Source organism: Cajanus cajan, chromosome 7, assembly GCF_000230855.2.
Source record: "Cajanus cajan strain Asha chromosome 7, NIPB_CcT2T_4, whole genome shotgun sequence".
Classification (NCBI taxonomy): Eukaryota; Viridiplantae; Streptophyta; class Magnoliopsida; order Fabales; family Fabaceae; genus Cajanus; species Cajanus cajan.
In genome coordinates, this window is record NC_138523.1 from 32,017,445 (window position 1) to 32,089,533 (window position 72,089).

General features: G+C 37.8%; 1 protein-coding gene and 1 non-coding gene across 7 annotated transcripts; both read left to right on the plus strand.

Annotated features, from left to right (window-relative positions):
* Positions 1-5,673: 5,673 nt before the first annotated feature.
* On the plus strand, positions 5,674-5,779 carry LOC145950186 (small nucleolar RNA R71). Its single transcript, XR_014428293.1, has one exon. It is a non-coding gene; the product is annotated as a small nucleolar RNA R71 (small nucleolar RNA).
* A 21,506-nt stretch (positions 5,780-27,285) lies between these two features.
* Positions 27,286-41,173, plus strand: LOC109802419 (protein DETOXIFICATION 42). Of its 6 annotated transcripts, none has more exons than XM_029272010.2 (16): positions 27,286-27,878; positions 27,996-28,153; positions 29,641-29,747; positions 33,683-33,817; positions 33,985-34,106; positions 36,170-36,382; positions 36,568-36,740; positions 37,030-37,165; positions 37,912-38,008; positions 38,125-38,225; positions 38,644-38,807; positions 39,828-39,899; positions 39,983-40,099; positions 40,214-40,309; positions 40,591-40,712; positions 40,818-41,173. In XM_029272010.2, the coding sequence occupies exons 4-16, from the start codon at positions 33,783-33,785 to the stop codon at positions 40,822-40,824; spliced, it is 1,455 nt and encodes a 484-aa protein (XP_029127843.1). In that variant the 5' UTR covers positions 27,286-27,878; positions 27,996-28,153; positions 29,641-29,747; positions 33,683-33,782; the 3' UTR covers positions 40,825-41,173. The 6 variants fall into 6 exon arrangements, with proteins under 6 accessions (XP_029127843.1, XP_029127841.1, XP_029127840.1 ...); XM_029272008.2 differs by having other exon boundaries at positions 27,288-27,878; positions 27,992-28,153; positions 40,859-41,173; XM_029272007.2 differs by having other exon boundaries at positions 27,288-27,878; positions 40,859-41,173.
* Positions 41,174-72,089: the final 30,916 nt, after the last annotated feature.

The window sequence follows — 72,089 nt, forward strand, 5'->3', positions numbered from 1 at the left end:
ATTTGGAAAGCTTATACCAAAAGTTAAGAGTAATATGTATATATGACAAGACTCAAAGAGGTTCAACAAGTAAAACTGGAAAATAAGACTCCAAATAAAGCTAGCACTCAGTTAGGAATGTTCCTAGATAGGTACTAGAGTAGATGAACAAAACAAAAAAAAATTGAAAGCAATTGGATAAGTATAGCACAAGTAGTAGTCAAAACAATAACAAGGAATCAAGTGATTTTTCACCAATGTACACCTCTCGGCTTTTTCACTTTAAAATGCTTTCTCTAATTTTTTTTTTAATTATTTCTTTTTCTATATTCAAGTTAAGAGTCCAGAGAGTATATTTGCCTTTTGTTTCAAATTTTTCTAAGATTCCAAGCTATAGAAACCGTGACTACAAGTTAGACAAAAATTCAAGTGAAAACAAGGAAACTAGTGCACTAGTTTTTAGGTTTTGTCTTGGATTCTTTTGTACACTTTTCTTCTTTGAATCTTTGTACTTTTCTTTTGATTTAGGCTCTGTTTTTGTCTGTGTTTTCAGCCTATTTAATTTTTAAAATTTGAATCCAAAAGATAGTGCACTAGAAGTAAGATTAAGCACTTGAAATTTTGAGTCACAAAATTTTTTTTTATAAGATTTTTCAATGGAAATGTGATTTGAAAACTTAAGACACAATGGAAACCTAACTCTAAAGAAACTTACTAGAACTAATAGCAAGTTATGAACACAATAAGGTAAAAGAAAAAGCACATATAGGAGGCAAGAACAATAAGCAATCCGAGAGCAACAAATTGATGAACTAGACACAAAGAAAATTTAGGTCAACATGCTATACAAGGAATTTTAAGACATATAAAGACTACACAAACATACTAAGACAAAACATGGATTAAAAACCAAAATCTAAATGCAATGTATGCAGTCCAATCACGGACACATATTAGGAATGGAGAGACTCAAAATTAAAATCAAAAATAAGCACAAGCTAATAGGTCCTAAACAAGTTGATTAAGGAAGAAAATTCAAGAACAATCAACAAATGGATCTATGGAACAAAATATGATATAAAGCATGTAGATCCGAAAAGAAACTCAAACAAGACACTTAGAACACAAAGAACACAAAAATAATCGGACCAAAAACTCAAGAACTTATCTCCTTGAAGACCTTGCTCTTGATACCAAAAATTGATGGAAATGGTAAGGAGGAGTGATGAATGTTCTTCTCCTTAGCTCTCCTTATGACCGGATCTTCTTCAAGGAAATAGAAACCAACGTGATGAACACTATATGGAGGAGATTCTCGGATAGGAAGAAGGCTTAAGCCTTGGATGGAAGCATCCAAGCTTAAGGTGCAAGGGAAAGCTCACTTCAAAGAGGAGGAAATCCTAGAAGGGTTCCTAAGGTGAAGCTTTCTCTCATGGTGACTCTTGAACGAAATTTGGCTGAATAAGCTCTCAAATTTCATTATTCTCAAAATTGAATACAAAAATGTGAAGGGAGGACTTAAGTATGCACAGAAATGAAGCACATAGGCACCTAAACCAAAGCTACATAAATTGGCGCCTAAAGTTTGAATTCAAATTTGAAATTTGAATTCAAACTTTGGTGCACATGTGTAAGTCCGAAAATTTAGGTACCAAGGTGCATTTAGGTCTGATTTGAGAGTCATTTAGGGTTAATTTGAGTGTCACATGTTCAGCCACCAATGGTGCAAAACATGTGACTCAAATGTAACTTAAATGGCTTCCAAATTAAACCTAGTTTAACCTAATTAGCATACTTTAGTATTCCTTGTATTTTCCTATTCTAATGACCTATTTACATTGGTCAAACAATTAAAATAGAAAGGAAAAATTACAAGAATGAAAATGAGCCCAATATTGGGTACCAAAAGCCCAAAGGCCCATGAAGCCCAAAACTAGGCCCAACTAGCCTAAAACCTAAAATGCTACTCTATGTGGTCCAAAATACAAGACCAAAATATATGATACCTATACTAACATGATGTATACAAAACATATGAAAATAGCTATAACAAAATATGGCCCATGAAAAGTTCAACTTGGGCCTTCCCAGGCCCATCAGGCCCATTGGGCCCTGACTGGCCCAAACCTTCATGTCTAGCCAACTCCTCTTGGCTCCTTCAATATGTCACCTCTTGCCTTCCTAGGCATGATTCCATCAGAAGGCCCAATTGGACTTCCTCCTTTTAGGGGAATAGAGCATCAAATAGATCTTGTGCCTGGGGCTAGTCTTCCAAATAGGCCAGCCTATAGGACTAACCCACAAGAAACCAAAGAGATAGAGAAACAAGTACAAGAGTTGTTGGAGAAGGGTTGGATTCAAAAGAGCCTAAGCCCTTGTGCTGTACCAGTCATCTTGGTGCCAAAAAAGATGGAAAATGGAGGATGTGTTGTGACTGTAGAGCCATCAACAACATCACCATAAAATATAGGCACCCAATTCCTAGGCTTGATGACATGCTTGATGAATTGCATGGGTCATCCATATTTTCCAAAGTAGATCTTAAGAGTGGATATCACCAAATTCGAATCAAGGAAGGTGATGAGTGGAAAACCGCTTTTAAGACTAAGTTTGGACTATATGAATGGTTAGTAATGCCTTTTGGGCTTACTAATGCACCTAGCACTTTCATGAGGCTGATGAATCATGCCCTTAGGGATTGCATTGGTAGGTTTGTAGTTGTTTATTTTGATGATATTTTAATCTATAACAAAATTCTAAGTGATCATGTGGATCACCTAAGACAAGTCTTTCTTGTCCTTAGGGACAATCAATTGTTTGCCAATGTGGAAAAGTGCACTTTTTGTGTGGATAATGTTATTTTTTTAGGATTTGTGGTAAGCAAAAATGGGGTTCATGTGGACCCCGAGAAAATCAAAGCCATCCAAGAATGGCCTATTCCTACTAATGTTAGTGAAGATAGGAGCTTCCATGGTTTGGCAAGCTTTTATAGATGTTTTGTTCCTAACTTCTCTACATTAGCTTCACCTCTCAATGAGTTGGTGAAGAAGGATGTGGCCTTTGAATGGAAGGAAAAACATAATTTAGCCTTTCAAGAACTAAAGCATAAACTTACTCAAGCACTTATTCTAGCTTTACCTGATTTTTCTAAAACCTTTGAGCTAGAATGTGATGCTTCAGGACTTGGCATAGGAGCTGTGTTGTTACAAGGTGGCCACCCAATAGCTTATTTCAGTGAAAAACTTCATGGGGCTGCCTTGAACTACCCTACCTATGACAAGGAGTTATATGCCTTAGTTCGTGCCCTTCAAACTTGGGAACATTATCTTGTGACCAAGGAATTTGTCATCCATAGTGATCATGAATCACTTAAATATTTGAAGGGTCAACATAAATTAAATAAAAGGCATGCAAAATGGGTTGAGTACCTAGAGCAATTTCCTTATGTCATCAAATATAAAAAGGGCTCTACTAATGTAGTAGCTGATGCTTTGTCAAGAAGACATGTTTTATTGAATACCCTAGGTTCTCAAATATTAGGGTTTGATGACATCAAGGAGTTGTATGAGAAAGACCTTGATTTTGCTAACTTTTATTCTTTATGTATTCCAAAACCTTATCAAGGGTACTATATTTCTGAGGGGTATCTTTTTAAAGAAAACAAACTTTGTATACCCCAAGGATCTATTAGGATACTCTTGGTTAAGGAGAGCCATGAGGGTGGGCTCATGGGGCATTTTGGAATTGAGAAAACTCTTTCACTTTTGAAAGAGAAATTCTTTTGGCCTCATATCAAAAGAGATGTTCAAAGATTTTGTAGTAGTTGCATTACTTGTTTACAAGCAAAGTCTACCACTAAACCTCATGGACTATACACCCCCTTGCCCATATCCTCTTCTCCTTGGGTAGACATTTCCATGGATTTTATCCTTGGATTGCCTAGAACCCAAAGAGGCAAAGATTTCATCTTTGTGGTTGTGGACCGTTTTAGCAAAATGGCACACTTTATTCCATGCCACAAAGTGGATGATGCAAGTCACATTGCTAAATTATTCTTTCAAGAAATAGTGAGACTACATGGGTTACCTAAAACTATAGTTTCCGATAGAAATGTTAAGTTCCTTAGCCATTTTTGGAAAACTCTTTGGGCAAGGCTAGGAACTAAACTTCTATTTTCTACCACATGTCATCCCCAAACTGATGGGCAAACTGAGGTAGTAAATAGGTCTCTAGGGACTATGTTGAGGGCAATCCTCAAAGGCAATAAGAAGTCATGGGATGACTATCTTCCTCATGTGGAGTTTGCCTATAATAGGGTGATTCACAAGACCACTAATATGTCTCCTTTTGAGATTGTTTATGGCTTTAATCCTCTTACTCCCTTGGATTTATTACCTCTCCCTGATGTTGCTTCCTTTATTCATAAAGAAGGCACTTCAAAGGCTGAGTTTGTTAAGAAGTTACATGAGAGGGTTAGAGACCATATTCAATCCCAAACAGCAAAATACCAAAAATATAATAATAAGGGTAGGAAAGAAGTTATCTTCAAGGAAGGTGACTGGGTTTGGCTACACCTTAGGAAGGATAGGTTTCCTTCTAAAAGAAAGTCAAAGCTTAGTCCTAGAGGGGATGGCCCTTTCCAAATCCTTAGGAAAATCAATAATAATGCCTATATCCTCGATCTCCCTTCTGAGTATGGTGTTAGTTCTAGTTTCAATGTTTCTGATCTATCTCTTTTTACAGGACTAGCTACTCAAGAGGAGGATGCTTTGGATTTGAGGACAAATCCTCTTCAAGAGGGAGGGGATGATGGAGGAAGCCCATGGGCTAAGGGCCCAACCACTAGGGCTATGGCAAGGATGATGCATGAAGAGTGAGCCCAAGCCCAAGGAAAGCCCATCACTTTATTTTGTTGGGCTTTGTCTCAAGCCCATTAGATTAAGGTTAGTGTAAGATTGAGCCTTAGTGCCTTGTATTTCTTTTGGGCCTTGTATTTCCAGCCATGTAGCATAGGAATTTCATTTCATGGTCATTAGAATTTAGGGTTAATTAAGATTGCATGTGAATTATCATTAGCATGTAATTAACTTAGCATTTGAGAGGCATTTCGGCCATGTGCACACATGCACATGGTGTGACTTAAATGCAACTCAAATGAGAAGCTAAATTACATGCCAAATGATGAAGCACATGGAGGTTCCGGGTTTGGCTCCTAAAATTTGAATTTTGAATTCAAATTTTAGGCGCCTAAGGTTAAGTAACCATACCATGGTTTTACTTAACCTTAGGCTAACCCAAGGAACCATTTAACCTAATTTTACCCTATATATTCCTTATGGCCGAGCATTGTATTCACTTTTGGATTAATTGAATGAGTTTTCACTACTTGAAATCTCTCCCTCCGAAAGTCTCTCACAACCTTGTTCTACCCTACTTGAGCTCCTCTCTTTGTAGAGCTAGGTTGATCATCTTCTTCCGAATTTAGCTTGTTCAAGCTTAGGTCTCATTGGTTCTTCTTGGAGCATCCGTCCTTGACATTCTTCCAAGGATCCAAGAAGAATTTGAAGGTGTTCATGAGGATTCACTAAGTGGAACCTCATCATCACCAAGTGCTCCACCACTTGCAGCATCTATCATACTTCTCTCCATGTTATTCAGCCCCTCATAAAAATATTGCAGCAACAACTACTCAGAAATCTGGTGGTGAGGACAGCTTGCACATAATTTCTTGAATCTCTCCCAGTACTCATACAAGCTCTCTCCACCAAGTTTCCTAATCCCTGATATATCTTTTCTGATTGCAGTGGTCCTCGAGACAGGGAGGAATTTCTCTAGAAACATTCTTTTCAGATCATCCCAACTAGTGATGGACCTAGGAGCTAAATAATACAGCCAATCTTTAACAACTCCCTCCAATGAGTGTGGAAATGGATTCAAGTAAATGTAGTCCTCTTGAACATCAGGAGGCTTCATGGTAGAACGAACAATATGGAACTCCTTCAGATGTTTATGTTAATCCTCACCTTCATGACCATGAAACTTTTGGCAACAAATGGATTAGTCCAATTTTAAGCACAAAAGGAACATCCTCTTCAGGATATTGAATGCACAAACTCTCATATGTGAAATCAGCTGCAACCATCTCCCTAAGAGTCCTCTGACGAGGTCCATTATAAGGTTGTTCACCCATGTTTTCTGTTTGAATTGAATCAAGCTCAAATGCAACACTTACACTATGACTATCACTATGACTATTACTATCTAAAGATGGAATGATATGCTCTCTAATTTGTCTATGAAATGTCCTATCAATCTCAGGGTCAAATGGATGGAAAAAACTAGGGTTGCTCCTAGTCATGCATTACATGCAACACATGCAACAATACACGTGAACAATAGGGGTAAAATGGGAATTTCCATGACAACTTAGAAAAAAACAAAAAAAAAAATGCACCAATATCACCCTAAAATCATTAGAAACTACCACAAAAAAATTGAGAGCAAAATTCAAAGCCTAACTATATGAACTACCTAAGAAAAGTTTGGAAAAATAGGGAAATAAAAATTCAAAATTAGAAAAAAAAAAGATAGAAAAAAACCTTTGTTTGAAAATCTAGCTGGGACCAGACATGTTTGATAGATCTCATTTTTCTACTCAAAATGCATATATAATTTGTCCAATTCTGATAAATAGAGCAAAAGTTATGGTCGTTCGAAATTTTGGAAAAATCTAATTTCACAAATTTTTGTATCTCCAAATCTGGACCACCTTGAGGGCCTCTGGTATTTTTCACACAAAATATGGGTTGAAAGAGGTTACCACACAAAATTTGAGGCAAAAATAACAAGTCTAGCTATCAAAACCAAATATCACAATTAATTGGAAAATTCTAGCACTATTCACCGCCACATGAAATGCAAAAATTTCACAACTCTTCCCATGATTTTGGCACCCAAACAGAGGAGTAGTAGAGGCAGAAAATAGAGCATGCCTAACCAAAACAGAGTATGCACGAATTGAAAATAGAGTATACCATACAATATACAACTCAGATTTCGAATTTATTGTTCCATTATATTATTGTTCCATTGCTTCTCTTAGTTGCATGAATAGCACAAATTCTTCAATTAGTTTACTTGCTACACCTGGGGGGGCTAATAACAAATATAAATACACAACATAACATGTAGTGGGACACAAAAACACAAACACATAACTGATACACCAACTGGTATACAAGAATGATACAAACAATTGATACACACAACTGATACACTAAGATACTACACCAAAAACACACATAACATAACAGAGACTCTAAAAAACTACACTACTAAAAAAACACAAAACACACAATAGAACACGTTAAACAACAAAAACAAAGAACACACACCTTTTGACAGAAACTGATGATTCCCTGGCAACGGCGCCAAATTTGATCGAGGTTGTACCCGGTCAAATAAAAATAGTTAAATGTAATACTAGGAAAATTTCCTAGGTCATCTCCCAAGGACCATTTGTCTCTGTCAAATGTTCAAACATGAAGTGGGGGTGTTTTGGTTCAGATTTATCAAGGTTTAAAAAACAATAAAATGCAAGTAAATCAGTAAGTAAAGCAAGTTGACTCCTTATTCGGATTGCAACTCTCTTATCCCTGGTTCACAACAGATTACACTATCAACCCCTTAATCCTTGTTCCATCCGAGTTAACCAACTAAGCAAAGATTAACTCAAGATTTCCCTACATGAATTAAGAAAATGTATACAACATTGAACCTCTTCACAGATTAAGCAAATGTGGCATTAAGGACAACCCATTAAGCATGAACACATTAATACAGAGATTAAATGAAGAATGACCAAGTAGAACAGAGATATACAAAACGTACCCAACCTTAAAGAGAGATTACAATCCACAACAAGGAGTCAACCCTAGGGGTTTCAGCCTTCTATTAAAACATAAACAAAATAGAGACAGAAACGAAAATGCAAGGATGAAGAGCCAAACGAAAATGAATAATTTGTATTCTTCAATGTAAGGGTTTAGTTTCTTAATACAACCAGAGAATAGCCAAATAAAAGCGTCCAGAGGTGAGCTCTAGAACAAAGAAAACGTGAAGGAAAAAGAAGAAAAACATGGTCACATCACGTCCCCCCAAGTTGGTGGCTGCATGGTCAGCCCTGAGTGTTAAGTCAGACGAAGACAGAAGCAATTCCTAGCAAGGTTTTGAACGAGACAAATATAATACATATTGTAATTACTAACAAGTGTGTTAGTGTTTCAGATATAAGTATAGGTAAATTGTTGAATAAAGAATATACATCCATACCAGAATCAAGAGATATGAGTCAAGCATTGGATAAAGGCTGGGCAAACGAAGGGAATACATCAGACGCAGACACCTACACAAAAGACAAAAGCTAACAAGACATCAGATCATGGACGAGGACAAAACATCCTAGATGGAGTTGAAAAGCTTATGCAGCCGATGAGACAGAGACTCGAACACATAGACGAAGATCAGGAATGTTGGACTGTGTCTGAAGAACACAATACGACAAACTACCTAGCATCCACACTCTCAGAAGAACAAATGAACTCATGAAAGTGTAAGGAGAAAGAAAAGACAAATGGACAGGCGTTTATTCACAAATCAAAGCAGCGTGTGTCAAAGCAAGTACAACTATCAGCCAGGAAAAGACAACACCTCTGCAGTAACAGTACTAAGAAAGTACAATAGACCTTAAGAAGTGCAGATTCAGCAAGAAAACATTTAATGCTAAGTTAGAAGCATTAAATGTCACAACTCATGGAGATTGTATAAATTAGATGAAAGACTCAAATGATGAGAAATCAAGCATAAGAATGAAGACTACTATTATCAAAGTAAGGCACCGAGGTATTAGACGAAGCCTATACGGAATAATCAAGGCAAGACACGATTAAACAAGTCGAGGCAGATAAAGCTAGTGATATAGGAACCGAGCGTCAAGAGAAGAATAGATGGAACACAAGTATGCACTAGATGATCATACAATACTCAAACAAAGAAGTATCTAGCACAACTATGCATAAAACACAAATCCGATGAGACATATGTCTAAGATCAAAAGAAAGTCAACCATGCATCAGACGAAGGACAACACAGATTGAAAGACATTCCAGATGGAAATAATGTTTGTCTACTCACATTATTAATCAGACCAAAGAAAAGTTCAAGCACTAAACTCAGACGTTGAGGCAAAAGTCAAGATTGAAATGTACAAGACCAACAGACGAAGATGAAGACTGCCACGTAAGCAAATAAAGAATCACGCCTCAAGAAACAAGACAAAATGTTGTCTATGAACATACCAAAGCTTTTAATGTAAAACGCGTACGAAGGAACAAAAGAAAAGAGAAACATGCAAAAGTAGAGCATACATGTGTCAAAAAAAGTGATTACTTTTTCAGAAAAGGACAACGGCTATATTGCTGCATGACCAGAAAAAGACAAATAATTTCTTGGTCTTAGATAAAGTCAAACATTGCTGCAATAGGTGTAGACCCCTAAAATTGTCCGGGTCGGAAATAAAGCTTGAAGACTCTCGAAGACTGAAGGAAGATCAGCCAGAAGGACTCCTGGAAGGCCCTAGGAGGGTTCTCTGTAGGTCTAGAGGTCTTAGAATAGCTTAAAATAAGGAAGTGGAGGGAATGAAGCCCAATACGGCCGTACTGAACTTAATACGGCCGTATTGAAGCTTCAATATGGCCGCAGTGAACTCAATACGGCGTATTGAAGTTTCTGAAACTTCAATACGGCCGTACTGAAATCAATACGGTCGTATTGAAGCTTCAATACAGCCGCAGTGAACTCAATACGGGCGCATTGAAATTTCTGAATTTCAATACGGCCGTATTGAATTCAATACGGCCGTATTGAAGTTCAAAAATTTCAATACGGCCGTATTGATTCTGTAGACCGTATTGCGCCTATTCCCTATAAATATGACGTCAATTGGACGTCATTCCACACTTTTTGAACATAGTTTCAACCCTCTCCTTGAGTATTCTGGGATTTTTGAGCAGTGTTCTGCCCTAGAAATCACTCGGAGAGTTGATCCGACGAAGTTCTTGAGCCCCGAGCCATTTTGCTTGAGGATCGAACCTAGTCGAAGGGAAATCCTCCGGATTTCCATAGTTAAAATTTTATAGGAGGGAGCGAGCGGGCTTGTAGAGCGAGGGAACGCCAAAAAGCTTCCCAGTTTTACGAAATATATAAAAGCACGCTTCAAAGGTTTTCTTCTTACAATCCTTCCTTTTACTGCTTTCTGTTTGTATATTTAACTGTCATCATGTAGATAGTTAATTTATAATCGCTTATAATAAATAGGGGTAATTTAGTAATTTTACGCTGTTATTTTAGAAATAATCTGTCATAGGGAACCCGAAAGGGGCGCTGTGGGGTGCTAACACCTTCCCCACGCGTAACCGACTCCCTTACCCAACTCTGGTTGTAATGGCCAAAGTTGATTTATAAAATCAATTGCCTTATCCCTTTTTCCAATGTTTTGAGTAAAATATTGGTGGCGACTCCACGAACCCTTCCTTTTACTACGAAAACCACTAATCCATGGAGGGTCCCGCTTGGGATTAACATGGATTGGTGAGACATTTAATAAATAAATTGGATAAGATCGACAAGGTCTCAGTTTGAGAACAAGTCGTTCTAATAATCCAATACATTTTCAAAACTAAAATAAAAGCGAGCTCGACCGTCTTCGCGACCGCCGAGGCCCGTTTGGGCCGGTGGCGACAGATGGCGACTCCGCTGGGGAAGCCTCGAGAGTCAATCCCATTTAGTGACAGATTATTTTAACAAATAATAGTTAAAATTACTTCATTACCCCTTGCTTGTATGATAACATGATTTATTATATGGCTTTAAATAACTGTTGTATGTTTAAATTCCGCAATTGTTTGAAATACAAACTGTACACAAACCTTTGCACACAACAGTTCCCTCTATACCCGGGGGCATGAGTGATTAACCATAGGGAGTGGATGTTAGTACGGCCGGTTGTCGAATGGGTCTATAGGTGCCCGTAGACCATTGTCGAAAAACATCACTCAAGGTGATAACCATGAACTTGAGTCCGACGGTGCGTTGGAGCTTTCCATCGACCTACGACGAGAGGAATTGGGTCCCTATAATGGGGGCACCTTGGGGGCCTCAGACCGGTGAGAACAGTTAGATCCACCTTGAATATGCACTTTTCTGCAGGATACCCCTACCTCGTGATTCGCTCGTGACTGTTCGTGGATGAGTGAATTGTTTGTGCATTGTTTATGTGAAATTGTTTGAGCATACATTGCATTTCTTTAAACATACAACATTCCTATTCTTTTAAAATAAAAATAAATAGGAATAAGAATCTTCCATTGCATGGTGTTAACATCTACCTTCATCACATTCATATAGGTAGTTTCCCTTTTCACCCAAAAAATACAAAAAATATATAAAATAAAAAATACCCAAAAAAAGAAAAAAAGGGTTATTTATCCAAACCAAGCAATATCATGCATCATCTTAGGAACATCCTAAAAACATGATAATGCTTAGTTGAATAAACACTATGCATGCATATTCAACCTCATCATCTCATATCATGCATATAGATCATGGAGAGATCTAGGAGTCATTCATACATCTCTCCTAGTAATCCATTAATAAACATTAATAAAAAGAAAGAAATAATCGATGCGTATGTTCAGAATGGATCGCACGCCATTTGTGATAAAATGCAAACCAACAACTGCGCAAAGCGAACACACGACGACGCCGTTGTTGGTAATCAAGACAGAAAAAGGGGAAGGTCCCACGCCGTTAAGGATTGTCGCTCCAAGACCTTTCCCTTACGAATCGAATAAGGCTGTGCCATGGATATACGACATCCATACTTCTGCCGACAGTGATATCTCCAATATCGCTGGACTTGGGGGCATGACTAGGAGTGGCAGGATCTACACTCCCGAAGATCTTCATGATAAAGCTCCCAAGAATAAAGAAAAAGGAAAAGATAAAACCGAGGAAAAAGAATCCGAGGAGGAGACTGATGAGCTGTTAAAATTCATCAGACAGAGCGAGTACTCCATTGTGGATCAACTTCACAAGACACCAGCAAAGATCACTTTGTTGTCGTTGATCCTATGCTCCGAACCGCATCGGCAAGCTCTGTTGAAAGTCTTGAACGAGGCATACGTGTCGCACACTATCTCCCAAGACGAGTTTGAGGGGATTGTTAGTCACATCAAGGCTAATGATCACCTCACCTTCATCGATGAAGAAATCCCCGCCGAGGGACCGAATCATAACAAGCCCTTGCACATCTCTATAAAGTGCAAGGAATATCACATCGCAAAAGTCTTGGTGGATAACGGATCTTCCTTGAATGTAATGCCAAAAAGAGCGCTCGAGCAAGTGGCAATCAAGGGAATCCAAATGCGCCCGAGCAACATGATCGTTCGAGCCTTCGATGGATCTAAAAGAGAAGTGGTGGGAGAGATCAATCTTCCAATCCAAATTGGACCCACTATCTTCAACGTCGAATTTCAAGTGATGGACATCACTCCCGCATACAGCTGTCTCCTCGGCCGACCTTGGATTCATGATGCGAAAGCTGCTCCCTCTACGCTCCACCAGAAAGTCAAGTTCATAAAGGGTGACAAACTGGTGACTATACAAGCTGAAGATGACATACTCATCAGTAAGCCATCCACCATACCTTATGTGGATGCAGCAGAGGAAGCTTTGGAAACCGCCTTCCAAGCATTGGAAATTGCCAATGTTGAGACGTTTCCCCGAGAAATGAAGAAGGTAGCTCATATGCTCACAAAGAACGGATACTTGCCAGGACAAGGATTAGGCAAGGACTCCCAAGGAATCCCGGAGCTACCCATTATCAAGGACAATCCGGGGAAACAAGGGTTAGGATATGACCCTAATAAAGATCAAAGAACGAAGAGGAACAAAGATCCTTCTCGACGTTCTTTAAGCCAGATCTTTAGGAAGGCTGGTTCACAAACGTCAAGGCCGGTCGTCGTCGTCAAAATGTTTTTCTCCTTCCGATAGGGATGTATAGACTCAGTGACTATTAGAGATCACTCCTCGGGGACAGCCCGACCCCCGAGCCTCGATAGGGCACATGTTTCCGCTGCGATTATAATAAAATCATTCTTCATTAATTCTTTATTGCTTCTTTTCTTGCTTGCAATAAAATTCTAGACCACATTATTTTAACCCTGTTTGAATAAGCATAAATGAGGTTAAAATCATCTTGATAACAATAAACCCGCATCATTTTTATGTGGAAATGTGCATGACAGCTTGGAGCACCTTTTCTTGGCATCAATAAGTGCCATCATGGATAAAAGAAATCCTAAAGATAATAAGCTCGGCAGGAAACCCAAAAAGGGGACTGCGCAAAAATAAGAGCAAAAGACCCGCTAGGAATCCCACAAAAGGGTGACCTAGGCAAAAGTTAGGGTTACAAAATGAAGACAAAAACCCGCTAGGAATCCCACGAAAAGGGTGACCTAGGCAAAAGTTAGGGTTACAAAATGAATACAAAAGCCCGCTAAGACATCACAAATGGGTGTTTTAGGCAAAAGTTAGGGCCGTCAAAAAAGAAAAACAAAATAAATCCATGATGGTACCATCAATTGAATTCAACAAGGGGCTCAAGAAAAGCTATCCAAGTTGTCAAAGCACAATCATTAATAACAAAGATGTGCTTAATCTCATAAGTGTTTGATCGAACAAACCTAAACACAATAAGCCTACCATGGCCAGCCATTCTTACAAAATCCATTTTTCAAAAATAAAATAATCCCCTCTAAAACACAAACTTTTGAAAATATATCCTTTCCTTCTTTTCTCTCTTGTCCCAACGATTTTTGAATAATCTAGTGGAAACATGGAGATATAGTGGTCAATAGGAGGGTTGACATATCTTTTAAAGGAAGGGAAGGATCATTTGGTTGATGACACCAAATCCCAATATAACACGCATCATTCCTCGGTTACAGAAATCGGCAGCGCACAGCCCGTCTGGAGGAATGGCAAAATCCAAAAACGCATCGGTTAATTCTTTTGAAAAATGAATCAAATAGAATTAGGTGCATCATACTACATACATGCATACAGATGATAGGTGTACTGGAAGATCACTTATTCTCTGTTTATTGGAAAAAACAAACAAAAAAAAAAATATAAACTTCAGAAAAAACAATGCGCCCGTACCATGTTCAGTACACCCGTACTAAAATGGGGGTTATGAACAAATTTTTAACTCAAACATGGGCGTACTGAAATGGATGCGGCCGTATTGGCCATAAAGAAATTTTCAAAGACCTCGTCATGAGGCAACCACATAAAATAGAAAAATAGAAAAATTGCTTGTGTATGACAGCAGCAAACAAAATGCAAAGATTCAGAAAATCAACAGCATCATACAGAATAACTGAGCCTGGAGAGGCTTGACGAAAGAATACTCTCAGAATAACTGAGCCTGGAGAGGCTTGTCGAAATAATACTCCTTCAGAGTAATTGAGCCTGGAGAGGCTTGCCGAAATAATACTCCTACAAAATAACTGAGCCTGGAGAGGCTTGCCGAAATAATACTCTCTCATAATAACTGAATTTAATTTCTTTAGCACTTTTAATTTCTGTACAGCAAAAGCCAAAAACATAAAAAAGGCAAAATACAGAAAAAGCCAAATCAGAAGAAAAGGCAAAATACAGAAAAAGCCGAAAATGAAAAAAGGCAAGGATACAGAAAATCCAACAAACAGTTTGTACAGAATAACTGAGCCTGGAGAGGCTTGCCGAAATAATACTCCCACAGAATAATTGAGCCTGGAGAGGCTTACTGAAAAAATACTCCCACAAGATAATTAAGCCTGGAGAGGCTTGCCGAAATAATACTCTCCAAAAGACGTCCCAGCTCGCATTCTCGGGCTGAACAAAAAACAATACTCATGCAGAATAACTGAGCCTGGAGAGGCTTGCCGAAATAATACTCTCTCAGAATAATTGAGCCTGGAGAGGCTCGCAGAAATAATACTCCCCAGAGAAACCTCAACTCACGCTCTTGGATTCAAAATCCCCAGCAAGAGCTATCAAAGCAAAATCGTCAAAATCCCCAATGGAAGTACGATCGCCCAAGCAGTATATTTAGTCAAAGGACTTAAAACTTCCTCAGTGGAAGATAGCTCTCTGACTCAAGCGCTGAGTGAGGCTAAGCCTACAGAGGCTTCCTAAAAAATACTCTGGGATACATAAGATCCCCAAATCCCCAGTCGCCTACTCAAGAGGCATCCCTGCAAAAGGAGAAAAATCAAAAAATATCAATAAATATTCCCCAAGCGGAATCCGGCACTCAGCCGAACACTGAACCCCAATTCCCCAGTCGCCTACATAAGAGGCACTCCTTCAAAAGGAAAAATCATAAAAAGATCAATAATCATTCCCCAAGCGGAATCCGGCTCTCAGCCAATCGTTGAACATCAAGGTGATATGCCTAACAGAAGAGGCTAATCAAAATCAACGACAAAATCCCCCAGTGGATAACAGCCTACACAGAGGCAGCAAAATCAGAAAACCAAAAGAGACACCCGAACAAGGATAACCGGGATACTCCACCAACGTCGAAAGGACGTCAGCCAATCATAAGGCACCGCTCACATCAGAAAGAGCATCTCTGTGTCTACACCCCAAGGAAACAGAAATTCCTCAATGGGTACCAACAATGCAATGCAAGTTGGGGCACAGGAACCTATGAATGACTGCACATCCCCTAGACGGATCCCTGTGTTATCCAGCCCTCAGCGGCACAAAATCAGAAAAACCGTCGAAGCAGCATCGTGGACTGTGGAGACAACAATCATCTCAAATCCCTGGAGAGGGCAAACTCACATTGCCAATGTCGTCAAGAACACGGAGGCAGACCCTGGAGAGGGCAAACTCACCCTGGAGAGGGCAAGACTCACGCACAAGTCTGGAGAGGCGACGACTAATACTCACCCCGGAGAGGGCAAACTCACCCTGGAGAGGGCAAACTCACCCTGGAGAGGGCAAGACTCACGCACAAGTCTGGAGAGGCGACGACTAATACTCACCCCGGAGAGGGCAAACTCACCCTGGAGAGGGCAAACTCACCCTGGAGAGGGCAAGACTCGCGCACAAGTCTGGAGAGGCGACGATTAATACTCACCCCGGAGAGGGCAAACTCACCCTAGAGAGGGCAAACTCACCCTGGAGAGGGCAAGACTCACGCACGAGCCTGGAGAGGCGACGACTAATACTCACCCTGGAGAGGGCAAACTCACCCTGGAGAGGGCAAGACTCACGCTACCAAAGTGACTAGAAGCGCGGAGGTATGCACCAACCTGGAGAGGCTACTCAACAATTTTCCCACCTGAAGACACTACAAGTCGGAAGGATGGCACATTACCCGGACAATTGGGTCAACTCCTTTACTTGTCAATCGGTACACCAAAAGACCGTTTGACTAAGTAAAGGGGGGGCAGCTGTAGACCCCTAAAATTGTCCGGGTCGGAAATAAAGCTTGAAGACTCTCGAAGACTGAAGGAAGATCAGCCAGAAGGACTCCTGGAAGGCCCTAGGAGGGTTCTCTGTAGGTTTAGAGGTCTTAGAATAGCTTAAAATAAGGAAGTGGAGGGAATGAAGCCCAATACGGCCGTACTGAACTTAATACGGCCGTATTGAAGCTTCAATATGGCCGCAGTGAACTCAATACGGCGTATTGAAGTTTCTGAAACTTCAATACGGCCGTACTGAAATCAATACGGCCGTATTGAAGCTTCAATACAGCCGCAGTGAACTCAATACGGGCGCATTGAAATTTCTGAATTTCAATACGGCCGTATTGAATTCAATACGGCCGTATTGAAGTCCAAAAATTTCAATACGGCCGTATTGATTCTGTAGACCGTATTGCGCCTATTCCCTATAAATATGACGTCAATTGGACGTCATTCCACACTTTTTGAACATAGTTTCAACCCTCTCCTTGAGTATTCTGGGGTTTTTGAGCAGTGTTCTGCCCTAGAAATCACTCGGAGAGTTGATCCGACGAAGTTCTTGAGCCCCGAGCCATTTTGCTTGAGGATCGAACCTAGTCGAAGGGAAATCCTCCGGATTTCCATAGTTAAAATTTTATAGGAGGGAGCGAGCGGGCTTGTAGAGCGAGGGAACGCCAAAAAGCTTCCCAGTTTTACGAAATATATAAAAGCACGCTTCAAAGGTTTTCTTCTTACAATCCTTCCTTTTACTGCTTTCTGTTTGTATATTTAACTGTCATCATGTAGATAGTTAATTTATAATCGCTTATAATAAATAGGGGTAATTTAGTAATTTTACGCTGTTATTTTAGAAATAATCTGTCATAGGGAACCCGAAAGGGGCGCTGTGGGGTGCTAACACCTTCCCCACGCGTAACCGACTCCCTTACCCAACTCTGGTTGTAATGGCCAAAGTTGATTTATAAAATCAATTGCCTTATCCCTTTTTCCAATGTTTTGAGTAAAATATTGGTGGCGACTCCACGAACCCTTCCTTTTACTACGAAAACCACTAATCCATGGAGGGTCCCGCTTGGGATTAACATGGATTGGTGAGACATTTAATAAATAAATTGGATAAGATCGACAAGGTCTCAGTTTGAGAACAAGTCGTTCTAATAATCCAATACATTTTCAAAACTAAAATAAAAGCGAGCTCGACCGTCTTCGCGACCGCCGAGGCCCGTTTGGGCCGGTGGCGACAATAGGATAGAGAAGAATACACGCAATGTCTAAGAATAGGAAGCAACATTTAATGCAATACCAAGTGCATTAAATGAAAGGATCAAACTAGTCTTGAACGACTATACTAGCTTCAACGGACATATGCAAACGGGCATAGTTTACAAGCCTATAAATATGCAATAACATCAAACCAAAAGAAGTGAGGCAAGAAGCAACGCAAGAATGATTATATGCGTTGCCCTGGGCTTTCTAATTCGAATAAAAAGAGTGATATCAAGCCCACGAGACAGAGACTAGAGATCAGCATACATAGTCATATGTACAATGTTATATTGTATTTTTATCTCTATATACTAAGGTGGTTAAGGTGTCATTGGTGAACTAAACCCTAGTGAGTGTTGTAAACCCTTGTATCCTCTCCATGAGAGTAACCCAAACACTTAAGCTTAAGTCTCTGTAAAACTAAGGTAGCAAACCTTAGTGAGTGTAGATCATATATGTATTCTCTTAGTGAGAGTAACCCAAAACACTCAAACCAGACTATATTTTTGTCAACATTGTAAAGCCTGAAGAGGCTAGGAAAAGAATACTTGTAAAGCCCGGAGGGGCTTGTCAAAGAATACTCACTACTAGCCAGAAGTGGCAGATAAGAAAATACTAGTGTTGGTGAGTGAAGCCAACGGGCCAGGAGTGGTCGAGAATACTTGGAGAACCAGAAGTGGTTTAAGAATACTAGCGTTGGTGAGTGAAGCTGACGAGCCAAGAGTGGTCGAGAATACTTGAACCAGAAGTGGCTGAGAATACTAGCGTTGGTGAGTGAAGCTGGCGGGCCAAGAGTGGTCGAGAATACTCAAGGCTATGGCCAGGAGTGGTCGAGAATACTCAGGTCCAGGAGTGGACGATAATACTCAATGTACTTCATTTTATATCTAGTGGAACCCTTCAAGTTGAAGGAGACTGGACGTAGCTCAGTTGAGTGAACTAGTATAAAATGATTGCATTCTTTTACCTACTTAGACGCAAATCTTCTTTTTTGATGAAACCTTTGTGAAAGACTTCGTCCAACATTTATATATCTTTAAAACAACTTTTAGAGAAGATACTAACTTTGCTTGACAAACTTATTACACTGAAAGTTTCATCTTCCACTTATCTTTAAACAAAACCATTTTGAAAAAGAAAATGTAAGAACTTCAATTAATATCTTTACAGAACATTTTCCCTAGTGGACGATAAATCCTTCATAAGCATTGATAGTAAGTTAAGCAAGCTCTGCACAATCGTCTGATATTCAAAAGTGCAATGGACGGAGAGTACTACTCTTGTGAAAATATTTTTTAAAATACCTTTTTTCACTCACACATATATTCAACCCCCCCTTCTATGTGTTTTTCCGCTAACTTCACTAAGACCTAAAAGAAACCCTAAAACGAAAGTGGGTCTCCCTCCCATGTGTCTGTCCCGAAATGACTAAAACAAGTTAACAAAAATGTAAACATGTTGCTGAGGTGGCGCTAATGTGGCGGGTTAGTGCTGACATGGCACTGACGTGGCATATTGTCTCTTGAAGTCCAAAAATAATATCCAAGCCCAAAAATGTTCCATAATTAACCTGAAAATAATTGATAAACAAAAATTAGACCAAGTGAATTAGAATTAATTAAAATTTGAATTACTGGCCCAATGAAGCCCAAACAGTGGAGCTATACAATTAATAAACAATTAAGCCCAAATTGACAATTAAAATAAGTACAAAAAGATAAATAAATAAGGTAAAATAATGACTCATCACGATTATCACCAAATAAGAATTAAAGAGGGTGATGAGTAGAAGACTGCTTTTAAGACTAAATTTGGATTGTATGAATGGCTAGTTATGCCTTTTGGCTTAACAAATGCACCAAGTACATTTATGAGGCTTATGAATCATGTCTTGAGAGAGTGTATAGGTAAGTTTGTGGTTGTTTATTTTGATGACATTTTAATCTATAATAGGTCTCAAGATGATCACTTAGGACATCTTAGAGAAGTTTTGTTAATCCTTAGGAAAAACCACTTGTTTGCTAATGTTGATAAATTTACTTTTTGTGTGGATCATGTGGTTTTCCTAGGGTTCATTATTAGTAAAGAAGGGGTTCAAGTTGATCCTGAGAAAATCAAGGCAATTCAAGATTGGCCAAAACCAAGGAATGTTAGTGATGTTAGGAGTTTTCATGGGCTTGCAAGTTTTTATAGAAGATTTGTGCCTAACTTCTCTACCATTGCCTCACCTTTGAATGAACTTGTAAAAAAAGATGTGCCTTTTGAATGGAATAATAAACATGACAAAGCATTTCAACTTTTGAAAGATCAACTTACCAATGCACCTATACTAGCTCTTCCAAATTTTGAAAAGACTTTTGAGCTAGAATGTGATGCATCTGGTATTGGTATAGGGGTTGTGTTATTGCAAGGAGAACATCCCATTACTTATTTTAGTGAAAAACTAAAGGGTGCCTCCCTCAATTACCCCACCTATGATAAAGAGTTGTATGCTTTGGTCAGAGCTTTACAAACTTGGAAACACTATCTTGTGTCCAAAGAGTTTGTAATCCATAGTGACCATGAGTCACTAAAATATTTAAGAGGTCAAGGTAAGCTAAATAAAAGACATGCCAAATGGTTGGAATTTATTGAACAATTTCCATATATTATTAAATTCAAGAAAGGCAAAGCTAATGTTGTGTCTTATAAGAAGACACACTTTACTTGTGTCTTTAGGAACTCAAGTTCTTGGATTCAATAATATTAAGGAATTGTACGAGAAAGATCTTGATTTTGGTGATATCTATGCACATTGTCAACAAAAAGCATTCAATGGTTTCTATATGGCTGAAGGGTACTTGTATAAAGAGGGCAAGTTGTGAATACCCCAAGGCTTCATAAGGAAATTATTGATAAAAGAAACCTTGAAGGTGGGCTTATGGGGCACTTTGGAGTTGAAAAAACTCTTAAGTTGCTTAAAGAAAAGTTTTCTTGGCCTCATATGCGAAAAGATGTCCAAAGGCATTGCCTCAGATGTTTGGCCTGTTTACAAGCCAAATCTAAGGTTATGCCTCATGGCACTTACACACCTTTACATGTTGCTTCTGCCCCTTGGGAAGATATTAGCATGGACTTTGTGCTAGGGTTACCTAGAACCCAAAGGGGCATGGATTCTATTTTGTGGTGGTGGACCGCTTTAGTAAAATGGCTCATTTTATTCTATGCCACAAAATAAATGATGCAAGCAACATTGCTAAATTATTTTTTAGAGATGTGGTTAAGCTTCATGGCCTTCCTAGGTCCATAGTGTCTGATAGAGATACTAAATTCCTAAGCCATTTTTAGCGTGTCTTGTGGTCAAGACTAGGAACTCACCTCCTTTTTTCTGCTACTTGCCATCCGCAAACTGATGGACAAACTGAGGTGGTCAATAGGTCTCTATCCACTATGCTTAGGGCGGTGTTGAAGGGTAATCACAAATCTTGGGATGAGTATCTCCCACATATTGAGTTTGCCTACAATAAGGTGGTCCATAAGACTACCAATATTTCTCCTTTTGAAGTTGTATATGGTTTTAATCCTTTAACGCCTATGGACTTGGTACCCCTTCCTAATGTTAATCATTTTATTCATAAAGAAGGGGCTTCAAGAGCTGATTTTGTTAGAAAATTACATGAAAGGATTAAAACTCACATACAACAACAAATTGAGAAATATGCTAAGTCCAATAATAAAGGCAAGAGAAAAATGATCTTCGAGGAAGGTGATTGGGTTTGGCTTCACCTAAGAAAAGAACGCTTTCCACAACAAAGGAAGTCCAAACTTAGTCCCTGAGGAGATGGACCCTTTCAAGTCCTACAGCGTATCAATGATAATGTTTATAGGCTTAATTTACCCTCTGAGTATGGTGTGAGCCCAACTTTTAATGTTAGTGATTTGAAACCTTTTGTAGGGGATAGTGATGATGAGGATGACTCCTTAGATTCGAGGATGAATCCTTCTCAAGAGGGAGGGGATGATGGAAGAGCATGGACCAAAGGTCCAACCACTAGAGCTATGGCTAGAAGATTACTGGAAGATTTGACTGCTTCAGAGCTTGGTGGGCCTAATGGGATTAGTGGGCCTAGGGTACTCTTCACTTGTGCTTTGCATAGATGACTACCTTCAATTACATGTTTAGTAGTATATAATTTCATTTTGTTTGGTCTTGTATTATGGACCATTAGTATAGAGCTTTTGGGCTTTAGGCTTGTTGGGCCTAGTTTTGGGCTCCATGGGCTTTTGGGCTTTTGGTACCCAATATTGGGCTCATTTTGATTCTTGTATTTTTCCTTTCCATTGTATTTAGGCCATTAGAATAGGAAAATGGAAGGATTACTTAAATAGGCTAATTAGGCTAAATTAGATTTAATTTGGAAGGCATTTAAGTTGCATTTGAGTCACATGTTTTGCACCACTTGTGGTTGAACATGTGCACCTTCAAATCAACCCTAAATGCTTCCTAAATTAAATTTAGATGCATAGAATCACCTAGGATCACGGTTAAGCACATGGGAGTTGAAGATTTGAATTCAAATTCAAATTTGAATTCAAATCTAGGCGCCAAATGTGTTGCTTGAGCCTTGGCACCACTTGCATCCAATCTGAGCCTATATAAGCCTTCTTCCATCACTCATGTATCCACTTTTGAACATATATGAGAATTTCTGAATTGAGATCAGCCAATTCTCTCCCAAAAGTCACGGAAAGCCATTGACCTTAACCTTAGGAAAATCTTCACTCCTAAAGCTTGTCCGTGAGCTTTCATTTGCTTCTCTAGCTTGGATACTTCCAATCCTAGCTTAGGGAATTCTTCATCCTTTGTTCTAATCTTCCAAGAGTTCATCCAAAGGTTACCTTAAGAAGAAGATCCGTGAATTGGAGAAAGGTTCAAGAAGCAAGTTCATCCAGTTTTCCACCTTAACTCCATCAAAGCTTCTATCTTAGCTTGCTTGGGAAGCAAGCTAAGTTAGAAGCTTGTAGCACAAGCTTCCCAAAGGTGCCAAAGGAGACAAGTAAATTCGTCCAAGGAGAGGGGTGGGAGGTCATTGGCCTTGTTCCATACTAAGTCCAATCCAAAAATCATGGAATTGGTTTATTTAGGTTCACCAAATGATGGTGAGACATAGCTAAATCAATTTCTTGAAGAATATGGAATAAAACAAGCCCAATATGTAAAATTTGGACTAGGCCCAACTCTGCCCCATTTACTAGTTACACCCTTAGTCGACCTTGCTAATTGCAACCCCACTTCTACTATTGAAAAAGTAAAAATGAATGACCTTTAATACAAGGTCAAATGGAGTAAAAGTCTTAAAAGAACCTATTCTAAATTCACAATACAATGGTCTATAAAAAAAGGAAACAAAGTGCCTCATGAATACAAAGGCAAAATAAACCTATACAAACTACTATATACACAAACATGTGAAAGGTCTTCAAAATCATCTCATTCCTCTTGGTTCCTTTAATGTATCACCTCTTGGTCTCCTTAGCCTTGGCATGTTTCCATCAATTTTTATGTCATTAGAGATTTGGCTCATCAAACCAAAAAGAGGGAGATTGTTGGAGATTGTTGAAATGATAAAGATCATTGAGATAACAAGAAGACTCCTCAAGAAGTTTTAGTTTTGATGATATTGTATAAATGATGTTTGAGCCTATGTAAAAGGATATTGCATTGATTGATTAGATATAGGCTTGTGTGTGTGTGTGTTTGTTTATGTTTGATGATGTATGCTTAATTCAAGAATCTGTTAAGCTTTTAAAAACCAAGAATTTATTTTTTAAATATTTTCATGAGTAAACATGAAGTAATAGATTATCTTAAAAAGGATAATTTACTACCAAGTGTTTAAACATAGAAATATTACTTGATTCAAAACAAGAGTCTTCAAGGTAACTTTGTTAATCAAATTACCATTCAGGGTAATAGATTACTAAACCTGTTGCTGGAAAAGGATATTCAAATGTCCTCTATGTTAATAGATTACTAAGTCTGTTACTGAACATATTTTTTAAAGAACTCTCTGAGGTAATAGATTACCAAAATTGGTAATAGATTAAAACAGAGTCTCTTGCTTGGAATTAGGCTGAAAAACGAAGTTATCATCGTGTTAATTGATTACCAATATAGTTAATCGATTACCATAAAGTGATATGCAAATATGGGACTTTTCAAGCTCAGGTTAATCGATTACCACCTGGGATAATCAATTACCCTAGACAGTTTTCATGTTCTGGTTCAATTTAAAGAGCTGGTAACAGGGTATCTACATGGGTAATAGATTACTATTGTTATTACTCTTTATAACTGAATCACGTCTTGCACTCTATAAAACCAATCTTTTTGAAATTTAAAAAGAGACCCAAGAGAACTTTTGAAATATTAAGAATAGTAATATTTTCAGAAAAAAAAAGATTAAAGTGTTTTACCAAAGAAACTTTATGAAATTTGAAGAAGTGCAAAGATAGGACATGAATTTTGGAAAAAAGAAATTCAAGAACTGGACTCAAGAGTGAAAGATCAACATCTTTACAAAACTAGGTGATATTACTCTGATCTTTGAACTTGTATTTTCGTTTTTACTGTTGTATCTCTTGAGATAGGGTATCTCAATAAGAGATGGTGAAATTTTGAGAAGGGTTTCTCAAGTAATTTCTGTGGGATACAAATTTTTTTATTGTATTCAATCTTGGGGTGACAAGATTGATGGTTGTTTGATATTCTTGTAATATTGTGTGTGCAAGGTGTTGGTAAACAATATTATAGTGAATGATCTTTGATTTGGTGGGGTGCTAAATCAAGAAAAAACTGGATGTAGGCCAAGTGGGTGACTGAACCAATATAAATTTATGTGTTTTTCATCTTCTAACCCTTATCTTTAAAGAATATTGTTGAATTCTTGTTTTAAAGGTTTTAAAGATTTGGAAAAACGAAATTTCAATTACAGTACCAACTCTGATCTTTATTCTTGTAATTGAATCTGATTAAAAGAAAGGTAATATAAAATCAACATTGATTACAAGTGATTGATTCGCTGCTCATACTTTGATATTCTGCTACGTTAGTAATAAACCTTGTAATCTATTGTTGTTTGTTACTCAAATTACATAAAGGTTGGATTTTAGTTTTCTTGATTTGTTATTTTTGAAGAATTGTGTAAAAGAGAGCAATCTTAGGATAAAATCTATTCAACCCCCTTCTAGATTCTAGTTCACTTGGACCAACAAAGAAGACAATGAAGAAAAAATTAGATGAGAATACCTCTTTGAACGAGCTTTTATAAATGCTTTGAATGTGGGGTCTTGAAGCGCTTTTTGGCTACCTTTCACACTTACAATATACCTCATTACTCTCAAGAAATACAAGAAGAGGGAGAAAGAGAATTTTTGAATTGTCTAGGACTCTAGTAGGCAAATTTTCCCATCTCCTAGAGTAGTGCCCGACTTTGGAACTTATAGACGTCAGACCTGACCAGAACGACCCATTCTAGTTTCGAAACGACCCATTTTGGATCAGTTTGTTAAGGAAAAAATTTGAATCTGGAACGACCTATTTTGGAATCGAAACGGCTCATTCCGAATTTGAATTTTACCTTTAACAACCTATGTCGAAATAGCCAGTTCCATGTTGGGGAATGACACGTTTTGACCTAGGGTTTCTAAGCCTTTTTTAGGAGTTTAGAACGGTCCGTTCTGAACTCCTAATTCACCTTTATTAGGCTTTGGGCCTTCCGATGTCGTATCAATTTAGTTCTGAGGTTGTTCTTGGGCTTTCAGATACTTCTTTTCTTCATACTAGAAGTCTATTTCTTTATTTATGGGTCCAGATGAAATTATGTGTCTACATCGTGAAGTAAAGCCATTATTGAGATGTCAAATTTCAAACCTTTAGGTTGGGCTCCGAGTCTAACTCAAACGCTTCTCTTCACTTACAATCCCTTTTTATTTTATTTAATAAAAATAAAATATATATTTATATTATAAACTTAATTAATTAAATTCATTAATCTATTATATAATTTTTATTAACACAACTTATTTTATTTTATTTTTGAAAATTGGGATGTTACAATAATAGCATATTTCATATCTAATTTAATTATTTTAATATATATTATATAATTTATTTTAATTTTTAATCATATTTATTTATGAATTTAGTTGCAAAATAAAATATATTCATTTTATTATAATTTTAGTTAGGATTCCAAACAATTGTTTTAAAATTAAAAAGGTTAAAATAATTAAAAAACAAATGTTACTAAAAAGATTTTAATAATCTAATTTTCTACATGTGGCATAATATAGAGAAGTCTAATAATATAAATTTGTTAGCATATTTTATTTATTAATGAGAGTATGTTTTATTACGAGAGATGGGGAAAGTAAATCATAAGCTAGATAAAAATAACTAATGGTTAACATTAAAACTCAATTATATACATTTTCTTACAAGATTATGATTATTACCCCTTACAAACTATCAATATCATCATCATCATCTACCGCTGCTGTCACCACCACTATCACTACTACAAATGATGGTGGTGGTGACAAAGATAGTCATGGTAGTGGTGCCATAATTGCCATTACCCTTATTGTCATCGCCACTATTGTTGTCGTCATCAACAACACGTGACGATAGTAGTGGTAGTGAAGGTGCTAACAACGATAATGACAATAAAGTTAGTGGCATCATTACCACCACAATCATTGTCATCATTGTCTCCACTACCACAATCATTGTTGCGACATGGTGACAATGATATTTGTGGCGATAACAATAATGATGGTGGTGGCAGTTGCAACGGGTATAGTGATGTTGATATCCAAAAGTAAGTCTTGATAGACTTACTGCACTCAATAACTCATGTTTTACATAAAATTTCAATGATTCAACCGTTATATTAAAAATTCCTAATGTATAGATCAAGTTTGCAAAGTTTTAAAAAATTTGAAAATCATATGATGATTCATTATATAGATTCAAATTAACATATAAAATATTTTTATGATTATTCGTCAATTTGAATTAATGAAACATAGTATCAAATTGTTTTCAAATTTTTAAAAAAATTGTAAACTTGATATATGCATTATAAACTTTTGATTTAACGGTTGAATCGTTAAAATTTAACATAAAACATGAGTTATTAAATAAAATAAGTCTACTAAGATTTATTCTTTGAGTAAGTAGATTCCTCTCTCTTTCTCTCTCTCTATATAATGCACATGTTGACGAAGTAAAAAATATTATTTATGTTGTTATAGTAATGGATATATAAAAAGAAAGACAAATGAATCTATTTATAATTTACTAATCTTGAAGTGTGAAACTTAATGATTGTGCATTGATACCATAATTTTCTCTTAACCACACAATTTGTTTATCTTGCATATACGTACGTTCTATTACAATCAAAGAGAACAAACCTTGATCCAAATCATGATACTTATGGTTTTTGTTGCAAAATACCCTTATCCTGCCTCACTTACATTCGCTATGCCATTTACACAAATCATCAAATCTTATTTCCAATGATTGTTTCTCATTGTCAATAAGTTTTCAACCTCACCTAGATGCTTCTCATCACCCATTGATATACATTACTAAACACCTTCAAAAATCCTCATTCTTGTTAATCGGAGATCACCTCCACCATTGGTCATGGCTAGTCAACCTAATTACAACCCTTCTTTTGTCCATATTCGCAACCTTACCGTTACTCACAAATAACATATTGTGTCGATCATTTCTCATAGTTGTTAAGGGTAATGATTGTCCATTCACATTCGCATTTTCTCTTATTCACATACACGTACAACTGTAGAATTGATGAGGTTCTTGCCATTTGAGAATTCCTACAAATCGTTACTCTAAAAGAATATGATAATTAATATGTTCCATTTGTCTTAACTATGGGAGGGTTGGAGGGCTCTAAAATATTACAAGTGAGAAAGAAAGTTTGGGTTCCATTTAGTATATATTTCAAAGGGTTGAAGGGTTCAAAATTAGCATTGGTGAGACAAAATGTTCTTTTCTTTATCTTATATATGTATTTATTTTATTTATAGAATTGAATGATTCCTTCATTTTTTTTATGTATTGTTTTTGCAAAATTTTTTATTTCAAGACAGGGCATAAACGCAGCACACAACATTGTCAATCGAACACAACATGCAGGCCTAACATGGTCCAGAAACACAATTTTAAACTACATGAAAAGGAGTTACAACCATAATTTCAAATCACATGAAGAGAATGAGTCGATTCATAGCCATTTTCTTCTTAAGTGGTACTCAATTAACAATATTTTCATCAAAATTTCTATTTTTGTACTTGCACTATATATATTGTGAATGATGTTTTAGCTTTTTTTGTTCATGGATTGACATTAATACCAAATCGACAAATAAGATAATTAGATTAAATGATTGCATGGAAATGTTTTATATAAAAAAAGAGGGATTTAAACTATATATATGCAAGATATGTTTTTATTGTCTTGGTTATATTTTTATTAAACTAGATATACAGTTACACAGGCATATAAAGTTTTTAATCAAAAACATTAATAACAATAGAATATATTAAAAAAAAATGAAAAATTACATGAAAATAATATTTTTTTAATAACATTTGAAATATATGTATATGACCCTTATTGAGTAAAAAAAGGCACTGATTGTAATTTAAACCTATAGAAATCCATTCATTCTTAATTACCATTAGATGTTATATAAGGATCAATTCGTCTTTCTGATGGCTATCATTTCATCTGTTTTAAAAGATTTAGTTAATTATTTGCCCTCGTATTAGAGACGATTTTTTTTTTTTAGATTTGTATTTATTCTTATAGAATTGGTTGTATATATTGGATTCATAAAAGAGAATATTTAAAATGGTGTATTACATATTTAAGAAAATTGACATACTAACATTCACAACTTATATATATATATATATATATAGAGAGAGAGAGAGAGCGAGAGAGTTCCGTTTACTTTAGGAGGAGTAAGTCTACCTAAACTTACTTCGTTAAATAACTTATGTTCTACATAAAATTTTTAACGATTCAACCGTTGCATTTAAAGTTCTTAATACATATATCAAATCTGCAAATTTTTTAAAAAATTGAAAATCATTTGATAGTTCATTTCATTAATTCAAATTGGCGAATAATTATAAAATTATTTTATACATTAATTTGAATTAAAAATTCAACCGTTGCATTTAAAATTCTTAATGCATAGATCAAATCTGTAAATTTTTTAAAAAATTGAAAATCATTTGATACTTCATTTCATTAATTCAAATTGACAAATAATTATAAAATTATTTTATACATTAATTTGAATTAATGAAATGAAATATCAAATAATTTCAATTTTTTTTTTAAAATTTGCAAACTTGATTTATGTACTAAGAACTTAAAATTCAACAGTTCAATTGTTAAAATTTGATGTAGAATATGAGTTATTGAATAAAGTGAGTTTTGAGTAGACTTACTCCTAAAATAAACAGATCCCTCATTTTATATATATATATATATATATATATATATATATATATATATATATATATATATATATTCTTCTTCATGATGTATTAATAACAAAAATGGATTCTTCCGATATATAAAAGAAATTTTCTATAACGTCCTAATCACAATTTTTTTTTCTCTCGAAATATTGAACTTCAACATAAGAAGAAAAAGATATATTTTGACTATACATTTTTATGTTACTATTTGAGTTTGATTTTAAATATACTCAATTGCAGCTGAGGCTCAACAATGTTGCACTCATATACTTACACAATGTCAAGAAATCTTAGAAGGGATCAATTACTTTATTTGAAGAGAAATTCATCATTCACTACAAACTTATGTAAGTGAAAGCTATATTTTATAACATCACTTCACACTATCATAATATATGATCACCATAATATAGCACACAATTGTTTCTTCTTACAGCAGAAGTAAGAGGATAACTATCAAACCTACATTATTTTTTCTTTTTGGTCAAAAGATATGTGACAAGAATTTTGGTGTGCTAGTTTGAACACATAGTTCAATTCTCCTATTTTCATACCTTTTATGCTAATTAAAATATATTTAAGTAAGTTATGCTAGAATTTATTACACTTTTATGTTTCTAAAGCAATTAATATTTTATTTTTTTCATTGTTTTTCTAATTTTAGCCGTTTAAAACAATCTTTTTAATTTTTTTATAGACACTAATGTTGTATCATTCAAATTGGTATAATATTATATCTTTTATACAGTATCTATTTATCATTCGTAGATTATTAGTTAGATAAATATATTGTTTGTCTTAAAAATGTTAGCTTTAGTTTAATTAATAATAGCAGAAAAGGCATTCCGTATCTCTCTTATTTAAAAAAAAAAGGTAAATGGAACAGAGAACTGGATAATTATTTAAAAGGGATGCCTCTCTCCTTTTAAAAAATGTAAAACAAAAAGAAATAGTGGAGGCGATAATTACTTAAAAGATGTGAATGGTTTATAGCATGAGATTTACTTGGAAAAAAAAAAGTAATTCATGAAGAAATAGTCTTAGTAGTAAAATCAAAACTGAAATGTGTATGAGAAAAAGATTTATTGTTTTTATTATAGTTATAGATAATAATTTTATATATTTTTAGTTTCTAAATTTTAATAATAATTTTTAAAAATAAAAGTTTTAAAAATACATTAAATTTTTTAAAGAAATTAAAACTAATCTTGCAATATTTTAACGTAAACATAATATACATTGAGAATGTAAAGAATTTTAAATTAACCAAATAACTAGAAAAGTTATCCAAAACATAATTTATTATTAGTTATCAATCTAAATCCTATTTTGTTATAATGCACAAAGATTAAAATCATAATTTTATATTTCAAAATCTTAGTATAAGAAAATTGAAACTATTGTTATCACGTCAAGAAGGGAAACGGTTTGTGTAGAGAGTGAGATTACTTTATTTCATTCAATATTTTATTTTTATCAATTATATAAATAGAATAATTTTTTAATAGTTACCTTTTGTTTTTTCTGTTTTTGGTAGATTATTGTATTCTTATTTATATATACAGTTATATTTAAAACATTTTACCCTTCACTTCTACGGAGTAAGCTCCAATCTAATTGTTTTTACCCTTATCTTTAATGTGTATTCTCACTTATTATTGTTATTATTAACTCTATTTTTAATTTTAAATAAACATATTTTTTTCCTAATTTGAATACAAAATATATAATAGGAACACTACCACATGATCGGTAGATAGTCCTTGCTCCTTGCCTGCCCACACGTTCATATGCATGCTTGGAAAAAGTTTAGAAAAACATAACAAATTTTGCAACTTTTGGAACTTAAACTCGACTCTTTAACTATAAGTAACTATTACATTAAAATAATATTTGAGACATGAATTTCATGAATTAATCCTTAATTATCAATTTTGAGACATGAGTTTTGTTCATAAATAATAATAATAATAAAACTAATTAACCACTGAACCAACGGTTTACTTAGGTAGGTTTGAAACAAAAATATTTATACTATATAATTAATATTAAATTATATTTTTAATAATATATTAGTTCATATAGTTTAATCCTAAGTCATTAATTTGTATAGTAATCCACTTATCGAGTGTCTTAACTTGGATCGAATATGATATCAGTGTTTAAATATAGTATTTATGGTATTTTCTTACTTTATGGAATGTCGTACCACGATCAATATAAAGTCAGGTTATTTTCATCTTAGAATATTTCCAACTATAAGTAACCCCAAATGTCACATCAGTCCATTTGAGTTGCTTAAATTCTATCAAAATTTATTGTATAAGCTCCTGTGCTTAAGGTATTTCCAATAGAAGCAACTCATTTGAGTTGTTTCATGCATTGAAAAAATGAAAAAAGTGGTCTCTAGTGTGCCATGTAAGCATTAAGCAACTCAAACATAAATTTATTCCAATGGTAAGAAACTTTAAGAAATTCAACTTTTATAATTTTTTTTCAATCAAATTTAAATTTTTATTAAAAAAGATAATTGCACTACAATGAAAAAAATAAATTATGAGAAAAAATACACAATAAGTAGATATTAAAAATAAAATAAAATAATAGTAAATACATAAACATTATACGAAATTAATTTTCATCATTATTATTTCTGAAATATTTCCAAATATGTTCAATAAGATCTGTTTGAAATTTAGTAAAGGACGGTTGCTTGAGAAATCAATTCTCTTTCTTCTTCAAGCAACTCATGTTGCTACGTCAGAATTTTCCAATAAAAGGAAACTGGGGTTTGAGTTGCTTCGTGAACAAGCAACTCTCATTAAAATTACTCTTAGAAAAGAAGAAGAAAATGAGCTGATGTATTGCTTATAAACAAACCCCCTAAAGATACTCTTAGTGGCATTGACAATGCAGCGAAACTCGACTTGTTTTAGACTTTCTTACATCTTACCCAATAGGTGAATACTACATTACAATTCCTAATTGCCGGTCACTTTCCTAATTTTTATTAATTATTTATTTAATTTCTTAATTTAATCATAGTTATTTTATTCAATCTCCTGATTCGCTAAATTAGATGTTTTTAATTCTTTCTTTCAAATATATTTCACGCATTAATTCCCCCAAATAGTAAAAAACAAAACATTTCTCTTGACTACGTTGATATCATACTATTCTCTTTTTATTTTTATTTTTATTTGTATACTTAATTTTTTAATTGTTAATTAATTTTATTTTAAAAATATATTATATCACAATTTAAATTTATATAGAATATGGTTTAAATATTAAAATATGAATTTATTATAAATTTTATTTATTATATAAATTATAAATTTTAAAATAATCATAAAGAGATTCTATATGTAATCTAATTATAATTTATAATTATAATGTATGTTAAATTTGTTAACTTTTACTATAATCATTTTAAAAGTTATAATTAACGTAATTCTTTTATTGGTTGATCATTAATAGCTTAAAAAGTAAACTATTACTATAAATTACAATTATATGCAAACAAATATTTTTACTATGAAATATGCTAAGATGTTAGTTATAATATGAAATTTAATAATGTAATATTCATAAAACCTTGTATAATCTGGGGGTTGCACAACTGAGGAGGTTTCTACTGAGCGTGCACCTATCTGGGTGTTGCACAACTGAGAGAGGTTTCTGCTGAGTTTGCACCTATCTGGTGTAAAAATAACGTGTTCTATTCATGATTTTAATTGATTTATGCTTTTCATATTCCATGGTATGATATAGGATTGATTACTTTTTTTTTTTTACTGAGAGTTTCATAAATTTTATCATTTATTCTCTAGTTTAGTTTAGTTTTTATTTATTTATTTATTTATTTTTTAGAATAGTCTGTATAGTTATAAATATTTTATTTAAATCTCTATATCATATGTATTATTTTTTGTTTTCCTTAAGTCTCTGTCGTAGATTATTATATTATAGGGTTTAAAAAGTAAAATATGAGTTTAAAAGGACTAAAAGAAAAAAAATGGTATGAATAGAAAGTCAAATAGAATGTTTTGTATATCTAAGAAACTAGAAGGTAAAAGGTAAAGTTCACCGACATCTGTGATTGAAAGAGTTATTATAATATGATTTGTCCCTTTGCTTCAAGGATGCTACTTCATTCATTGGATAATTGTCTATAACTATTAGAAACTATGGTGTCATTGAAGGCTTTTGATTTCTTTGATGTGAAAGTGGTGGTGATTGTTAATCCAATTCCTGACGATTTTTCTTTGATTTTTTCTAGTTTTCATTGGCATTGGTTAATCAACTACTGAATATTGGGAAGAAAGGTGGTACACTTGTGTAAGCAAATTCCATTGTGAGAAAGGAAGTTGTTCTAAAAAATGACGCCCATTTTAATGTTATTTTCTGGCATAAGGTACCGTTTATCAACTATTGGTGTTCTTTCCATTCAACTATGTTTCTTTAGCTGTGCTTTGTTTTCTGACTTTTATTCAACTTTGATGAATTTTTCCTTGTTTTACTATTTTTGGTAGATATTTAATTCATAATAATACAAGGGACCATATTATCCTATGCTTTCAGGAATACTCTCGCAAATGATGAATTAGGCTGGGAAATCCTCAATATTTCACTCCCTACTACTTTGGCTTTGGCAGCAGATCCTATTGCTTCTCTAATTGATACCGCATTCATCGGTCACATAGGTTTGATTTACATTTTTTCTAGAAAATTTGTACATTGATGCACTAAACTTGTAGCTATTTGTGAAGTTTATTTCTGATTAATGCTATTTGTTGGGGATTGTCAGTTTTCATGCGCATAAGTTGGGTTTGAAGTCCAGTTTTAAGCTTACAGTAAGAGATTGGTTGCGAACTTGTGCTTACGAAGTGTCATATTTGAAGAAACATTTTTATAGCAACTTTGTGAATGTTGATAACAAAAAGGATATTGAGTAAACCCTGAACCCTAAACAAGTCTGAAACTATGTGAATGTTACAAGGGAAACTCTTTCACCAGACGGGATTTGACTAGAAACCTAGAAAATAGGACATCTCGTGGAGAGGGAGTGATGGAGGTGAGTAGTAGGAGTGAAGCTCAAACTCTTCCTAAACTCCTCCTAGGCTCGGATCTTCTTCAATGGAGATAGAAACACACTTGAAGAACTCGTGAAGATGATGAACAATCTGCGGAAATGGAAGAAGGAAGCACCCAAGCTCAAGAACTCAAGGGATTGCACACTTCAAAGTGAAGGAAACTAGGTTTTCCTAAAGGTTTTTGAAGGCATTTTCTTAGGTTTTCTCTCTTGGATATTTCGGTGACTCTTGAGGGAATTAGCTGAAGATAATGTTCAGAAATTCTTATATATTCAAAAGTGTTTTTACAAGGAGGGAAGAGATACAATTATAGGAGGAAAATTAGGTCAAGCTTGGCGGCAACCAAGTAGGCATAGTTGGCGCCAAGTTTGAATTTCAAATTTTGAATTTGAAATTCAAACTTTGGCCACTCACATGCTTAAACCGGATTGCTACCTTCATTTAGGTGTCATTTAGGAGTGATTTGAAGTGAATTTGAGCTCACATGGCCAGAACTACTACATGCCATCCATGTGACTCAAATTCATCTCAAATTACTTATAAATGATGCATAAATGAAACCTAATTCTCCTATTAATGTATTCTTCATATAATCCTAATCTAATGACCGAAATACATTGGTCTAATGAATACAATGAATAGGAAAAATTACAAGAATGAAAATGAGTCCAATATTGGGTACCAAAAGCCCAAAGGCCCATGAAGCCCAAAACTAGGCCCAACTAGCCTAAAACCTAAAATGCTACTCTATGTGGTCCAAAATACAAGACCAAAATATATGATACCTATACTAACATGATGTATACAAAACATATGAAAATAACTATAACAAAATATGGCCCATGAAAAGTTCAACTTGGGCCTTCTCAGGCCCATCAGGCCCATTGGGCCCTGACTGGCCCAAACCTTCATGTCTAGCCAACTCCTCTTGGTTCTTTGAGTATGTCACCTCTTGCACTCCAAAGCATGATTCCATCAGGGAGGGTCCTACGGAAGTGAAACATTGAATGATTTATATATTTATCATACCGGTAGACTTGCTAATACATGTAACAATGCTCTTATTTATAAGTTCATGTCTTAATACCTATTATAAATATTTAAAGAGCAATGTATATATAAGTAAAAGAGCAATTCTCACCTAATAAGCCAGTTTGGTAAGGTTGAGTTAGGCTTCAATCCACTTTCTTAATATGATATCAAAGCATATCAGAACCTATTTTAGTGAATATTGTTGACCTTATCGGACCATCCGCTATCGGACCGTAGTTGGACCACCTGCAAATGTCTAGTCCTGCAAAGTGAGTGTTGTTGGCCTTGTTAGGCCACCTCTAATCGGGCCGTTGTTTGAACACTTGCATATGTTCAATCTTGTAAACTTCACATCTTGAGGGTATGTGTTGGAGATATCACATTGATTAGGAATAGGTCAACAAAGTGTATATAAGTAGGAAACAAAACTCCAATTCACTTTCTTAATAAAGGGAAGGAACTATAACAACAACTAAAGCCTTATCTCATCAGGGATGAAATGAAACTATGCCAAATATTTTCCATGAACTGTTAGATCTATTGTGTATGCTGTTAGAAATCCCCTTTCATAATTTGTTTTTAATTGTCATTAGCTCGTGATTGAACTGCATTTGGTTATATCGTGAAATATTATTTTGTAGGTCCTGTGGAGCTTGCTGCTGTGGGAGTCTCAATTGCTATTTTCAATCAAATATCAAAAATTACAATAATTCCATTGGTCAGTGTTACAACCTCTTTGGTTGCTGAGGAAGATGCTACTGATGAAGTACGGTCAGAAAAAGAAATGTTGATCAAGGACTCTTCTGTAAATGTAGATGAAAAGTTAGATGTACAAGACCAAGCTGAGAAAGGAGGTATAATTTTATTTTGAAGAATAATATAAAGAAAACTTTTAAAGCTCTCCACTTGTATAGTACGGATCATTCCATTGAGTGGAACACTTAGATCTCAGATAACCTTGAACACAATTTTCTTTCAATGCAAAAACTTTTCTGGATTATTTTTAGCATTGATTTTAGTTTTGATTTACATTTTGAAGGCAGCTCTTCGTCAACTAATGTTGACAAAGAGGCTAATAAACTTGGTCAAGACAAAAGCTATATTCCATCTGCATCATCGGGAATAGTTATTGGTGGTGTGCTTGGGGTCCTACAAGCTCTCTTTATCATTTTTACAGCTAAACCATTGTTGAATTACATGGGCCTTCATTCTGTGAGTAATTTCTTGACAAATTCACAATGAATTTAATGTTAACTTCAATAGGAAATTAAATCCATTATTTTTTGCATCACATGGACTGGTTTAATAATTGTTTGAAGGTAGCTTTATCTAATTCTACTCTCAAATTAATTTCTTAATTGATACATACTTGTAGAAAGTACGTTAGATGTTTTGAATTTTGATTTCTGTCCTTTTTACATTTTTATAGACTTTTATCTCCTTTTAGCTAGCTACCTTGCAATTCTATGTGAAATGACTGCAAATGTTATTTTTCTTGCAGAATTTTCCTATGTTCAAACCAGCACAACAATACTTGACATTAAGGTCATTTGGTGCACCAGCGGTTATTATTTCTATGGCAATTCAAGGAGTTTTTCGTGGAATCAAAGACACAAGAACTCCTTTATATGCTACTGGTACATCGTACCTGTCTTTACATCTGACTAGTATCTTTATTCTGTTCTTTACGATGATACTAGATCAGTGTTAATTGGTAGTTATTAAGTTAATAATGTGATTTCCATTTAGATAAAATCACTTAAGTATATTGATTTTAACATAATCTCCTAAATTAAAAACAATATGTATCCTTTTAGATAAACTTCTCCAAAAGGACTTTTAGGAGAATAAAATATAAAAGAAAAATAAATAATTTTTTTCAAAAGTTAAAATTAACTTATATATAGGCTAATTTGAAGAAGCTCTTCTATATTAGCTTCTTCAAAATACTTTTTTTTATAACTTGTATAAGCTAATTTTAGCTTATGTTGAAAGCTTATTTCATTTTTACTTTTCTTATGTTTTTGGAGAAGTTTATCCTAATATGTCCTATGTCATGTTTGTGGATAAAATGTCATATAGAGATTGCCATTTCGATAATTGGCCAAGTATGCAACTGTTTGTCCAAATCTAAATCAACAAAAATGATGCTATGAAAGGGAGAGAAAAATAGTTCTGACATAAAAAATTGTTTTTCGAAGTAAAAATGAAAGAAAGTAACTAGCATTTTTTTTTCATATTTAGTATGTTGTGTCATATGTATCAATTCAATTTTTTTGAATAAGATCTAGAGTCATTTTAGTAGATTAGTGGAGATCAATTATATTTTACTTCTATATAAAAATGAACTAGATCTTGTTCTCACTGAGAACTTTAATTGCAGTAATAGGAGATGTAACAAATGTCATTTTAGATCCATTACTTATGTTCGTTCTGCGGTTGGGAGTCAGTGGGGCAGCCATTGCCCACATTATCTCGCAGTAAGTTCACCTTTGATATTAATTTCTAATTCTGGATGTATCATCAGATATGATATTCCAACTGAAATTATGTTTCACTTATGTTTCTTTTTTTACTTTGTGATATGATTTAACAGGTACTTGATTTCCATAATACTATTGTGGAGTTTAGTGAAACAAGTTGTTCTTCTACCTCCAAGTATCCAAGACTTTCAATTTGGGAAGATTCTGAAAAATGGTTATAATTTATACCTACGCCTTTTGTACTTTTAGAATCTCTTGGCTTTATTTTTATCACTAGTGAGCTTCAGTTCAAAGATTGATTTTGACATTGTTTGTTACTTTTCATGAAAAAAAGAATCACAACCTAAATGTGGTATTTATTTGCATAGTAGATAGGATCTTGCAACACTTCTATCACAATTAAATATAAATAGACAAGATAAATGCAAGACTCCTAAATCCTAATCCTTTTCTTGGACAATTTCTTTTTCTTTTTGTCATAAATTTCAGGAAAAGAGGACTCTCTTATGGGGTTCCAAAACATCATTTTTCCTATTGCTTGAATTTGATCAACAACGTAGTCCTATGTGAATATATTTGATACATTCTTAAGGACAATTTTTTTTAACTTCATTCTCTTTCCATGTTCGTAGGGTTTCTGTTATTGATTAAAGTTGCAGCTGTGACTTTCTGTGTGACCTTGTCAGCATCCCTAGCAGCAAGGCAAGGATCAATAACAATGGCTGCATTTCAAATTTGCTTACAGATTTGGATGGCAACCTCTTTGCTTGCTGATGGATTGGCTGTTGCTGGACAAGTAATAAATTGATCCTTTATTAAATATAAGTTTAGCAATCTAGATGGTTGGAATGAAGAATTTCTATTTGTTGTCAAGTGCACATATTTTTTTAGTATATGGATTACACAGTACATAATGCATGAAGCTTCCATCAGGTTAGATCTAAGGAGGGTAGATGTATGCATCCTTACCCTACAAGTGTAGAGGCTCTTTCTAGGATTTGAACCTGTGACCTCTAGATCACAATATAACAATAAGCACAAATATTTTACAAAAAAGTAAAAGTCAAATACAATTATATGTTAACAACCAAGGAAATGAAAACATGCATTCTAGAAGCAACTAGCAAAATATATACATTCAGTACATCTATGGCTTAAAATCATCTCTTAGGTAAGTAAGAGATGAAGCAAAATGGACTTAGCAACAAAGTCAAATTCTAGATTAGTTAGTTAGTTCACATGCCAACACCATCTATTGCCAATTGCTTGTTTGAATAGAAAATTAATTGTGGGATTAACGATGGATCAAACTCCTCTAAAGTAAGCAATTCACTTTAGAAGTGAAAGTGAGTGATCTCAATAATGGATGAGGAAATCAACAAGTAAGATTTTTTGCTTTATCCTTACTTTCTTAGAGGAGTCAAATCCTAAAGATATCAATGTTTCCACATTATCATTAATTGTAGCCAGACTTTTTTTTCCCTAGTTAGGGCTTGTGTCAAAACCCAACTTGGCATCTGTGGGAAGACAATATGACAATACTTATTGGCTCTTCTATAGCATGATTGTTATGCATGTTTAAAGCATAGAAAAAATTCTTATGTGATTGCATTTAGTGGGTTTCTACATGCTCATGTGTTGGCATTTGCCTCAGATTCATCATTAATTGCATGCATTCCCATGTTCTCGTTGTGATATCTGTCATCATGCATTATTCATGTATCAATCTTCACTAAGAGATGATTCTATTCACTAAAAAATATGTTCATATTATACATTCAAGCCTATATAGACCATAATGAAGGACTCTTTTCAGGCTATTATTGCAAGTGCATTTGCAAGAAAGGATTACCAAAAGGTTATCACATCTGCCTCACGTGTGCTACTGGTATTCCAACTTGTTACTTTCATATTATTTATTTAGCTTGTCATATTCTTAATTCACCTGTCTTGAATAATTTGATTGTGCAGCTTGGCTTGATGCTTGGGTTGGGGCTCTCAATTCTTCTTTTAAGTATACTACCTTTTGCTTCTAAGTTATTTACAAATGACATCAATGTTCTGCAACTTATTAGTATTGGCATTCCGGTAAGTAATATCCATATGACATAAAATAATAGTACTCTTTCTTCCTATATTGTTTTCTCAAATTTGCAAAGCTTATGTATTTTTCGTCTCTTTTGTTTGATAAATATTTGCTAGTATGTTGCTGCAACTCAACCCATCAATGTTCTAGCATTTATTTTTGATGGACTCAACTACGGAGCTTCAGATTTCTCATACTCTGCTTACTCAATGGTAAGTTATTAAATTCTTTCTAGACTCAAGGAAAGCATCTGAGATTGTGTTCATGACTCATGAATGCTGATCAACCTTACTTTGGCTTTGGCTTTGGAAATAGTCAAAAGAATAATATTGTGAATGTTGATCAACCAATTAGTTCTTTTTATCTTTTTCTTATTTTATTATTTATACTTAGACAAAATTATTGCAAGGTTAGTCAGCCCCAACCCCTCATTTTCCTTCTGTGAATGAATTTATTTCTCTTTTATGGCTTATGAACTTGCTATTACTCCCAGATTATGGTAGCATTGGTGAGCATATTTTGCTTATTTATGCTGTCCTCAAGCCTTGGCTTTACTGGTATCTGGATTGCGTTGTCTATTTACATGACTCTAAGGATATTTGCAGGCTTTTGGAGGTAATCTATTTTACTACACATAAAAGTTTGCCTACTAAGCAATACATTATGAGACATTTTTCCTTCACATCTTGTGTGAACACATTATGTTACCATGTCTGGCAGAGGATGACAAAAGTGTAACCCTTCAGAACATTGGTTTGCAGGATTGGTACAGGATCAGGACCTTGGAGTTTCCTTAAGAATCAGGACCTTTCACTGCAGTAGTTCCATCCCTTTACCAAACCATTATGACTAGGTTTTCTGATTCTCATGTGCAGTTACTTAACAATACTTCCATCATGGAGTACTAGTACTCCAACCATTGATTGCTCCCTTCTTAGGTTGGGGTTGCTTTTTCAAATAATTATTTTTATTCAAAATGATTATTTTACTCCACATGCATAGGTATAAATGTATATTCAAGACAATGTTTTTCCAGACACGAAATTTTTATTGATTATAAATGTTTTTCTTTTCAATTGAAAGACCTTGAACATTTATCTATATGGTTGCATGAGAAGGATGCAAATCATTGTCACTATCCACAATCTAATGCTACTGCTCATGCAATGCAAATGCGAGTCATAAAACATTAAATACTAATTAAGGGCCCCAACTAACATGTTGCATTTGTTTAAAAAATAAAAAAGAGGTTCAAAATATAATAATTAATGGACCTGTTAAAGCAGTACTATTACATGAGAACAAATGCTCTAAAATTAATCTTTTAAGAGCTAGTTAGCAACACCATACAATTTTTTAGACCAAAAGGAGATAAATAGTTTATGGAAGAAAAAACTTCAAGGGGAGCATTTATTTGGTTTACTAAGGGTGAATAAGAAGACAAAACCTTTTTTTGCCATTAAACGTGACAGGGATTTGTGTCTTCGACCATTTCACTTTGGAAAGTGTCAAGGTGGACAAAACGTTTGGCCAAACCAGCATTAAAAACCTTAGTTAAGTTGACTCAGTAGTATTCTGTCAGGGTCGTATCTAGGAATTTCGAGGCTTTAGGTAAAAATTAAAACAGGGGTCTATGTTAAATAACCTAATAATTTTTATGTTATTTTTCTGGCTTTTTGAGCTCCAAAATTATTTATTAAAATTTTACAATCAAGTAATTATAATTTCTCACTCTCAATAGATAATATAGTTAACTCATTCAATCTATCTTGTAGCATAGTTGATCTTAAATATGATTTAATTAATTTTAATTTTAAAAAAACTTCTTTCAGCAATCGCAACAGTTACAAGTAATGTTAATAATATTCTATAAGCAGTGTATGTTGGAAAAGAACTTGATCTTTTTATATAGTTCAATATTTTTAATGGTGTGTTAATTTTATTTGTTAGAATTTCTTTCAATAACTTTAATTCTGAAAACAAATTTATGAATAGTAACAAATTTATGAAGAACACCTTGTTGAGATTGAATTAATTTTTCAATTCTTCTCTTTTTTTTTTAACTTTTCAAAATCAGATACATACTTTCTATTTGACATATTTTATTGATTGGCTAAAATAAAATAATAAGAAGAATAATTTTTAAAATTAAAAGAAGATAACAATGAAACAATAAAACCTGGAAAGTGAAAAATTATATATGTGAATGAAAATTAACAAAGTTATGGAAAAAGAATCGTGTGTCTCATTCTATTGATCAATAGGTAATTATATATAAGTATATGACAGCTACAGATCTTAAACTACAGGCTAAATTATCTCCCTCATATCCTTGATATGATTTGGCATTATTCTGCAATAAAAGAGAATTAAAACGGACAAAATGTACGCAAAATTAATTATTTCAATTGAGGAAGTAATCCCAAGAATTGTGCATGAGAGCATAACCCGTATAACATATCCCATATTACCCCCCTAAAGGTGGAGCATGAGGATTACGAATGTAACACCCCAGAATTTTTACTATTACAATATCAATTATTATTTACTTATGAAGATTATTTTTCTTATAGTTATTTTAGTTAGTTAAAGGGTTTTATGGATTTTTAATAATTTAAAATTATTTATGAAATTTTTTTATATAAAATTCTGGTTTTAGGCTGGAACAGGCTGTTCCAAAAGTGGAACGGGTCGTTCCAAACAATAAAAATGAACTGTTTTTGAGGAAGCAGAACGGTCGTTCCAAAGTGGAACGGGCCGTTCCAAAAGTGGAATGGGCTGTTCCAAATGTGTAAATAGGCCTATTTGGGTTTTCCCGGAACGGGCCGTTCCCAAAGTGAAACGGGCCGTTCCAGAGTAAGAAAAATGCCTAGAAAGTTAAGTTGGGAACGGGTCATTCCAACTATAGTCAATGTGTGTTAACATGGATCTCAGAACGGGCCGTTCCGATATTAGAACGGGCCGTTCCAGTTGAGAATTTTACGTATATTTGAAGGTTCCAGAACGGGCCGTTCCGAAATCAGTACGGGCCGTTCCGGGTGCGCCAGGATGCCTATAAATAGGGCCAGGGGGGGTGAAAAATTTATACTGAAAGAGAAGTGAAAATTTTAGAGAGAGAGAGAGAAAAAGAAAGAGAGAGGAAGAAAGAGAGAGAAAGAAAGAGAGAGAAAGAAAGAGAGAGAAAGAGAAAGAAAGAAGGAGAAAGAAAAAGAGTGATTCCAGAGGAGGAGGCCCTGCCCAAGTTCCAGCTCCTGCTTATCCAGGTAAGGGGGGAGTGAGAAACCTTGCTCGGGGCTGTGAGAATAATTGTTGGATAGTTAGTTTGTCGGATTGGCCCCCAATCCCTTGTCGTTGTTCTGTTTTATTTTCTGTTTGCTTTATTTTGTTCCTTGTTACGTTGTTCTTTGTTGGAAGTAATAATGAATATGAAATTAATGTTAAAAATAAATGAGTTTTAATATGAATAAGAATGTTTTCTGTGGATCTATATGAATTCTTGTGCGGACCTTATGAGGAGTATTTATGAAATGACCATGTGAAATATGGACAAATGACATGAGACCTAAGAATGGACTATTGAGACAAGTTATGATTATGAGAATATGAAGAATAATGACATGATGTACTAAATAAAATTATGTAATAAGTTAAATGTTGAGTCAATGAGATTATGAATGTATGACATGCATCATATGCATATATTACTCCAGGTGTGCCGCTGAGGCCGCATACCCACGATGTAACATGCTAACAAGGTGTACCTTATGGTCACCCACGATGTAACATGCTAATAAGGTGTACCTTATGGTCACCCACGATGTAACATGCTAATAAGGTGTACCTTATGGTCACCCACGATGTAACATGCTAATAAGGTGTACCTTAGGGTCACCAGTGATGTAACCAGGTGTACCTTAGGGTCACCAGTGATGATATGTGAAACTTCCGTATGGCGCCACATGCATGCATTTATGAGTCGAGTCCATGACATCATTGCATGATAAATAAGTGTATATGTGTTGTTGATTATGTATGTGTATTATTTACATGTGTGTGTGTGCTATCTAACCTTTATTTCTTCACCTAAAACTGAGTGAGATGTTTCTCACTCCCTTGTTGTTTTTGTATATGTTTAAATTATGTTGCAGGTGAACAACATCATGAGGATGTTGGTGATGAGGCTTAAGGCTTCAGTTGGGCATGCTCTGATAGGATGTGACATTGGGCATAGCTAGGCTTGTTTTTGGGATGTTATTGTTTTAAAAGCTTTAATTTTCTCTTCTTTTGTAATTTTAAACGTTCTTGAGAAAAGACCAAAATGTACATCTTTGTCATACTATTTTATTACATGATTTTAAAGTTATAAATTAATTCCTAACTAGGAGGCATTGCCACCTTTGCTGGGATTAATCTATATTTTCCTTTATATGATTTCTTGAATTTTGATACTTACATGATGACTTTCTATGATTTATGAATTACGAATGTGAATCTTCCACCTTATGATATTTGAGACAATTGTTTTATACATGAAAGATGTTATCAAACTATGAAAGATTTTATTTACTCAAGAAAAAAAAAATATTTTGTTTAAAGTTATTGTGTATTAATGTTGGGGTAGAGGGTGTCACAACGAATGCCCAGCTTGTTAAGCAGAGTTTGAAATTGATGTCGTCCCAAGACTTTTGTAAGGATGTCGGCAAGTTGCTCTTGTGTTGGACCATATGATGGTTGAATGGTGCCTTGGAGTATCTCATTATGAATGAAATGACAATCCACTTCAATATGCTTTGCCCATTCATGGAAAACTGGATTTTTCGCTATATGTAAAGCAGTCTAACTATCACAGTGGAGGTGCATAGGTCCTTTATGAGAAATGCCTAAATCATCCAGTAAGCTCCAAAGCCATTTAAGTTCTCAACAAGTAGTAGCCATAGAACGGTATTCTGCTTCAGCGGATGAACGAGAGACAATATGTTGTTTCTTAATTTTCCAAGATATAGGAGAGTGACCCAAGAACACAAACCACCAAGTAGTTGAACGCCGAGTTAATGGACTCCGGCCCAGTTGGAATCACACCATCCATGCAGTTGGAAATCAGATGTGCTTTTGAGGAGAATTCCTTGCCCAAGACTTCCTTTGAGGTATCTCACAATTCGAATGGTTGCATTCCAATGTTCTTCATGCGGTTGTTGCATGAATTGCGACAAGGTATGGACACAGTAGGACAATTCCGGTCTGGTGAAACACAAGTATATGAGGCGCCCAACAAGGCGTCGATACCTATTAGGTTGATCAATGTAGCGTCCAGTGGCTAGTCCAAGTTGATGATTCTGCTCAAGAGGTGTAGCCACGGGCTGTGCACCAAGTAGGCTTGCTTCTTGAATAATGTCTAATGCATATTTACGCTGACACAAAAATATTCCACTTGAATTCCTTGCAACTTCTACTCCCAAAAAATATTTTAAATGACCCAAGTCTTTCATGTGAAAGCACTTGCTAAAATATTTTAAATGTCCCACATATAATCAAATTGTCTACATATACCAGAACCATCATTTGCACTTCATGGACAAGAAGAGTAAAGAGTGAGTGGTCACAACCCGACTGATGGAATCCAAAGTTTATCAAAGCAGATGATAATTTGGCAAACCAACAACGAGGGGCTTGCTTCAAACCGTATAAAGACTTTTTCAATTTACAAACATGGTTCGGTTGAGAAGCATGAAAGCCTGGAGTAAGCTTCATGTACACATCTTCATGTAGATCACCATGAAGGAAAGCATTGTGGATGTCCATTTGATGCAATTCCCACTTCTTTGTCGCTGCAACAGCAAGAACAAGGTGAACCGTAACCATTTTGACAATAGGGGAAAATGTCTCAGTATAGTCAACCCCTTCTTTTTGATGATTCCCGAGAATAACCAATCTCGCCTTGTATCGCTCTATCGTGCCATCTAAATTATGCTTGATCTTGTATACCCATTTACAACCAAGAGGTTTCTTCCTATCCGGTAGAGTTTCTAGAAACCATGTTCTATTGGTTTCTAGTGCATGAAGTTCTTGTTGCATTGCAAGCCTCCATTTGGCATCTTGCACTGCTTCAACATAATGAGTGAGTTCTCGGGCTAGAGTAATAACAACAACAAACCTGCAATTCTTTTCAGAGAAATTTTCACAACTTATACAGTGAGATATAGGATAGGGAGTACCTGAAGAATACTGTGAAGTGGATTGACTTGGAGATGGACTTAACTTCTTTATGGTGTGAGTTACATACTCACGTAGCTTCACAGAAGGAAATTTGGTACGATGACCTTTTCCTAGTTCCTCCAAACTGCTTTGACGAAAAAGCTCCAGTGAGTCAACATTAGGAGTTGGATTATTTCCTTTTTCTACGAGCTTATCACTTCTCTCACTGTCTAAGGCAATAGTTCCCCCCTCACTTCAGAACCTACAACTACCTCAATGAGTGTATTTTCTTCCATCCTTGTGTCATCATCCAAATTATTATCATCATCATTATCCAATGCATCGTTCATTAACGATGAATCCACAGATAAATCATATTTGACCCTAGTTGTATGTGTGAAAGGAAACTCTGTTTCAAAGAACTCAACATCACGAGACACAAAATAGCATTGAGTATCTAAATCAAATAATTTCTAAACCTTCTTCCCATAAGGGTAACCCACAAAGATACACTTTCGACTTCGACTAGCAAACTTATCACCATGTTTATCCAAGTTGTGTGTGTAGCATAAACAACCAAAAACTTTTAAATGATCATACATGGGGGCTTGCTTGACCATGCAACATCTCATATGGTGTTTTTCCAGATAATACTGGAGTGGGGGTACGATTAATCAAGTATCCAGCTGTTAAGACACACTCACACCAAAATTTTTTTGGAGATTACCTTGAAATCGTAGAGCACGAGTGATCGAAGCCGTATCCGGTCAAATAAATGCAATTAAATGCAGTACTAGGAAGTGACTCCTAGGTCGTCTCCCAAGGACCGTCTTTTACTGTTAAAGCTTAAACACACGAAATGGGGGGTTTGGTTTAGAAATTCAGTTTGTAACACAATAAACGCAGATAACACAACAAGAAAAATAGATTGGCTCCTTGTTTGGATTATAACTCTCTTATCCCTGGTTCTCAAAAGATTACTCTATTAACCACTTAATCCTTGTCCCATTCGAGTTAACAAACTAAGCGAAGATTAACTCAAGATTTCCCTACACGAATTAAGCAAACGTATACAACATCAACCTCTTCACAGATCAAGCAACTATGGTACAACCCATTAAGCATGGACACATTGATACAAAGGTTAAATGAAGAAGAACAAAGCAGAACAAAGATAAACACACAGACCCAACCTCAAACAGAGATTACAATCCATAACAAGAAGCCAACCCAGGGGTTTTTAGCCTTCCATTAAAATACAGAAATGAAACAGAAATGCTAGGCAGAGAAGGGTAACAAAAATGCAAGGCAGAGAAGGAAAATGAAATGAGATGAACAATCTGTATTCAAAATGAAAATGGAGTCTCACATTACAACCAGAAAAACTAAAGAAAACGTGAAGAAAAATGGAGAGTAGCCAAAACGTAAAGGAAGCAGAACATAAAAGAAAACAGAACAGGGAAGCCAAAAACGTAAAGGAAAAAGAAGCTTCAAAGAGAAAAACGTGAATACAACAATGGAGTTTTTCAGCAGACCAGGAGAAAACAAAAACGTCTAGAACCTAAAGAGTCCCAAAACGTAAAAGAGAAAGAAGGAGAGTGCTGCACGTAGTCACATCAGAATATTTAAGCTAGTGGCTCCAAGTCAGCCCTACCCTAGGGTCCTATGAGCAAAAACGAATTGTGCCCAATAAAATACAAGTCTGACCCAAGTTCAATAAAATAGCCTAAAAACTAAAAATGAATGCTGAGGTGGAAAATGGTGCAGTAGTGACATGGCAGATGACGTGGCAGCTCCACTTGAAGTCCAGAAATTAATTCCAAGCCCAAATAATTATTAAATTGCCCTGAAAATAAAAATTGGAATAATTAGATTCAGAAAATTCAAATTAGTTAAAATATGAATGTAGGCCCCTAAAATTGTCCGGGTCGGAAATAAAGCTCAAAGACTCTCAAAGACCGAAGGAAAGTCAGCCGGAAGGACTCCTGGAAGACCCTAGGATGATTCTTTGTAGGTCTAGAAGTCTTAGAGTAGCTTAGAATAAGGGTGTGTGAGGATTGGAGCTCAATACACCCTCCTAGAGGTTCAGTACGGCCGTATTGAGCTTTTTGAACTACAATACGGCCACACTGAAACCAATACGGCCGTATTGGGCTTTTTGAACTACAATACGGCCACACTAAAACCAATACGGCCGTATTGAAGTTTTTGAACTTCAATACGGCCGTATTGAATTCAATACGGCCGTATTGTAGTTCAAAAACTCAATACGGACCGTATTGACCTCCCAGGCCGTATTGCGCCTCAATCCTATAAATAAGACGTCATTGGCACGTCCTCCCACACTTTTTACACATTCCTCAACCCTCCTGCTGAGTATTCTTGGGTTTTTGAGCTATTCTCTGCCCTAGAAATCTCTCCAGGAGCCGATCCGACGAAGTTCTTGAGTCATGAGCCATTAGCTTGAGATTCGAACAAGTCGAAGGGAAATCTCTTTGATTTCCATAGTAAAAATTATCTTTAGGGGAAAGGAGCAAGCGGACGTGTAGTGGGAAGGAGCGCCAAAAAGCCTCCTAAACTTCATTTTGAATATATAAAAGCCCGCTTCGAAGGTTTCTTTCTAAACCCTTTCCTTCACTGCTTTTATTTATTGCTTTTTGATTATTACATTGCATGTTTAGAGCTTTCATCATGTAAATATTTTATCTATAATCGTTTCTAATAAATAGGGGTAATCTAGTAATTTTACATTGTTATTTATGAAATAATCCGTCATAGGGAACCCGAAAGGGGCGTTGTGGGGTGCTAACACCTTCCTCGTACGTAACCGACTCCCTTACCCGACTCTGGTTGTAATGGCCAAAGTTGATTTATAAGAATCAATTGCCTTATATCTTTTTCCAATGTTTTGAGTAAAACATTGGTGGCGACTCTAAGAACCCCTTCTTTTGGCGAAAACCACTAATCCATGGAGGGTCTCGCTTGGGATCAACATAGATTGGTGAGAATCATTTAATAAATATTATTAGTTCGATGAGGTCTCAGTTTGAGAATAAGTCGCTCTAATAATCCAACATCTTTCAAAATCTTTAAAAAGAGTCCAACCATCGTCGCGAATGCTAATGTCCGTTTCGGCGGGTGGCGACAGATGGCGACTCTACTTGGGAAGCCTCGAGAGTCAGTCCCATTTAGTGATGGATTGTTTCTAAAATAATAGTTTAAAATTACTTCATTACCCCTCACTTGTATGATAACATGTTTTATCTAGCTGGCTTTAATAACTGTTGCGTGTTTAAATTTTCGCAATTGTTTGAAATATAAACTGCACACGAACCTTTGCACACAACAGTTCCCTCTATACCCGGGGGCATGAGTGGAAAGCCATAGGGAGTGGATGTTAGTACGGCCGGTTGTCGAATGGGTCTATAGGTGCTCGTAGACCGTTGTCGGAAAACATCACTCAAGGTGAAAACCATGAACTCGAGTCCGACAGTGCGTTGGAGCTTTCCATCGACTTACGACGAGAGGAATTGGGTCCCTATAATGGGGGCACCTTGGGGGCCTTAGACCAATGAGAACAGTTAGAACCTCCTTGAATATGCACTTTTCTGCAGGATACCCCTACCTCGTGATTCGCTCGTGACTGTTCGTGGATGAGTGAATTGTTTGTGTATAGGTCTATGTGACATTGTTTGTGCATTAATAATAAACCTCGTAATAAGGTCTAAGAGTAAACCCCATGCATAAAAAAATGTCATGACATGAGAGGAAAGACCATGTGTGAAAATATAATAAAAGTAAGGAGCATGTGCATCATTACCAAAAAGACATCACGCATCCTCATAATCATTCATTTTGGGCTCACCAATACCCCTTGACGTAAGTGAAAGAGACCCATGACTATTGAGATTCTCCGTTGAGGAGAGATCATAAGTCAAGGAGGGTGGTAAACCTCCGTCTTAAAAAGGCAACGCCTTAAAGATGGAAGAATATCAAGCTCATGTCAAGAGTGTATTCATTCCATAAATAAACTAATTAGATCAAGCATTCATTTTAGAAAGTGGCTGGTCATCTCTCTGTCCTCACGCGCGCACAGAAACTCAAGAAAATGGAAGCGTTGGAGGAACAAAATAGGAAGCTTACAGCCGAGCTCTCACAGCTCAAGGAGCAAATGGCGCAAATGATGGAGCTCATGCGTCACCGAAACGAACACGGGGCTCAACACAGTGACCATGAATCCCATCATGAGGAGGAACAAGTGATGGAGGAGGCCCATGGGCTAAGGGCCCAACTACTAGAGCAATGGCAAGAAGGATGCATGAAGAGTGGGCCCAAGCCCAAGGAAAGCCCACTACTTTATTTTGTTGGGCTTTGTATCAAGCCCATTAGATTAGGGTTAGTATAGGAGTGGGCCTTAGTGCCATGTATTTCTTTTGGGCCTTGTATTTTCGGCCTAGTAGTATAGGAGTTTCATTTGAAGGTCATTTGAATTTAGGTTAATTAGAGTTACATGTGAAATTACATTAGCATCTAATTAGAAGCACATTTGGTGTGCATTTCGGCCATGTGCAACACATGCACATGGTGTGATCCGAAATGCAACTCAAATGGCTTCCTAATTACATGCCAAATGTGTGCACATGGGGGGGTGACCGGTTGGCACCAAAATTTGAATTTTAGAATTCAAATTTTGGCGCCTAGAGTTAAGATAACCATACCATGGTTTTACTTAACTCTAGGTAAACCCAACTTAAACCCTTAACCTAATTTAGCCTATAAGTTCCTTATGACCGAGTTATGTTACTACTTTGGATATTATTGAATGAGCATTTCTCTCAAAGAAGTCTCTTCTCCGAAGTCACCTAAGCTTCTAGCCTCTACCCTCCTTGAGAGCTTCTCCTTGTAGAGCTAGGACACCTTATCTTCTTAGGACTTAGCTTGAATGCAAGCCTAGGTCACCTTGCTCCTTTGAGGCGTCTCAAATCCTTGAAGAATCATCTAAGGAATCCGAGAAGGAGTGAAGAATCCATGTGCATCCAAGTGGTAGCACATCAACAAGAGCAAGAGCCTCCGCAGGCTGTACCCCCTAGGGCGGGGATTACAATTAAAGAGCCCGAGATTTCAAAGGAGAAATTCCACGCTCTCGAGGAACGGCTGAGGGCTATGGAGGGGCATGACTTCGATATCAAAGATGCCGCCGACATGTGCTTAGTAAGGGACATCCAATTCCCTCCCAAATTCAAAGTGCCCGATTTCCCAAAGTATATGGGATCGACTTGCCCCAAAAGTCATCTCACTATGTATTGTCGAAAGATGGCTGCATATGCCACTAATGAAAAGCTCTTAATCCATTGCTTCCAAGAGAGCTTAGCTGACATCGCACTCAACTGGTATATGCAGCTGGATGGGAATCAGGTGCGTACATGGAAACAGTTGGCTGACGCATTTCTCAAGTGCTACAAGTATAACATCGACCTAACACCCGATAGGTCCGATCTTTAGGCCTTGAGTAAGAAAAATGATGAATCTTTTAAGGCGTACGCCCAACGATGGAGGGAGTTGGCGGCACAAATAGAGCCCCCGCTGTCGGATAAGGAGACGGTGTCCCTATTTATAAACTCGTTGACCGGTCCCTATTATGACAAGATGATAGGGAACACGACAACGCTCTTCTCGGACGTCATCACCATTGGAGAAAGAGTGGAGCTGTAGACCCCTAAAATTGTCCGGGTCAGAAATAAAGCTCGAAGACTCTCAAAGACTGAAGGAAAGTCATCCAGAAGGACTCCTGGAAGACCCTAGGATGATTCTCTGTAGGTCTAGGAGTCTTAGAGTAGCTCAAAATAAGGGTGTGTGAGGATTGGAGCTCAATACGCCCTCCCTGGAGTTCAGTACGGCCGTATTGGACATTTTGAACTACAATACGGCCACACTGAAACCAATACGGCCGTATTGAAGTTTTTGAACTTCAATACGGCCGTATTGAATTCAATACGGCCGTATTGAATTCAATACGGCCGTATTGTAGTTCAAAACTTCAATACGGGCCGTATTGACCCCCCAGGCCGTATTGCGCCTCAATCCTATATATAGGACGTCATTTGGACGTCATTCCACACTTTTTCCAGACTTTTGGACCCTCTTGCTGAGTATTCTGGGGTTTTTGAGCAGTGTTTTGCCCTAGAAGTCTCTCCGAGAGCCGATCCGACAAATTTCTTGAGTTCTGAGCATTTAGCTTGAGGATTCGAACTAGTCGAAGGGAAATCTTTTTGATTTCCATAGTAAAAATTAATCTTTAGGGAAGGAGCGAGCAAGCGTGTAGTGGGAAGGAGCGCCAAAAAGCCTCCTAACGTCTGTTTGAATATATAAAAGCACGCTTCAAAGGTTTCTTTTTCAAATCCTTCCTTTTATTGCTTTCTGATTGTTGCATTGCATTTTTCATCATGTAGATATCTCGTTTATAGTCGTTTCTAATAAATAGGGGTAATTTAGTAATTTTACACTGTTATTTATAAAATAATCCGTCATAGGGAACCCAAAAGGGGCGTTGTGGGGTGCTAACACCTTCCTCGCACGTAACCGACTCCCTTACCCGACTCTGGTTGTAATGGCCAAAGTTGATTTATGAAATCAATTGCCTTATATCTTTTTCCAATGTTTTGAGTAAAACATTGGTGGCGACTCTAAGAACCCTTCTTTTGCGAAAACCACTAATCCATGGAGGGTCCCGCTTGGGATTAACATGGATTGGTGAATCATTTAATAAAATTGTTAGTTCGATGAGGTCTCAGTTTGAGAATAAGTCGTTCTAACAATCCATCATTTTTCAAACCTTTAAAAAGAGTCCAACCATCGTCGCGAATGCCAAGGTCCGTTTCGGCGGGTGGCGACAGATGGCGACTCCACTGGGGATGCCTCGAGAGTCAGTCCCATTTAGTGATGGATTATTTCTAAAATAATAGTTTAAAATTACTTCATTACCCCTAGCTTGTATGATAATATGTTTTATCTATGTGGTTTTTAATAACTGTTGTATGTTTAAATTTTCGCAATTGTTTGAAATAAAAACTGCACACAAACCTTTGCACACAACAGTTCCCTCTATACCCGGGGGCATGAGTGGAAAGCCATAGGGAGTGGATGTTAGTACGGCCGGTTGTCGAATGGGTCTATAGGTGCCCGTAGACCGTTGTCGAAAAGCATCACTCAAGGTGAAAACCATGAACTCGAGTCCGACAGTGCGTTGGAGCTTTCCATCGACTTACGACGAGAGGAATTGGGTCCCTATAATGGGGGCACCTTGGGGGCCTCAGACCGGTGAGAACAGTTAGAACCTCCTTGAATATGCACTTTTCTGCAGGATACCCCTACCTCGTGATTCGCTCGTGACTGTTCGTGAATGAGTGAATTGTTTGTGTATAGGTCTATGTGACATTGTTTGTGCATTAATAATAAACCTCGTGATAAGGTCTAAGAATAACCCCCATGCATGAAAAATGTCATGACATGAGAGGAAAGGCCATGTGTGAAAATATAATAAAAGTAAGGAGCATGTGCATCATTACCAATAAGACATCATGCATCCTCATAATCATTCATTTTAGGCTCACCAATACCCCTTGACATGAGTGAAAGAGACCCACGACTATTGAGATTCTCCGTTGGGGAGAGGTCATAAGTCAAGGAGGGTGATAAACCTCCGTCTTAAAAAGGTAGCGCCTTAAAGATGGAGGGTTACCAAGCTCATGTCAAGTGTGTATTCATTCCATAAATAAACTAATTAGATTAAGCATTCATTTTAGAAAGTGGCTGGTCATCTCTCTGTCCTCACGCGCGCGCAGAAACTCAAGAAGATGGACGCGTTGGAGGAACAAAATAAGAAGCTTACAGCCGAGCTCTCACAGCTCAAGGAGCAGATGGCGCAAATGATGGAACTCATGCGTCACCAAAACATGCACGGGGCTCACCACAGTGACCATGAGTCCCATCATGAGGAGGATCATGAGGAAGAGCAAGACCCTCCGCGAGCTGTACCCCTTGGGGCGGGGATTACAATTAGAGAGCCCGAGATTTCAAAGGAGCAATTCCACGCTCTCGAGGACCGGCTGAGGGCTATGGAGGGGCATGATTTTGATATCAAAGATGCCGCCGACATGTGCTTAGTGAGGGACATCCAATTCCCTCCCAAATTTAAAGTGCCCGATTTCCCAAAGTATGTGGGATCGACTTGCCCCAAAAGTCATCTCACTATGTATTGCCGAAAAATTGCTGCATATGCCACTAATGAAAAGCTCTTAATCCATTGCTTCCAAGAGAGCTTGGCTGACACCGCACTCAACTGGTATATGCAGCTGGATGGGAATCAGGTGCGTACATGGAGGCAGTTGGCCGACGCATTTCTCAAGCGCTACAAGTATAACATCGACCTAACACCCGATAGGTCCGATCTTCAAGCCTTGAGTAAGAAAAGTGATGAATCCTTTAAGGCGTACGCCCAACGATGGAAGGAGTTGGCGGCACAAATAGAGCCCCCGCTGTCGGATAAGGAGACGGTGTCCCTATTTATAAACTCGTTGACCAGTCTCTATTATGACAAGATGATAGGGAACACGACAACGCTCTTCTCGGACATCATCACCATTGGAGAAAGAGTGGAACAAGGGCTGAAAAGCGGGAAGCTAGCTAAGCCTTCCCAATCATTTGAAGCTAAGAAGACCTATGGGAAGAAGAAGGAGGGAGGAGTCAATGCCGTAACTATTTCTTCATCTTCTTCCACTTCGAAGTCGAGAAAGTCGCAATACAACCCTGTGAAGAAGTTTGATAAACTTCCGACCACGTATAGCAACCTCCTGCCGAAGCTAGTGGAAGCTCATCTTCTAGCTTACATTCCACCAAGGAAAATTGATCCACCTTACCCCGATTGGTACAATCCGCAAGACAAATGTCTATACCATTCGGGGGCACCGGGGCATTCAACGGAGAACTGTAGAGCTCTCAAATATAAGGTCCAAGACCTTATCGATGCTGGGTGGATCACTTTTGATTCGACAGCGCCCGATGTGAGCAAGAATCCTCTGCCGAAGCAGGAGTAGAGAGAAGAGCAAGCCACGATAGGGCCCCTCCACATTTTTCTTTTCTTTCTGGGACTCATGATCAGTACCCGAGATCATGAGATCCTTTTCATGTAAATAAGGGTTTTTTGTACAGTTTTTTATACATATCAATAAAGAGGCATTTTTCACACATCATTCTCTCATTTGTTCTTTTCTCTCTTTCTCTCATTAACATTAATAATTCTAAACCAAAAACAAAACCAATAAAACAATTATGTCTGTGATTGTTCGCTCCGACCGGGATCCGAAAGTTGAGGGTGAATGGGTTGAGTTGGACAGTGATGAGGAGACCATCTCTCCGGATCTGCAAAGACTGCTAAATCAAGAAGCTCGTCTACTCCAACCGTATCAAGAGAAATTGGAGGCCGTGAATTTGGGGCAGGGCCAAGAGATAAAAGAGGTCAACATTGGGACCCATATCAGTGATGAAATAAGGGCACAATTGATCCAATTGTTAAGGGAATATAAGGACGTATTTGCATGGTCGTACCGTGATATGCCCGGTTTGGATACTAACATCGTCGAGCACAAGTTACCATTGAAAGAAGGGTTTCGACCCGTCAAACAAAAGCTCCGACGAATCAAGCCTGAGTGGTCTTTAAAGATCAAGGAGGAGGTCGAAAAGCAATTAGACGCGGGATTCTTGGTTGTATCTCAGTATCCCGAATGGCTGGCTAACATTGTGCCAGTCATTAAAAAGAATGGAAAGGTTAGAGTTTGTGTTGACTACAGGGATCTGAATCGTGCCAGTCCAAAGGACGATTTTCCCTTACCACACATCGATACACTAGTGGATCATACAGCCACGAACACACTCTATTCCTTTATGGATGGGTACTCTGGGTACAACCAAATCAAGATGAATGTGGAAGACCGCGAGGAAAACTTCCTTCATTACACCCTGGGGCACTTTCTGCTACAGGGTGATGCCTTTTGGACTCAAAAATGCGGGTGCCACCTACCAACGAGCGATGGTGACGTTATTCCACGACATGATCCACAAAGAAATCGAGGTATACGTGGACGACATGATCGCGAAGTCAAAGAACGAAATGGACCATATCCAATATTTGAGAAAATTATTCAACCGACTTTGCAAGTATCAGCTTAAGCTAAATCCGGCTAACTGTACTTTCGGAGTTCGGTCGGGTAAGCTTCTCGGGTTCATCGTCAGTGAAAAAGGCATAGAGGTGGACCCCGATAAAGTGAAGGCAATAATGGAAATGCCTCCTCCTAAGACCGAGAAAGAGATAAGAGGATTCCTCGGCAGGGTGAACTATGTCGCAAGGTTCATCGCACAGTTGACCGACACGTGTAGACCAATATTTAGGCTGTTGCGCAAGAATCATTCCGAATCTTGGAATGAGGATTGTCAACAAGCTTTCGACAAGATCAAACAGTGCTTGGCCAATCCACCAGTATTGGTGCCACCTGTCGAGGGAAGACCATTAATCCTCTATTTAACCGTGCTTGATGAGTCCATGGGATGTGTGCTAGGACAACAAGATGAAACGGGAAAGAAAGAACGAGCCATCTACTACCTGAGCAAGAAATTTCTTGACTATGAAACCCGCTACACGCCGTTAGAAAAGACATGTTGTGCGTTAGCATGGGCAACACAACGGCTCAGGCAGTATATGATTAGGCATACTACTTGGTTGGTTTCCAAAATGGATCCAATTAAGTACGTGTTCGACAAACCAATAATCACTGGGAAGATTGCCCGATGGCAAGTACAGTTATCAGAATTCGACATCATACATGTCACACAAAAGGCCATCAAGGGTAGTACCCTAGCTGATTACCTAGCACACGGGCCGACCAACGACTACCAATCCCTTCAGGATGATTTCCCTGATGAGGATATAATGAATCTACAACATGAGGAGCCTAAAGATGATGCGTGGACCATGTATTTTGATGGAGCCTCCAACATGCTTGGACGAGGGATTGGCACAGTGCTAATCTCTCCACAAGGAAATACATTCCCATAACGGCAAGACTCAACTTCGATTGTACAAACAACATGGCTGAATACGAGGCTTGCGCGTTGGGAATCCAAGCAGCCATCAACAATGGTATCCTAAAGCTCAAAGTGTTTGGTGATTCAGCCCTAGTCATCTACCAACTACGAGGTGATTAGGAAGTCCGAAATCCTAAACTGATACCATATGTTGAGCACATCAAAGATTTGACACATCTCTTCCAAAGTGTCATCTTTGAATACATTCCAAGGGAGGAGAATCAGTTTGCCGACGCTCTTGCTACGCTCTCGTCGATGTTCGCCTTGGGTAGTGAGCATGAAATGCCCATCATCAATATCCTGCGGCACGATAAGCAAGCGTTCTGCCTTCTGATAGATGAAGCTGTCGATGATCGTCCATGGTTCCATGACATCAAGCAATATTTAACAAAAGGGGAATATCCTGATGCGGCCAGCGATAATGACAAGAAGCATATCCGAAGAAGGGCCATGGGATTTCTGCTAGTTGGTGAAACCCTCTACAAAAAAATTATGACTCGATCTTGTTGAGATGTATAGACCAAGTCGAAGCTCAAAATATGATCAAAGAAGTACATGAGGGGGTTTTCGGTACCCATATCCCCGGGCCTGCAATGGCTAAAAAGATCCTCAGGGCGGGATACTATTGGTCGACCATGGAAAGGGATTGTTACCAATACGTGCGAAAATGCCATAAGTGTCAAGCATACGCCGACAACATTCATGTCCCACCGACTCCACTAAATGTATTGGCTTCACCTTGGCCATTCGCAATGTGGGGCATGGATGTTATTGGACCCATCAAACCAAAAGCATCCAATGGACATAGGTTCATCCTTGTGGCCATTGACTACTTCACCAAATGGGTAGAAGCGGCATCGTATGCTCATGTGACCCGAAAGGTGGTAACATCCTTCATCAGGAAGAACATTATATGCAGATACGGTATTCCCGATAAAATCATCACTGATAATGGATCTAATTTGAACAACAAAATGGTGGAAGAACTGTGCCAAGAATTCAAGATCCAACACCACAACTCTTCCCCATATCGGCCAAAGATGAATGGGGCAGTCGAGGCAGCCAATAAAAACATCAAGAAAATAGTGCAAAAGATGGTTGTCTCATTTAAAGACTGGCATGAGATGTTACCCTTCGCTCTTCATGGTTATAGGACTTCAGTACGCACATCTACAGGAGCTACTCCATTCTCCCTCGTCTATGGGATGGAGGCAGTTCTACTTGTTGAAGTCGAGATACCTTCGCTAAGGGTAATCATGGAAGCAAAACTTTCCGAGGCAGAATGGGTTCAAAGCCGATACGACCAATTGAATCTTATCGAAGAGAAACGGCTGAACGCCATATGCCATGGTCAAGCCTATCAGAGGAAGATCAAAAAGGCTTTTGACAAGAAAGTCCACCCTCGAGTCTACCATGAGGGAGAGCTGGTAATGAAGAAATTGCTACCAGCTCAAAAGGACAAAATCGGAAAGTGGGCCCCGAATTACGAAGGACCATACGTGGTAAAGCGAGCCTTCTCAGGAGGAGCATTGATCCTCACGGACATGGATGGAGAAGAACTTTGATACCCAGTCAACGCTGACGTGGTAAAAAAGTACTATGCTTGAAGACGTTGCTTGCATAGGCCCGCTAGGATGAAAACCCGAAAAGGGCGTCCTAGGCAAAAGTTAGGGCAAAATAAAAAGCCCGCCAGTACAAGGGTACTAGGCAAAACAAAGGCGAATTTATCCCCGCTAGGATACGTCCTAGGCAAAAATTAGGGGCAAAAGAATAAGATACAAAAACAAAGCAAGCAACGATCACTTGAATCGAAAACCGAAAGGCGGTTCAGGTGATTATCTTCTAGATGCAAGCGTCTTGCAGTATCTACACTCCTGGCTCAGGCATCTCACCCGAAGCAATTAGGGGAACGTAAGAGCAACGATTACAGATATAATTGTTAAGCCTGATGTATATAAGCCTACCCTGGCCAGCCATTCTTCAGAAATTCCTTTTGTATATCTTTCTGTAAAACCATTTGTGAATATCAATAAAATATCTATTCATTTCTCTTCTCTCTTGACCATGTGATTATGCCTCTAAATTGGTGTTTCTAAAAAATTGTACGAAATTCCTTTAATAATCGGTCAATAAAGAAAGTTGGAGGGGTTCCTATAAAATCTGTAATCTCCTGCGTAAAAGGCTCACAAAAATATTCCCTCGCGTCGACGACAGAAATTCCTCCAAGAAGAGGAGGATAGGGAGAGCCATTCATTTTTCTAAAAAAAAAAAAAAAAAAAAATTAACAAAATGATTAAACTTGCATTTGTGCATCACACACACATTAGTTGCACATTCAAAGACCTTATCATGAGGCAGTCGCATAAAATAGAAAAGTAGGAAAATTGCTTGTGTATGACAGTAGTCAACAGAAAAAGCCGCAAATCGACAGAAAAGGCAAAAAATCAGAAAATCAACCACATCGTACAGAATAACTGAGCCTGGAGAGGCTTGCGAAATAATACTCCCCAAGAGACATCTCAACTTGCACTCTTGGGCTGAACAGAAAATCAATAAATCGTACAGAATAACTGAGCCTGGAGAGGCTTGCTGAAATAATACTCCCTAGAGACTTCTCAGCTCACACTCTTGGACCAAATCCCCAGTAAGAGCTATCAAAGCAAGATCAGTAAGATCCCCCAATGGAAGTAATGATCATCCAAACGAAATATCCGAGTCAAAGGACTCAGACTTCCTCAGTGGAAGATAGCTTTCCGACTCGAGCGACGAGTGAAGCTAAGCCTGAAGAGGCTTTCTAAATAATACTCTGGGATACATAAGATCCTCAATCCCCATTCGCCTACTCAGAGGCACCCCTTCAAAAAGAGAAAAATCAAAAAGATCAATAACCATTCCCCAAGCGGAATCCGGCACTCAGCCGAACACCGAACATCAAGATCATTCGCCTACTCAGAGGCACTCCTTCAAAAAGAGAAAAATCAAAAACATCAATAACCATTCCCCAAACGGAATTCGACATTCAGCCAAACACCGAATGTCAAGATAATCCGCCTAACAGAAGAGGCCAATCAAGATCAAAACGACAGAATCCCCCAGCGGATAACAGCCTACGCAGATGCAACAAAACCAGAAAATCAAAAGAGTCACCCGAATAAGGATAACCGGGATACTCCACCAACGTCGAAAGGACGTCAGCCAATCATAAGGCATCGCTCACTTCGGAAAGAGCATCTTTGTGTCTGCATCCCTAAGGAATCAGAAATTCCCCAGTGGGTACCAACTACGCAATGGAAAGTTGGGACACAAGAACCTATGAGTAACTGCACATCCCCTAGACAGATCCCTGCATTATCCAGCCCTCAGCGGCATCAAAATCAAAAACAACCGTCGAAGCAGCATCGTGGACTGTGGAGACAAAATCATCACAAATCCCTGGAGAGGGCAAACTCACGCTACCAAAGTGACCAGAAGCACGGAGGTATGCAACCCTGGGGAGGGCAAACCGCAGACCCTGGAGAGGGCAAACTCAAGCTGCCAAAGTGATCAGAAACACTGAGGTATGCAACGAGCCTGGAGAGGCGACGACTAATACTCAGCTACCCCGTCGTCAGAAACACGGAGGTATGCAGCGGCCAACATCGTCAGAAACACGGTAACCGCAGACCCTGGAGAGGGCAAACTCATGCTACCGAGGTTGTCAGAAACACCGAGGTATGCGACGAGCCTGGAGAGGCAACGACTAATACTCAGCTACCCCGTCGTCAGAAACACGGAGGTATGCAGCTGCCAACATCGTCAGAAACATGGAGGCATGCAGACCCTGGAGAGGGCAAACTCATGCTACCGAGGTTGTCAGAAACACCGAGGTATGCAACGAGCCTGGAGAGGCGACGACTAATACTCAGCTACCCCGTCGTCAGAAACACGGAGGTATGCAGCGGCCAACGTCGTCAGAAACACGGTAACCGCCGACCCTGGAGAGGGCAAACTCACGCTACCAAGGTTGTCAGAAACACCGAGGCACGCGACGAGCCTGGAGAGGCGACGACTAATACTCAACCTGGAGAGGCTACTCAACAGTTTTCCCACCTGAAGACGCTACAAGTCGGAAGGGTGGCTTGCTCCCCGGACAATTGGGTCAACTCCTTTACTTGTCAATCGGTACACCAAAGAAGCCGTTCGACTAAGTAAAGGGGGGGCAGCTGTAGACCCCTAAAATTGTCTGAGTTGGAAATAAAGCTCGAAGACTCTCAAAGACTGAAGGAAAGTCAGCCAGAAGGACTCCTGGAAGACCCTAGGATGATTCTCTGTAGGTCTAGGAGTCTTAGAGTAGCTCAAAATAAGGGTGTGTGAGGATTGGAGCTCAATACGCCCTCCCTGGAGTTCAGTACGGCCGTATTGGACATTTTGAACTACAATACGGCCACACTGAAACCAATACGGCCGTATTGAAGTTTTTGAACTTCAATACGGCCGTATTGAATTCAATACGGCCGTATTGAATTCAATACGGCCGTATTGAATTCAATACGGCCGTATTGTAGTTCAAAACTTCAATACGGGCCGTATTGACCCCCCAGGCCGTATTGCGCCTCAATCCTATATATAGGACGTCATTTGGACGTCATTCCACACTTTTTCCAGACTTTTGGACCCTCTTGCTGAGTATTCTGGGGTTTTTGAGCAGTGTTCTGCCCTAGAAGTCTCTCCGAGAGCCGATCCGACAAAGTTCTTGAGTTCTGAGCATTTAGCTTGAGGATTCGAACTAGTCGAAGGGAAATCTTTTTGATTTCCATAGTAAAAATTAATCTTTAGGGAAGGAGCGAGCAAGCGTGTAGTGGGAAGGAGCGCCAAAAAGCCTCCTAACGTCTGTTTGAATATATAAAAGCATGCTTCAAAGGTTTCTTTTTCAAATCCTTCCTTTTATTGCTTTCTGATTGTTGCATTGCATTTTTCATCATGTAGATATCTCGTTTATAGTCGTTTCTAATAAATAGGGGTAATTTAGTAATTTTACACTGTTATTTATAAAATAATCCGTCATAGGGAACCCGAAAGGGGCGTTGTGGGGTGCTAACACCTTCCTCGCACGTAACCGACTCCCTTACCCGACTCTGGTTGTAATGGCCTGTCGCCACCCGCCGAAACGGACCTTGGCATTCGCGACGATGGTTGGACTCTTTTTAAGTTTTGAAAAATGATGGATTGTTAGAACGACTTATTCTCAAACTGAGACCTCATCGAACTAACAATTTTATTAAATGATTCACCAATCCATGTTAATCCCAAGCGGGACCCTCCATGGATTAGTGGTTTTCGCAAAAAGAAGGGTTCTTGGAGTCGCCACCAATGTTTTACTCAAAACATTGGAAAAAGGGATAAGGCAATTGATTTTCGCAAATCAACCTTGGCCATTACAACCAGAGTTGGGTAAGGGAGTCGGTTACGTGCGAGGAAGGTGTTAGCACCCCACAACGCCCCTTTCGGGTTCCCTATGACGGATTATTTCATAAATAACAGTGTAAAATTACTAAATTACCCCTATTTATTAGAAACGATTATAAGCGGAATATTTACATGATGAAAATTCTAAATATGCAATGCAACAATCAGAAAGCGGTAAAAGAAGGGATTTGGAAAAGAAACCTTTGAAGCGTGCTTTTATATATTTAAACAGACGTTAGGAGGCTTTTTGGCGCTCCTTCCCACTACATGCTCGCTCGTTCCTTCCCTAAAGATTAATTTTTACTATGGAAATCAAAAAGATTTCCCTTCGACTAGTTCGAATCCTCAAGCTAAATGCTCAGAACTCAAGAACTTTGTCGGATCGGCTCTCGGAGAGACTTCTAGGGCAGAACACTGCTCAAAAACCCCAGAATACTCAGCAAGAGGGTCCAAAAGTATGGAAAAAGTGTCCAAAATGTGTGGAATGACGTCCAAATGACGTCCTATATATAGGAGTGAGGCGCAGTACGGCCTCTGACATCAATACGGCCCGTACTGAAGTTTTGAACTACAGTACAGCCGTATTGAATTCAGTACGGCCGTACTGAAGTTCAAAAACTTCAGTACGGCTGTATTGGTTTCAGTATGGCCGTATTGTAGTTCAAATTGTTCAGTACGGCCGTACTGAACTTCTAGGAGGCCGTATTGAGCTCCAATCCTCCCACATCCTTATTTTAAGCTACTCTAAGACTTCTAAACCTATGAAGAATCATCCTAGGGTCTTCCAGGAGTCCTTTCGGCTGACTTCCTTCGGTCTTCGAGAGTCTTCGAGTCTTATTTCCGACCCGGACAATTTTAGGGGTCTACAGCTGCCCCCCCTTTACTTAGTCAAACGGCTTTTTGGTGTACCGGTTGACAAGTAAAGGAGTTGACCCAATTGTCCGGGGAATAATCCATCCTTCCGACTTGTAGTGTCTTCTGGTGGAAAATTGTTGAGTAGCCTCTCCAGGTTGAGTATTAGTCGTCGCCTCTCCAGGCTCGTGCATACCTCGGTGTTTCTGACAACCTCGGTAGCTGAGTACCGCCTCTCCAGGCTCTGCCTCCGTGTTTCTGACGACGTTAGCAGTTGCACACCTCCGTGTTTCTGACGACGTTGGTGGCTGAGTACCGCCTCTCCAGGCTCTGCCTCTGTGTTTCTGACGACATTGGCAGTTGCATACCTCCGTTGTTTCTGACGACGGGGTAGCTGAGTACCCGCCTCTCCAGGCTCTGCCTCGGTGTTTCTGACAACCTTGGCAGCTGAGTTTGCCCTCTCCAGGGTCTGCGGTTTGCCCTCCCCAGGGTTGCATACCTCCGTGTTTCTGACGATGGGGGTAGCTGAGTACCGCCTCTCCAGGCTCTGTCTCAGTGTTTCTGACAACCTTGACAGCTGAGTTTGCCCTCTCCAGGGTCTGCGGTTTGCCCTCCCCAGGGTTGCGTACCTCCGTGCTTCTAGTCACTTTGGTAGCGTGAGTTTGCCCTCTCCAGGGTCTGCGGTTTGCCCTCCCCAGGGTCTGCCTCCATGTTTCTGACGACGTTGGCAGTGTGAGTTTGCCCTCTCTAGGGATTTGTGATGATTTTGTCTCCACAGTCCACGATGCTGCTTCGACGATTGTTTTTTATTTTTGTGCCACTGAGGGCTGGATAACGCAAGGATCCGTCTAGGGGATGTGCAGTTACTCATAGGTTCTTGTGTCCCAACTTTCCATTGCGTAGTTGGTGCCCACTGGGGAATTTCTGATTCCTTGGGGGTGCAGACACAAAGATGCTCCTTTTGAGGTGAGCGATGCCTTATGATTGGCTGACGTCCTTTCGACGTTGGTGGAGTATCCCGGTTATCCTTATTCGGGTGACTCTTTTGATTTTCTGGTTTTATTGCCTCTGCGTAGGCTGTTATCCGCTGGGGGATTCTATTGTGATGATTTTGTCTCCACAGTCGACGATACTGCTTCGACGGTTTGTTTTTGATTTTGGTGCCGCTGAGGGCTGGATAACGCAGGGATCCGTCTAGGGGATGTGCAGTTACTCATAGGTTCTTGTGTCCCAACTTTCCATTGCGTAGTTGGTGCCCACTGGGAAATTCTGATTCCGTGGGGATGCAGACACAAAGATGCTCTTCCTGAGGTGAGCGATGCCTTATGATTGGCTGACGTCCTTTCGACGTTGGTGGAGTATCCCGGTTATCCTTATTCGGGTGACTCTTTTGATTTTATGGTTTTGTTGCCTCTGCGTAGGCTATTATCCGCTGGGGGATTCTGTCGTTTTGATCTTGATTGGCCTCTTCTGTTAGGCAGATTATCTTGACGTTCGGTGTTTGGCTGAATGCCGAATTCCGTTTGGGGAATGGTTATTGATGTTTTTGATTTTTCTCTTTTTGAAGGAGTGCCTCTGAGTAGGCGAATGATCTTGATGTTCGGTGTTCGGCTGAGTGCCGGATTCCGCTTGGGGAATGGTTATTGATCTTTTCGGATTTTCTTTTTTTTGAAGGAGTGCCTCTGAGTAGGCGAATTATCTTGATGTTTGATGTTCGGCTGAGTGCCGGATTCCGCTTAGGGAATGGTTGTTGATGTTTTTGATTTTTTTCTTTTTTTGAAGGAGTGCCTCTGAGTAGGCGAATGGGGATTGAAGATCTTATGTATCCCAGAGTAATATTTACAAAGCCTCTTCAGGCTTAGCTTCACTCGTCGCTCGAGTTGGAAAGCTATCTTCCACTGAGGAAGTCAAAGTCCTTTGACTCGGATATTCTGTTCGGATGATCATGCTTCCATTGGGGAATCTTGCTGATCTTGCGCTGATAGCTTTCACTGGGAGTTCGGCCCAAGAGTGCAAGCTGAGATGTCTCTGGGGAGTATTATTTCGGCAAGCCTCTCCAGGCTCAGTTATTCTGTACGATTGGGGAGTATTATTTCGGCAAGCCTCTCCAGGCTCAGTTATTCTGTATGATGAGGGAGTATTATTTCGGCAAGCCTCTCCAGGCTCAGTTATTCTGTATGATGAGGGAGTATTATTTCGGCAAGCCTCTCCAGGCTCAGTTATTCTGTACGATGGGGGAGTATTATTTCGGCAAGCCTCTCCAGGCTCAGTTATTCTGTACGATGGGGGAGTATTATTTCGGCAAGCCTCTCCAGGCTCAGTTATTCTGTATGATGAGGGAGTATTATTTCGGCAAGCCTCTCCAGGCTCAGTTATTCTGTACGATGGGGGAGTATTATTTCGGCAAGCCTCTCCAGGCTCAGTTATTCTGTATGATGAGGGAGTATTATTTCGGCAAGCCTCTCCAGGCTCAGTTATTCTGTATGATGCGGTTGATTTTCTGAATTTTTGCCTTTTTTGTCATTTTTTGGCTTTTTCTGTTGACTGCTGTCATACACAAGCAATTTTTTTCTATTTTTCTATTTTATGCGATTGCCTCATGATAAGGTCTTTAAATGTGCAACTAAAGGCCAATACGGCTGTATCCATTTCAGTACGCCTGTATTGAGTTAAAAATTTGTTCATAACCCTAATTTTAGTACGGGCGTACTGAACATGGTACAGGCGCATTGTTTTTTCTGAAGTTTGATTTTTTTTGATTTTTGGTTTTTTCAATAAACAGAGAATAAGTGATCTTCCAGTACACCTATCATCTGTATGCATGTATGCGGTATGATGCACCTAATTCTATTTGATTTATTTTTCAAAAGAATTAACCGATGCGTTTCTTTGTTTGGATTTTGCCATTCCTCTAGACGGGCTGTGCGCTGCCGATTTCTGTAACCGAGGAATGATGCGTGTTATATCGAGATTGGTGTCATCAACCCAGTGATCGTTCCCTTCCTTTAGAAGATGTATCAACCCTCCTATTGACCACTATATCTCCATGTTTCCACTAGATTATTCTAAAATCGTTTGGGACAAGAGAAAAGAAAGGAAAGATATTTTTGTTCAAAAGTTTGTGTTTTAGAGGGGATTATTATTGTTTTGAAAACGGTTTTTGTAAGAATGGCTGGCCAAGGTAGGTTCATGTGTTTAGGCTTGTTTGATTAAACACTTATGAAGTTAAGAAAGTCTTGTTATTTGACGTTGTGATTTGACAACTTAGATAGCTTTCCTTGAACCTTTCTTTTTGAATTCGGTTCATGGTACCATCATGGGTTTCTTTTGCTTTTTTGATTGTCCTTATTTTTGCCTAAAACACCCCTTTGTGGCGTCTTAGCGGACCTTTGTTTTTGTTTATTTTTGCAACCCTAATTTTTGCCTACGTCACCCTTTTGTGGGATTCCTAGCGGGTTCTTTGCTCTTATTTTTGCGCAGCCCCCTTTTTGGGTTTCCTGCTGAGCTTCTTTTATTTTAAAGGATTTCTTTTTATCCATGATGGCACTTGTCGAGGCCAAGGAAAGGTGCTCCAAGTTGTCACACACTTCCACATAAAAATGATGCGGGTTTATTGTTATTAAGACGATTTTAACCTCATTTATGCTTATTCAAACAGGGTTAAAAATAATGCGGTCTAGAAATTTATTGCAAGCAAGAAAAGAAGCAATAAGAAAGAATAAAGAATGATTTTATTATAATCATAATGGAAACATGTGCCCTATCGAGGCTCGGGGGTCGGGCTGTCCCCGAGGAGTAATCTCTAATAGTCATCAGGTCTATACATCCCTATCGAAAGGAGAAAAACACTTGACGACGACGACCGGCCTTAACGCTTGTGAACCGGCCTTCCTAAAGATCTGGCTTAAAGAACGTCGAGAAGGATCTTGATTCCTCTTCGTCCTTTGATCTTTATTAGGGTTGTATCCTAGCCCTTGTTTCCCCGGATTATCTTTGATGATGGGTAGCTCGGGAATCCCTTGGGAATCCTTGCCAAGTCCTTGTCCGGGCAAGTATCCATTCTTGGTGAGCATATGGGCTACCTTCTTCATTTCTCGGGGAAACGTTTCGACATTGGCGATCTCCAATGCTTGGAAGGCGGTCTCTAGAGCTTCCTCTGCTGCATCCACGTAAGGCATTGATGGAAGCTAAATGAAGAAGGTTGATGTTCTCCACTTGTTCCATGCTTGGACCGTGATGCTTTGAGGTTATCTTCTTGAAATTCCGGAAATCTCCATTGAAGAAGCTTCAAAGGAGGTGAAGTCTATGGAGGAGGTTCGGTCACTTCTCTTGGATGGAGAAATTTGATGAACCAAAGCAAGGTTGAAGGAACCTTGATGAAAACCTAGGAGGAATAGGTTCTCACGGATTTTGGTGACTCTTGATTGAGAGAAAATTCAGAAGTTGATTTCTCATATATGTCAAAAGTGAGTACAAGTGTAGGAAAATCAAATATATAGGGAATAGTAGCTTGTAGGAGAAGTTATCCCTAACCATGGTTCATTAAGAACCATGGTAGGATTAACTTAAACTCCTACGGTTTAGCTAGCTTCTAGGAGAAGCTAAACCTTGACCATGGTTCTTTTAGGAACCAAGGTAAGGTTAAGCTAACCTTGCTTGAGTTTAGAAGCTTGCAAGACAAGCTTCAAACTCAAGTAAGAATGCTTGAAAAATTCGGCCAAGGAAGTAAGCTAGGCGGCCCATGGTTCAAATTGCTCATTGATTTAATTTGAAATTCTTTGATTTGGTTTAGTTAGGTTCATCATATGATGATGAAACCTAGCTAAATCAAATCTATGAAAAATTAGGAGCAAAATGAGTCCAATATGTAAAATTTTGCCTAGGCCCAACTCTGGCCCAATTTCTAAGCACACTCCCTAACTTTGCTAAATGTCACCCCCTTTTTCCTACTGAAAAATAAAGAATGAGTGTGTCAACTAGGGAGGTTAAATGGAGTTAAACTCTCCAAGTAACCTACCTCAAAATCAATATACAAACACTAGAAAAAGCTAGTAAAGTGCCTCACAAATACAAAGGCAAAAATAACCTATACACAAGACTATGTATAAACTGTACAATATAAACAAGTAGAACTAAGGCCTTCTCTTCATGATAGAGCATTCCAAGTGAAGATTATCTTGGGCCTGACAAGCCCATTAGTCTTCTCTAGATCCAGCTCTTCCTGTATCCTCCTAGCCATAGCTCTGGTCACTGGGCCCTTGGCCCATGGTCTATCATCCCCTCCTTCTTGAGAAGGATTTGTCCTCAAATCTGTAGGTTCATCTTCTTCACCATAGCCTGTAAAAGGAATAAGATCACTCACATTAAAAGTGTTACTCACTCCATAATCACTGGGAAGATCTAACCTATAAGCATTATCATTTATTCTTTGGAGGACTTGGAAGGGACCATCTCCTCTTGGGTTAAGTTTAGACTTCCTTTGAGAAGGAAATCTTTCCTTTCTCAAATGAAGCCAAACCCAATCCCCTTCCTCAAAAATGAGGGCTTTCTTTCCCTTGCTTCTATCTAAAGCAGTTCTCTCATTTTGTTGTTGTATTTGAGTTTTAACCTTCTCATGCAATTTCTTAACAAATTCAGCCCTTGATACCCCTTCTTTATGAAAATAATGAGAAGAATCTGGTAGGGGTATTAGGTCTAAAGGAGTAAGAGGGTTAAAACCATATACAACCTCAAAAGGTGAGATTTTGGTAGTCTTATAGACTACCCTGTTATAAGCAAATTCAATGTGGGGCAAGTACTCATCCCAAGACTTATGGTTACCTTTAAGAACTACCCTTAACATTGTAGATAGGGATCTATTAACTACTTCTGTTTGCCCATCAGTTTGTGGGTGACAAGTAGTAGAGAAAAGTAATTTAGTTCCTAGCCTACTCCAAAGAGTTTTCCAGAAATGGCTAAGGAACTTAGTATCCCTATCTGAAACAATGGTCTTGGGTAGACCATGAAGTCTAACCACTTCCTTGAAGAAGAGTCTTGCTATGTTGCTTGCATCATCTATTTTGTGGCAAGGTATAAAGTGGGCCATTTTACTAAATCTGTGTACTACCACAAAAATAGAATCCATGCCTCTCTGGGTCTTGGGCAAGCCCAAAATAAAATCCATACTGATATCAACCCATGGAGAGTTAGCAACAGGCAAGGGTGTATAGATGCCATGAGGCATTACTTTAGACTTTGCTTGTAAACAAGCTATACATCTAGAGCAAAACCTCTCAACATCCCTTCTCATATGGGGCCAAAAGAATTTTTCTTTTAGAAAACTTAGAGTCTTTTCAACTCCAAAGTGCCCCATGAGACCACCCTCATGACTTTCTTGAACAAGGAGTTTTCTTATAGATCCTTGGGGTATACAAATTCTTCCCTCTTTATATAAGTACCCCTCAGAAATATAGAAACCTCCTTGAGGCTTTGCTAAGCATTCGGTATAATTTTCTTTGAATTCGAGATCATTAGTATACAATTCCTTAATGTGATTAAATCCCAAGATTTGAGATCCAAGGGAGATTAACAAAGTGTGTCTCCTAGAAAGGGCATCAGCCACAACAATATTTTTCCCTTTCTTGTATTTAATCACATATGGAAATTGTTCTAAGAACTCTACCCACTTAGCATGCCTTTTGTTTAGCTTGCCTTGGCCCCTCAAATATTTAAGTGACTCATGGTCACTATGAATGACAAACTCTTTGGGAATAAGGTAATGTTCCCAAGTTTGAAGGGCCCTAACCAAGGCATAGAGCTCTTTGTCATAGGTAGGATAGTTAAGGGAGACACCTTTGAGTTTTTCACTGAAATATGCAATAGGGTGCCCTAACTCAAAAGTTTTTGAAAAATCAGGTAGAGCTAGAAGTGGTGCATGGGTAAGCTTATGCTTCAAGGTTATGAAGGCATTTTCTTGTTTCTCTCCCCATATAAATTCCACATTCTTCTTGACTAAGTCATTTAATGGGGAGGCTAGTGTGGAGAAATTAGGAACAAACCTCCTATAGAAGCTTGCCAAACCATGGAAGCTCCTAATATCTCCAACACTTTTAGGAGTGGGCCATTCTTGGATGGCCTTGATTTTCTCGGGGTCCACATGAACCCCTTTTTTACTAATTATAAACCCTAGAAAAACTACACTATCTACACAAAAGGTACATTTTTCTAAATTTCCAAAAAGTTGATTTTTCCTAAGAATATCAAAAACTTGCCTTAAGTGTCCTATATGATCACTTAGACTCCTACTGATGGAATCATGCCTAGGAAGGCAAGAGGTGACATATTGAAGGAGCCAAGAGGAGTTGGTTAGACATGAAGGTGTGGGCCAGTCAAGGCCCAATAGGCCCGATGGGCCTGGGAAGGCCCAAGTTGAACTTTTCATGGGCCATATTTTGTTATAGCTAATTTCATATGTTTTGTATACATGATGTTAGTATAGGTATCATATATTTTGGTCTTGTATTTTGGACCACATAGAATAGCATTTTAGGTTTTAGGCTAGTTAGGCCTAGTTTTGGGCTTCATGGGCCTTTGGGCTTTTGGTACCCAATATTGGGCTCATTTTCATTCTTGTAATTTTTCCTTTCCATTGTAATTGTTTGACCAATGTAATTAGGTCATTAGAATAGGAAAATACAAGGAATACTAAAGTATGCTAATTAGGTTAAACTAGGTTTAATTTGGAAGCCATTTAAGTTACATTTGAGTCACATGTTTTGCACCATTGGTGGCTGAACATGTGACACTCAAATTAACCCTAAATGACTCTCAAATCAAACCTAAATGCACCTTGGTACCTAAATTTTCGGACTTACACATGTGCACCAAAGTTTGAATTCAAATTTCAAATTTGAATTCAAACTTTAGGCGCCAATTTGTGTAGCTTTGGTTTAGGTGCCTATGTGCTTCATTTCCGTGCATACTTAAGTCCTCCCTTCACATTTTTGTATTCACTTTTGAGAATAATGAAATTTGAGAGCTTATTCAGCCAAATTTCTTCAAGAGTCACCGAATTTAGAGAGCTACACTTTTAGGAACCCTTTTAGGTTTCCTCCTCTTTGAAGTGAGCTTTCCCTTGAACCTTAAGCTTGGATGCTTCCATCCAAGGCTTAAGCCTTCTTCCAATCCGTGAATCATCCTCCATCTAGTGTTCATCATTGTGGTTTCCATCTCCTTGAAGAAGATCCGAGCAAAGGAGAAGCTAAGGAGAAATCATCTACCACTCCTCCTAACCTTTTCCATCACCTACTGTATATGAGAATATCATCAAAATAAACTACTACAAATCTACCTATACAATCCCTAAGGACATGATTCATGAGACGCATG

Excerpts from the sequence above, each read along its gene's own strand:
- LOC109802419 (XM_029272008.2), top strand. The coding sequence starts at position 33,783 with ATGACGCCCATTTTAATGTTATTTTCTGGCATAAG. Across the intron at positions 40,310-40,590 it reads CATACTCTGCTTACTCAATG|ATTATGGTAGCATTGGTGAG; the intron begins GTAAGTTATTAA and ends TATTACTCCCAG. Across the intron at positions 40,713-40,858 it reads ATATTTGCAGGCTTTTGGAG|GATTGGTACAGGATCAGGAC; the intron begins GTAATCTATTTT and ends ATTGGTTTGCAG.